The 72089-nt window shown below is 43.9% G+C and overlaps 1 long non-coding RNA gene across 1 annotated transcript; it reads right to left on the bottom strand.

The window, feature by feature from the left end:
* Nucleotides 1-1941: 1941 nt before the first annotated feature.
* On the bottom strand, nt 1942-31957 carry LOC136639627 (uncharacterized). Its single transcript, XR_010793705.1, has 3 exons — nt 31898-31957; nt 31135-31191; nt 1942-2020 (listed from the first exon to the last, which is right to left on the bottom strand). It is a non-coding gene; the product is annotated as an uncharacterized lncRNA (long non-coding RNA).
* Between the last annotated feature and the right edge of the window lie 40132 nt (nt 31958-72089).

Consider the following 72089-nt stretch of genomic DNA (forward strand, 5'->3'; position numbering starts at 1 on the left):
ATCTTGTTTTGACAGCTTGCTGGTCAGTACATGAAACAAAAGAGTAGGCCAAAGATTGCCAAACAAAGGTGTGCTTTTCACATTTAAAGCAATGGGATAGCCTGGAAGGTCTGGGGTGGTGTGATTATGTCATTACATTACCCCCAAATTTCCAGAAGGCCAAACTTCTCCTGGTCAGTGTCACACCAGGTGGCACCCAGCCCAGGGATACATTTGCCCCAAGAAGACCTCAGCAGCTGAAAATCCCCCATGGGATGTAGCAGAGCTGCGTCACCTAATGAGGGTTTAGGGTACAACCCTAACCAATTTTCCAGCACAGAGGTAAGGGCAAGTGCTTGTGACTCTGTTTTGTGTACATGCATGGTTGCTTGCTTTTTGCTTGCTGCTTCCAGGGCTTGAATTGCTTTTCAAAAAAACTTGAGTCAAAATGACTCGACAAATGGCTCTGGACGAGTGTGATGGCTGCTGTTATGATTTGTGGGTAACTTGAGTCAAGGGGTATGAAGACTCAGGACTCAAACTGAGACTCGGTGCTATGGCTCCAGAACATCTCTGATAAATTCTCTACTTGTTCAGAGATATTTCTTGCTATTCTTCTGTTTGCCACAGCCAGGATCTAAGGATGGAACTTGAACTTGTGACAGAGAACTGCAGACAGAACTAGACTTCTTTTTTTACAGAACAGTTCTCTCTTCTGATTCTTAAGAGTCTGATTTGTTTCATTTAAGTTATTGTCAGTGAAAAACTCCTGTAACCAAGGAAGCAAAAACTGCACTTTTCCTATACATGCGCGTGCTTTCTTTTGTATGTATGTGTTCATGTATTGATGCACTTGTCTCATCATGCAGATTTTCTATTTTTTATGATTCTACAAACTAGTTTTTTCAGCATTTAAAAAAGATGAAGAACAATGGCACTTTCAAAATTAAGTCTCTCACCACCAAAAACTGAGAGATTCCATTTATAGATTGCTAAAGGAGGTTTGTTTTATTCTTTTTGTATTAATGTTTAAGAGAATTCAGCAACTAGACATGGTAATGAATGTAGAAGCCTTTTGTTTTGTATAAATATGACAGCCTGGGCTCAGAATCAGTGTAGTTCTAAAAGTTGAACAGGGCAGTTCATCCTCTCTCAATTCCTTCAAATTTCACCTTTCTGTGAGCAGCATTGTGTCTTTAGCCCCTAGTTTCTCATCACCAACCACAGCAAAGCCTCTGTGTGTAACTGTGTTTGATCACATTTACCCCTTTTGCTACTCTCATCTCTTCCAGTATCTCTTTTCCCATTCAATACCCTTCTCCACTTTCCTACTACTCTCTTGTTGCCATCCTTTGTGGGGGTGTTTAAATTATAAGCTCCTTGTGGTACAAACATCTGAGTACGGATATCATCAATTCACACCATATTAGTTTGATGCAAGCCAGCATATGAAAATGCATGCAACTATCTTCTAAGACCAATTTTTATCTCTAACAGCCCAATTCTATGCCTGGGCAGCACCACTCTTGTGCAGACTGCTCAGGCAATGGCTGTTGTGAAAGTGCTGTAAGGCACTTCATGGCAACCAGGAGAAGGAAGGTGCTGGCAAAGTTGGTGCTGGGCCTCTGTGCCATTTGGATGGCCGCTGGGAGCCCGTGGCTGTGAGTAGGCAGCTGAGCAATGGGGAGATATTCTAGTGCTGGAGGGGAGGGTGGTAAAGGTGGGGAGGTAAAGGGTAAAGATGGGCAAAACTGGGAAGCAGCAGAGGTAAATTAATATGGAATAGGGATTTCAGAGCCAATGGAGAGGGGAAAACGTACCTGGATTGCAGCAGACACAAACATTCACCCAGCAGAAGTAAACATGGAACAGGGATCTCAGAGACAAAGTAGGTGAATAGCCCACACAAAGCAATGGTAAAAGTAAAATACAATCAGCCCCCAGATCTCTCACCTCCAAGTGTGTAGGCCTGAGTTCCTTACTGACAGAATCCTCACTTGGCTCTTCCTTCCTTCATGCAGTCTGCAGGTCCCAATTGCACCTGTAGTGAGGAAGATAGAGTCAAAGAGAGAAGACTGCCACAACCAAATGTGCCACACAGAGAGGGAGAAGCAAGCATGAGTGCCTCCTTCCTCCCATGTGACCAGCTGCTGGCCAATCAGCTGCAGAGGTGGCAGCCGCAGCCCTTTGTTTGCTTTAAGCTACCGTAAACAGACAGGCAAGCTACCAGTAGTTTGTGATTTACTAGTTGTCTACCCATGGGGGAAGGGAACCAATGTTCCCTTACTTCAAGGAGACATCTGGCTGCCTCCCTAGTCCCGTAGTATACATTGGTGGCCATTTTAGTGCCACTGTACTGCAGCGCCGGCAGCCTGGATAGGATTGAGCTGAAAGTAATAAACACTAAATAATTGGTTTTGTCGCCATTACTCATAGCAAAACTTATATAAAAGGGCTTTATTATTCATTAAAACCCAAGAGAAACTTACTTCTCTATTTTGGGGCCTCTCCAAAAACATGCGGGACCCAAATCAAATGCTCTTTACCAATTTTATATAAAAGTTATTTTAAGGGACAAATGATTTTCAATTATCTTTTATCCTACCTGATAGAAATTCACAACCCATCAAGATTTACAGAAGACAGAAACTTCAGAAAGAATTAGTGTCTTGGTGTAACTCTGAAAGCTTTTCAGGCTAATACTTTACATCAGGAAAAAATGAATTCTTGATGTAAGTTTGAGAGAACCTACCTCGATTGAAAAACAGTTAACAGGAAGCTATTCAGTGAATCTTAAAATGGACTCATCCATCTGACAATTAAGAGTGATAGTGGTTTATGCAATCATTGGAAGTTTTTCTTGAGAGGTGAATGGAGACAAATGAACCTTTGCTGAGAGTTTGACTTCTTGCATTGGATCACTGGTGAAAGATTGGACGTACCATAGATTGAAGGGGATGTACTTAGACTGCAGATGATCTGAAACAGCAGCAACTGTTACCCTGCACATCTCGTCTGATCTCAGAAGCTAAGCAGGGTCAGGCCTGGTTAGTACTTGGATGGCAGACTGCCTGGGAATACCGTCTTTCTAGACTGAAGGTTGCCAACCGATCTGAATTTCCAAGCACAGAAAAATTAATAAGGTGGCAGCCTATCAAAATGCTATTGAAACAAATAAAGGGGCCTCTATAGGGAAGTTGAGATAGTGCATGCTAGAAAAGTTCTTGCAAGTCACCTTAAGAGGATTTGAATAGAGAGGTGGACTGTAAATTTAAAAATAAGGCAAATGATTTCATTCTTTGAAAAGCCTCTGGAACAAGGGCATGGCTCGGCTCCTATAAGTTAGGGCTGATGCTGAAATTAGAGCCAAACCAATGTGACACCCTCTTCGTTGCCCCATTCATAGGAGATGAAAATGGGAACATTTCAATAGGAAGCTAGCCTATAATTGTTCAAATTATTATTATTATTTTTTGTACTATCCAACAAAACAGAGCACTTGTTTACCTGCATCAGAAGCTCAGCAAGTGTATTTAATACTTAGGTCAGTGATTTTCAACTTTTTAAAAAAATCTCATGGCACCTTGAGAAAGCGCTAAAATTGTCAAAGCACACCGTCAGTTTTTTGACAGTTGACAAGGCACACTGCGCTGCTAGTTGGGGGGCTCACATCTCTCAATAACCCTATTAACAAATGACCCTCCCCCAAACTCCCATGGAATACCATGGACCATTCATGGCACCCCAATGTGCCATGGTACAGTGGTTGAAAAATATCTGACTTAGGGCCCAATCCTATCCAATTTTCAAGCACCGGTGCAGCCACAATGCAGCCCCAAGGTAAGGGAACAAATGTTCCCATACCTTAAGGAGACCTCTGTGAATGTGTTCCCCCCACAGAATGCAGTGCACACCCCATTGGCACAGTTGCACCGGCACTGGAAAATTGGATAGGATTGGGCCCTTAGATGTTTGTATCCTGGTATAGGAGTCATGTCATAGTGCATCCTTTTGGCTTTGGACATGCTCTGCACCATTCCAGCTAAGTTTCAGCTGACAAAAGCAATATGTGTACACTAGAATATGCATCAAAACATGTGCTTTGGCCCAATCCATTTCATTTTTTTGCACCAGCAAAGCATGCGCTCTGCTGGTGTACACTGTCACAAAAGAGCTGTAAAGTGCTTTGTGAGAGTGCTCCTGATGGACACACCACTGAAAAGCTAGAGCCTTCCTGTGTGCACCAGCACTCTCATGTGGATGCTCACCAAAGGAGGTAAGTCCTGCTGTGGGAGGCTAGAGGGGCAGCGATGGAATGGAGTAGGGTGAAAGAGGCCAGCAATGGGGCATGGAGTGGGCAGATTGGGCCTGAGAGGGAGACACAATTGCCACATGGCCATTTATGCTGTCATTAGCAGATGTCCAAGGGCCTGTGTCACATCCTACGAAAATGAAAGCAAGTGTTTTAGACCTCAGAATATTGTGGATTGTATCTTAAGGAACACAAGTGGAAGGAAGCGCAAGCACCAGCACAGCAGGCCCCTTCACCCATCAAAAATCTGCTCTATGTTCAGGGGACTCTCTGCAGTAGAACCATATAGAGCATGGAGGGCTATAGGGGAATGGGCAGATTGATGAATTCCCCCATCCTTGCATGCATTGATATATAGGTTAATAAACTAAACCAAACCAAACTGTCCAATGCTTTTTCCCTGTTCCAAATTTCAAATTAATGTAATGATATTCCAATTAGTTATTTTAATAACCTGATAAAAAGTATCAAATTGATGGTTGAGAGTACGATAAATGAGTCTGAACTTTTTGAAGAAACATCATCCTATCATTCCGGCATTGCTTTTGCTATGAAAGGTACAGAGTCAAATCAAAGCCAGGACCTACAAGACTAATTTCTTTTCATGTGTCCAACACAATTCATGTTCTCTAGGTATCAAAGTTATCCAACAGCAACTGTCCTGAAAATTATAAAGGTCGTTTGATATAAAGTGTTTTAAGAGATAGTAGGATTTCCAAAAATATATATGCTTTTATGCACAGATAGCAAGGATTGATATATGAATAATATGTAAGCAATCTGGGCACCAGTCTGTGCTGAACCAGGGTCAGTCTGATGCCAGCTGCACACCACCTGGCGCAAGGGACAAGCTCTGGGCATTGGAGAGGTGAACCCGTGGGGGGGTGGCATTCTGGGGTGGGGGGAGGGCAGGGGGAAGTCGAGGCAGGGGTAGGAAGCAGGCTGGGACTGGTGGAGCTCTGCTTCACCGGATCCAGAGCCGGAACCAGAACCCCACATCAGGCCTCCCTGCCTGACACGGGGCCTCTCAACTCTGCGCTGGCAAAACTGCAAGTGTAGATTTGACTAACGCCATTGAGGGGTCTGCACCCTTCCCCTGAGGAGATGCTGGAGGTTGTCCAACATGCTTAGGATTCAGCAGTCACCATTTTGGTGCTGCTGCTCCTCTGGGCACTGGGCAGCTCGGGGACTGGGCTGAGCAATTAGGAGCAATTAGGACAAATGTGTCAAATTCATTGGTGTCCCTGGACATTTCTGTGTGTGTCCCAGTTATTTGCATCCCACTGGCAACAAACTGGGCAACAAACTATAACTGGGGAACAAACCCCATATTATATATGCTAAGCCTCTTATATATACCTCAGCCCTAACCTTACCCGATAGTACTAAATTTTGAATAGCAATACAGGTCCAACCTTGTTATACATAGATTTTTTTATACAGGGATTTTACTCGACACGAATGGCCACTGCAAATGAGAAGGAATGTGCTGATCCCTGGAGAAGGGGAAAAGTGCATCCCTTTAGTTTAAAAAACTTTTTCTTATTGTCGTAGAGAGATAGTCATGCAAGCGATCATTCCATTCTTCAGCTGAGCCAGGCAAAGGCAGGGGGTCCTTTGCATTTCTAATTGCTGACTGAGAGCCCAGTCCTGGGCTCGACACACCACCAGTGTGCACTGTCGCAAATGGGCCATAAGGTACGTTTGTGGGCCCTACCACCGGGTGAGCACCAGTGGTAGCCCAGTGCTGACTGGCACTGGGCTACCACTGGGCGAACACCCAACCTCCATTGCTTGGCAGTTGTGCGGACTGCTCCACCGGATCCAGACCCTCCATGTTGGGCTTGCCGCCTTCCATGGAGGCTCTTGATTCATCACCGACCTTTTGGCTGGCGGTGAATTGAGTAACTCCATTGTGGGGCTATTTGATTTACCCGGGGGAAGGGGACAAAAGTCCCCTTCTCCTGAGGAGCTGCTGGCAACTGCCTGAAGAGTGATGATGTGAAGAGAAGATGTGGCAGCAGCCATTTTCGGCACCACCACAGCTGTGCACCCCGGGCAGCTCAGGATTGGGCTGCCCCTCTCTACTACAGTATGAAAAGTTGTTTTTAAACCACAATTGTAAAGGGATGCAGTTTATTATTTTTTAACTGTTTTTATTTAACACATTTTATGGTATCAGCAGGAAGTCCCAGAATCAAACTTCTGTGGATGTCCAGGCAAGACCTTATTCCATTAGGAGCAGTGGAAGGGCAAGAAACCTGAAAGTGAGTCCTTAAATTTATTTTTCCACTGTTTTTTTTTATCCATGGAATTTTCTTAATTCACTAGGGGTTCTGGAACAGAACCCTTGTGGATAATGAGGGTTCAAAATCTGTATTTTGAATAATAATTGCATCCTCACACAGTTGTCTGACTTACAGCGCAATCCTATCTTGCGCTGGCACAGGCAGGAAAGCGGGCCTGCACTGCATCCAGCGCAAGTTTGGGGCTGACTGTGGCTCAGCAAGCGAAAACTTTTTCCCTTACCTCGGGAAGAGCTGCAGTGGCCCGAATGGGTCTACTCAGATCTGTGCCACCTGATGAGATGGAGCAGCCAGGAGCTGCTCCATGCTGCCTGGGAACGGGGGCTAGGATCCAGCATAACTGCTGGGTCCTGGTCCTGCTTCTTGTTCCCTGTCTGCCCACCCCCAGGCCCACCTGCCCTGCCCCTGCCCTGAAACACCTGTCTCCCACCTCCTCCCCACCCTCTGCCCGGATTTGTGCTAGCCTAATGAGCTCTTAGGATTGCGCTCTTAATTTCCCACAGCATTTACTAAAGTGGCGTGATGCCCATGGGCGGAGTGCCCCCCTCCCCCAGCTGTGGTGGGCATCCCCCAGGACCCATGCAGGTATTTGTGCCTTACCCCGACACTTGAAGGAATGAGGAGTAACTTGCAGATTGGATTTGATTGAGTCACAGATTTCACATTCATGGGGGCCTGTTATCTCACAGACCTCCTTACACAAGTCATCAACACGAGCGGTGCCAGAGTCGCCCCCCTGGTATGCTCTGGAGCAGAGCTTGGGTCATGGTTATAGTGCTGGCCCAAGAAAGTCCAATTGTGGGTGGATCACGGGCCATATTGGCCGACTGCGGCTGGAGCCCAGGTAAGTCAGAAGGTAAGCTAGAGCAGGGTGCCTGGATCAGGGCTGCAGTCCCCACCAGGGGTTGGCTGCGAGGGGTCTGCCCACTCCCCCAGGTGAGGGATCTCCCTAGAGGGGGTGTGAGATGGGTTGACTTCTGGCTCCACCAGCCCTGGGTCACAGGGTTCCAGGGGATAGGTCTCCTGGTTGGGGTTTCCCTTCTAGACCCCCTCAGGACAGCTTTGGCATGAGGCAAGGCAGCCAGGGGGTTCAAAGTTCCCTGGACCGTCACTGAGGCACTGCAGATGACTTCAGCCTGGTAACCACCTGCCTCAGCTGCCTGGTCCCTTATGAGGCTTCCAGCCAGGCCAGGGAACCCCACCCCTTCTGGCTGCCAGGGAGGCCAAGCCCCTTCTGGGTTGGCTACTCCATTCTGTTTGGGCCGTCCCGTGGTTTGACCTGGTGCTGCCGCGGAGAGGTCCTTCCAGCGGCCTCCTCACAGGTAAGGAGACCTCATGCGCTTGGCAGGACATGCGGCACTTTGGGGTGTGCAGGGTGCCCTGGTGACAAGTGATCACTGTTAAACGGTTTTGTGTAAATCAATAAAGTGCTGACATTGAAAACATCAACTTTTTGTGCAACTTTTACTTCAATAGATATTGTAAATTCTGACGAGTTTCAAAATTAAGATATTGCTTTCCATCTGACATTGAATAATAGTGTCATAAATAAGCAGCATTTCAGACTTTTTATTATTTTGTGTCTGCTTATAGATTTGATTTTCATTTCATAAAAGACATAAACATGTTTTTATTGAAATATGGGGTGGTAGGTGAGTGAAGACCCTTTTCCTCTCTCCCCCCCCCCACCAAAATGAACAAATCATCTTAGCTTTCATTTTTTTCAGAGGTGTTCAGTTTACAATGTATTGAAAAACTCTTATATCTTGGAAGCAAATTTCCCAGTTCACTGTATTTTCTGTATTTTTTTTTATAAAATAGTAACAATAGTAGGGTTTATTATGATAATCAACTTACAATGCCTTGAGTTAATTGCTAACCTTTCAGTCCTAGCACATTACTCTTCAAATAATAATTCATTTTACCTCTTTTCAATTACAGGCATACGGGGCTTCGTTAAACATGTTAATTCTGTTGTAACTCTTGGTATTATGTTCTTCAAGGATTTTTGAATGAGATACTTATCCATTTTAATCAACCTGTCATCTCATATCTTCCTTACTTATTTATACACAATAGCTTCATATCCCTAATTTGCCTGGTTGCAAACATAGCAGGTAAGTAAGAAAATGAGATGCAAATTAGAGACATCTGCAGTACTGTCCACTTGGACTTGTAGTCTAAAAAGATGCAGTGAAAAAATATCTCAAACAACAAATCCATTGATAGGAACAGAAAAAATGGTGGGATGTGATTGGCATTCAGTGATAAAATTGCTGAAGTGGTCTCAGAGAATACAGAATGAAAATGAATGTGATTTTTTTCACTTAAGCCTTGAATAATTTTAAGTATGTGATGTATTTTTCATGCTAGAAAATGGTCAGGCTGGATACTTCAGCCATTGCTGCTGCATTTGTTTTATTGGGAAGACAAGATTCTGGATGTTAGGAGTCTGTAATCATGAATGCTGGCTGACCAGCTCCTCTAATGCAGGTCACTCGATAGCGAAGGAAGCTAGTAATGCCTTTGAATGAGACTGTAATGCCTCTTGGAAGCTTCTTAATTTTCCCTAGAAGATCGGATGGGGATGCAGACTTGACAAGACTTGTAAGATGTCACGGATGCTTCAACCTGATGGAAGGAACTTAGGTTGTGTGGTCAGTATAACAAAAGAAGAGTATTTTCTAGAAGCTTCTGATGAAACAGGCAGAGCATTAATCTGAGTGAGGCAGGACCAGAGAGAGAGAGCCTGGAATGGAAACTGAGAGATACCAAGCTAAGAGCTGAAGCACTACAGAACAAAGGAGTTCTGTCCACCTATCTCAATAAGACATGGGACAAGGTGATATGGGTTATAATTGGGTCACAACTTTATTCTTTTATTGTGATATCCTCTGCAGCAGACCAGCTAGTGTCTATTCTCCCTTTTGGTATTCCCACTCCCGTTTCCAACCAATAATATTAGCTTTTTTCATGTCTACCCAGTCACGGAAGCTCTAAACTGCATTGTCCACTCCATCCATGACTTGATTTTGTGGTTGTTGGTCAAAGAGGTGCCTGTTACCTTCCTGAGCTGTGAAGTCTTCTGGGATAGGTTTTGGCCTCCCTTCTAGCCTCAGGGTGCACACTGATTCCTGCCCTGCCCTGCCCTGTCCTGTAACTACCATTTGTGCTATCTAGGCTGGGTTTACTGTTAAATCCTATACCCAGAAGCAAGTCGTACTGAGTTCAACACTGAGTGTAAATCAGAAGTTCCCTGATTCTTTCCACTTATGACCTGTTGTAAGGGAAACTACATTAACAGAGCAAGTCAACCAGAGCAAGAACAGGTTCTTAATATCCATCCTTTTATTTGCCTGCTTTCTGAAAATACTCCCTAACTAACTTGCCCAAACTCTTACTGTTGTAGTTGGCAATAAAACCTCGGCTGCCATCCCAAATCTGCTTCTTGCAGTACATGCTTGACCAAACCTGGCCCAGTCATCTTGGTGAAGGACTTGCAGTGAGACAAGCAGTGCTGCTGGACCCCCATGTTTCTCAAAGTATGTACCAGAGAAGGGAATCTGCCATGCAAACATTTGATGCTATCCTTTCCATGAAGCCATCTTGAATGCTGCAGAGTCTGTGAGCTAATATCTGAAATTTTACACCTGTCAGATAAGGGCATAGTACTTATGTGTAAGGAACAGCCATCACTGAATACTTAATGCCAGATTCACCATCTCCCATCGTGGCCATGCCCCGCCAGCATATTTGCTTCAATACATCTTACATCTACAGTGATGTTCACCATCAGTCACCATTTCCCCGAAGAAATCTATTGTTCAAGCTTAACTTGATTACTTCATGGAAACAAGATTTTATGCGTTTCATCATCCTCTTGGAAACAAAATAAATTTATCCCTAGAAAGATTGTTTATTTTTTCTCCAAACTCCTTTTTTCTCCTACGATCTGGTCTGCTGATCTTATCTTCAGGATATTGCCAGGAATCCAAAGACAACCCAAGAGACACTGGAAGATGCATTAAGGGATAGGAATGGGAAAGTGACACTGCGGTGCTCTCACGTTTTTGAAATATAATACAAGCAAGACAATAAACACACCTGTATTTCATCTTTACATGCTACCTCTACAATATGATTTATTCCTGCAGTCCAGTGTTGAATCTCAACGTAATTCTGTAAAAACCAGTTTGTCACTGAGACCTTTGTGTATGAATTTCAATACCCTTCTTTAATCTGATTATTCTTTGAAACAGAAGAAGAAGTGAATAAAACTCAACTATAAAATAAGTGCAACAAAACTGGTTTCTTTCTGTATGAAATGCTGTCCCTGCCCCATTCTTGGTGGTGGGACTGTTTTTGCTCTGCTCTGCCATAATGAAAGGCAAGGGAGCTTAGCTCACATCCTCTTGGTTGCTTTGAGCAAGGGGTAGGGCATAGCAGCCAGTGCACATGTCCTCCATCTTATCTCTTCAGTAAGCCACCGTGGTGGGGAAGGGTGGCTTGGACCTCTGCTAGCAAAATTGTTGGCGCAGGTCTGTGTGAACCCAAGCTGTGGGATCAAATCTGGGAAGGGAATTGGGGATTTGAATTTGGCAGCTACTGCTGCCACAGACACCCAGACCTGGTCTTCCCTCTCCTCACCCCCATTGCCTACCCATTCCGCCCTCCTCCTACCCAGTGTTCTCCCCCTTCACTGACCTACCTTCGTCAGTGGGCCTTGTCCTAGCCATCACTCCACGCAGGGCTGTGTACAGCCTACAGGATATTTGCAATGGCTGTAAAACACTTTCAGCTGTCGGAACGCTAGTTCCTGTGGTGGGGTGGTGTTTAGGGTGCAGTTCCAAGTGTGTAATGACAGATTTAACGTATTTTGTTTCAAACAAAGGAAATACAGATTTCCAAGCAGTCATAGATGACTACCTGAAAGCCACTCCTGGTTTATCTTTTTCCTCCTTATGCATTGCATCTTTCATTTAAATGGATTAATCTTGGGCAAAATGCCATAAAAATATAATGTATTAATTAAACCAGGGTTGACCAGCCCGCAGTATGCCATGTACCACTTTTTATATACAGAATCTTGAGTGTGCCACTCCAGCTTATTTTGGTCCTTTCCAGAGCTGCTCAGGTAGTTTTGACCAGCCCATGTGATCTGCCAAGCCTCTGCTTGGCTATCTTCACCTCACCGCTGGCCTTGTTCCTTTTCTGGGCTTCATGCTGGGAGAAATGCCATGTACATGCAGCAGTGGAGCTCTACGCTGGCTGGCATGGTTGTGACAGGAGACTTTGTACATGCCACTTAGGAGTTGTCGGTGTGTCACTAGTGGCACATCTTCCGCAGGTTGGCCACCGTTGATTTAAACCAAAAATCAAGATACCATTCTCTGCCTTTTAAAACAAAGTTTTTCTCTTCAGTCTAGGGTTTGTAGATGCCAAATTTGTGCCCAGTTTTTACAGCTTCCATTTCAGAATAATTGAAAGCAAAAGTTGTGGTTGTCATGTTAAAAAGAATTATCTCCTTCTCTGACATCTTTATTCTGAAGACTTCTGAGCAAGTCAAAATCACATGTGTAGGTAAGGATCTTACGCAGAACTATTTTAAAAATGATTTCTTGCCTGGGTGATGTTTTCACTCTTGATCTTGCATATGTGGGAGTATGTGGAGATAAAGAAAGGCTGAGTGTCAGCATCTGTTTTGCCTGAGAGCTGTGAAATGCAGAACAGACTCTGGCACTGGGCGTGAAACGGGTTCACATGGAGCTGAGGCCTTTGGGGGTCAGTTTAATTGGTCTTCAAAATCTTCACGACACATTTAGTGGCATTGTTAGCTAGTCTCTGCATGCATCAAAATGAATCAGTTTTGTCAGACAGTGCAGGACAAATGACCAAGTATCTTGTGAGTTTGAAATGTTACAGCTAATTAACTGTAACGCTTAGCACCCTTAACTGATGTAGGATAGTTCTCAAAAAGGTTCTGAGTTATGTCTGTCTTAAGTCTTTACGTCCCACAACATCCTTGTGTAAGAAATACACAAAGAGAAGGGGATCCTGAGAGATTGGAAGTCCCAAGTCTCCTCCTTGACCAGATTTGTAACCACAAACCATAGCAGCCTCAGCAGCATCCATCCAGTGAACTGCAACAAACACAGTTGCTTATTGGGACAAAGAAATTTTTTTTTTTTAGCTTAGCGCCCTCCAGTCCACACTGACCTGGGTTTGGTGGGTGGATTGTCAAAAAATCTACACTACCAAGCTGAGAACAGAGAATGCTAGAAATGGCAGTTTCAATCCAGCATGGTGACGGCAAGTATTGTCAATGAAGGTAAGGGCGATCTAGGTTTAAAAGAATTGGCAATTCAAGGCATCAATTGCAAGTGAAGGAACTTTCCTGAGACTCAGTTCTCCAGCCCATTAGCCTAGTGAGTGCCAAGGAGTAGAAGCCCCTGAGGATTCTCCAACTTATCCATTCAGGGCCAAAAGACTTGAGTGATGGCGATGAGAATACAACACCCCAAGACAGATACTATGGCTATGATGTGCTGAGGACAGAGTTGGGACCAGATCAGGGTAGGCTTGTCCTAAATTTTGAGGCTGCAGCTCAATCCTAAAATCAGTTTTGGGATTTTAGTATTCGTATTACTAGATTTAAGCATTACATTGCAAACACTTGTTTATAAATGTTTAAAGTTGTGCTCCTTATTTTCCCTGTCAAAATACTGAATTTCTTCATCTTGGGGGGGGGGGAAGAATTAAAATTAAAGCTAAATATAATGTTACGGCTTGGCATGAACACCAAGGGGGCAGCCCCCCCATCTAGTCTAATGGATCTGGCATAGAACACATATAATTAAGGATTACAGATCTGTACCTGTCATCATCTTAATTATGTCTTTCATAGGAATACTCGTTTTAAAAAAAATCTCACTAGCTGGAAGACTCATGACCATTATCAGTTTTAGATAATTTTAACTACAGCAGAGAATAAATCAACCTTCTTTGACCCTGTGCCTATGTTAATAGAGCAAATGAAGTCTTTTGTAGGACTAGAAAATCCTATAACAATGGCTTGCTCAGACCTGGTACCTTTCCCTTCACTTCTCTTGACCCCTCATTTCACTATAATCAATTAGATTAAAACCAAAACACAACTGCATTTAGTTAAACAGACAACACAGAGTGAACAACTTGCAACACCATATGATGAACCTGGTCTACAGAGTGAATGGAACCCTGTTTATCCTGCATTTTTCTATGGTGGAAAAAGGTTAATCTCAAGCCATTTTTGGGCCACCACTGGGTTGTGCCCCTTTAATACTGGGCCCCACCCAGCTACCAGATTTCCCACCCGTCTGCCACAAGTGCTGGCCTTTGAAAGGCTTGGGCCTTAAGTTTGGGTTGAAATAAAAGAAAAATAAATGATCTGGGTTAAAATAATCAATTAAATGTTATTAAAAATAAAATTACTCTGAAGTCACTACATAGCTATAACAAAGACAATAGGCAGTCAAGTGATTTCTTGTCTGCGATGCACTGATTGATTTTATTTTCTGCTTTGTTTAATTGTATTTTATTTGTATTTACTGTGTAACAGTTGTGTAGCTGAGGGGGGGTCACTGGGATGCTATGACCCCAGGTGTCACTCCATTGGGGGGGTGGCAATGCTGCCCCTGCTGCGGCAATCCAGTTGCCACAGCCCTGCCCCCCTCATTTGCAGCCAAGCTGCTCAGACCTAGGCCGCCTGCTTCTTCCGCTTTGGAAGAAGTGGCCAGCCTTGCATATTTGGATAGTTCTCAGAAATAGCCCTTGCCAAGTCCTCCTCTAGTGCTCTGTCTTCAGAGAGCCCAGTTTATGTGACAAAAGTCCAGTTCAGAATCATGAGGCTAGAAAACCGCTGTTTAGCACATTCTGCCTTTATCTCTGAGACACAATTCTCAATCCATATTATTCAAACTGACAGCAAGGAGAGACTGAAGGGGCACCAGGGAAGATGAGTTTCAGACAAAAGAGTCTCTCTTCCTCCTACACTCTAAATGCAATGGTTTAGGAATCAAACCTACAGTTGCTGTGAGATTGATGTCCATTGCTAGTGAATTGACCCACCAGGATGGTCTTGCCCTAAGGCGGTGTTTTTCAACCAGTGTGCTGCAGCACATTGGTGTGTTGTGAATGGTCTGCAGGAGTGATGTGGAAGGGTTTTTTAAAAAATCATTAGGGCCATTGGGGGATGTGAACCTCCTGCCAGCAGCAGGGTGTGCCTTGTCAATTGTCCAAAAAATTATGGTGTGCCTTGGCAATTTTAGCGCCTTGCCAGTGTGCCATGAGATGAAAAGGTCGACAATCGCTGCCCTAAGACATTGCTTGTTCAGTGCTAGTAGGTGTTCCTTAATGAGAGGTTAATGTCTGGGAGATATACAGAGAATCTGAACTGTTCTGTCTGGAGAAGCCATCAGGACCTCTTGGTGACATATACAGTTCCCCCTTTCCAGATAAAGGGAGAGTTTTGTTAACAAGTTAACAAACAAGTTTTGTTGCAGAAGACTAATATGGATATGGGTGTTGTGCAAAGAACAATAAGTAGTATTTCAGCTACAGTATGAGACTAAGTGATGGAGATGCTCAGAGAGAGAAGGCTGAGAAATGTACCTTGTAAGGGGCATATGGTGTCTCTCATAGACCAGATGTGACATAAGGAACTTAGGGTCAAATCCTATCCAATTTTCCAGTGCCGGTGTAGCTGTGCCAATGGAGTATGCACTGCATCCTGTGGTGGCGAGGCAGTCACAGAGGCCTCCTCGAGGTATGGGATCATTTGTTCCTTTACCTCGGGGTTGCATTGTGGCTGCACCAGCACTGGAAAGTTGGATAGGATAGGGCCTTACTGCCCAGAGTGTATGCTGTGGGCCTCTTCCTGATGCTCAGCTCAAATAGAAACCAAATGCATGCATAATGTAAATATACTATATAAAATATTATATAAATATCTTAAATCTCCTGGAATTTTTCTTCCAAAGGAAGCCAGAAGCCATTAAGTGCTGCATCTTGAATTTCTTCCCATTTTGGAGAAGTGGGGAGTGCATAATGGTATGACTCTTTTGTCATTCAGTGTTCAGAAAGCATAGATACCATTATAACGCAACCTGAAGTGTGTGGTGTCTTATACAAAATATGCTGCTGCTCTATATCATGATTGCAAATGTCAGGTAGTGGCGATTTTGTTTTGCAATATTGTTAAATGAATCATTTTCCTAATTATCACCTATAGGAGAAAAAAAATCTCCAAACCTCCTTTTCACCCCGAATTTCCACTTTGTGCAAATTTAAAGCTTCTACTTTTTAGCTCTTTTGGACCTCTTCTAGTAAGGTTCAATTTGATTCACTGTTTCATTGGTCTAATGATATTGTCACGGCTACAGAATATGGAGGTATAATCAAGGATCATTCCTCCCAATTCAGGAAGTGACATCTGCTCATGGAAAGCCACTTATCTCTTCTGATACCAAAGGGAATGTAGTTGCATGTGGTCTCAAAAGACAGATAGGATGTGAAGGTGCAATGTTGGTTCATCTCTCAGGCTGAGGGCCAACTGGAGATGGTGACATGGAGTTATTTATGGAAGCTCCACCCATAGCCAGCTCTTTTTACATCTAGCTTATCATGCATCCTCCCACCCAACATCAGCGTGTGAATACCGTGTTTCCCCGAAAATAAGATGCTGTCTTATATATTTTTTTTTGGCTCAAAAAAACACACTAGGTCTTATTTTTGGGGTAGGTCTTTTTTTTTTTAATGTACAACACTCCACAGTCATTCATGTACAAAAATATACCGTACAAAAATATCCCCTCAGCACCCAGGAGGATTCCTGCCTGCCTGCCTACTCAGAAGTCAGTCCCTTTATAGTTAATGGGACTTACTCCCTAGCAGGTGTGGAGAGCCTTAGAGCCCAGTAGGCAGGGTTGCCTCGCTTGCTGCTTCCCACCTCAGCTCCTCCTCAGCGTCCTCTGCCCAAGGTAGCACAGCAGATGCTTTTGAGGTGGCGCGCATGGAGTGCAGCGTTCCCAGTCACGTTTTCCACCCCCACCCCCCCGCCCGAGGACCCCTTCCGCCCCCCCCTGTCCTGGCTCTAATCACAACTAGGTCTTATTTTGGGGGTAGGTCTTATATTTTAGCAATTCTTGAAAACATACTAGGTTTTATTTTGGGGGTAGGTCTTATTCTCGGGGAAATACAGTAGTTGGTTACCTTGGAACTAACTGGAAATTTTATCCAACCAGAATGATTGGCCTGTTAGTGGCTGGATTTTGCCACTACATGCTGATGATTATCACCTGGGCTGATTTAAGCAGGCAGTGTCTTAAATAGCATCGTCCCTGATCACAATGGCAGGGCATAGGTGAGCATCTGAAGGCCCTGTTATAGTGAAGGGGATTTCTTAAGGGAAGTACGCCACTTTAGGCTTTGGAACTTAGAGATGTCTGAAAGTGAAAACCTTTTAGGATTGGCCTGCCTCAACCACTCAGAATTCTGGGTCTTGGGTTGGGGGGAGCAGTGATTCAGATAGTTGCTTCCCTCAATACTGGCGAGTGTGAGATGGGGCAGTCATGTGACTGTTGCTGATTCTGACCCCAGGTTGCTTGCCTAAGAAGGAGGTTCACATGAGCCATTGAGTGTGTATCCACACTAGAGTTCAGCAATAGCTCACATGTTATGATACAGATTTCTAGTGATGTATTTGTGAAGTTATGTTCGAGTTCAGCCAGTACAGTTGTCTTGCCTCTTATTTTCATGTTTCATCACGTGGATTGTGACAAACAAGTTTTATCACATGGATTGCCTTTCTGGGTGAGACTCATATATGCAAAAGCATGTTGTGCTCTGGAGGGAAAAAAAAAAAAGAATCTGCATCCCATACCTGCAGCGTGCTGTACAGTGCTTTAAAATCTTAAGTGCAACTGAACAGATGGACCACACTGATGATTTGACAGCACCAATCATGGTTTTGGTAGCTGAGAGACTGTATCTAGGCACCCACTTCTACACAACAGATGATCAGCTATGTTAAAACTGACATTGCCCATCATCTGTTGACAAAGGAGACTCTTTTGCACAGCAGCATATAACAGGAAGTTTGTTGGCCTGGACTCTGTGCTGCATTCTGAGCTTGATTTAAAAGGGGGCAATGCAGATTGTCACTTTTATGCATGCCTACATAACTGAACTGCTGTGTGAAGCTACTAGATTTTAATACATCTGACCAGAACAAGCAAGAATGGCATGGAAATGTTTATTTCTAAAATAGTTGTTTCATCAGTGGCTGCTCCAAGTTAACTGTGACTAATATCAACTCTTTCCCATAAAACCAGTGGTTCCCAAACCGGGGCATTGTGACACCCCAGCCTGAGGATCGCAGCCTCTGCTCCCTGAACGGGTGGAGGAAGGGGGAAGGCAGTGATGCGATCCCCAGGATCGCGCTGCTGCAGGGGCAGGGGGGCTTTTAAAAAACATAACTTACCTGCTGCCAGGGTCTGATGGGTGTGGGGAGCCTCGTGGAGCACTCTGCAGAGCTCCCCGCAGCTTGTAGAAAGTGAAAATAGCAATCATGACCCACTTCTGGGTTGCGATCATAAAACCGGAAGGGGGTCGCGATTGCTATTTTCACTTTCTACAAGTTGCAGGGAGCCCTGCAGAGTGCTTCATGGGGCTCCCTACGCTGCCCAGACTCCGACAGCAGGTAAGTTATGTTTTTAAAAAGTCCCCTTGCCCCCGCAGTGGCATGATCCTGGGGATTGCATCACTGCTTTTTTCCCTACACAAACTTGAGAACCCCTGCAATAAAACTAATTTTTTTTAACCATGCAGAAACAACAATATGAAGATATCAATATTTTCTCTTCCTCAGTCTTCTTGATCATTGTTTCATTCTTCTGAACCTTTCTACATAACCAGTGGATTACATAATGTTTGTTTTTCTCATTTGCTTTTAGTCTTCTTGTCTTCCCTCTAAGAGTGCAGCTTGACAGAATGGTGAGAGATCCTGTTTTGAAACACCTGAGGTTTTTAAAAGCAGAAAATGTGGCTTTGGGGAACCCTTAAAATCACTCTGGTACTGAGGAGGGTGGTTTGCACTGGAATGTTTTATTGATCTGATTAGTTATCCTGTATGGTACCTTCACTGCAAGCCTATTGGTGTGTATGTTGAAAAGTAAGCCCCACTGAGCTTTATGGAACATTGCCAGGTAAATGGGCATAAGCTTGAAGCCCTCAATATTGTGAGTGTCCAAAGAGCCCCACAAGATGCAATCCTTTTAAGAACACTATAAGGTCACGTGTAGCCCCAACCTATGCTACAGAGCAGTTTGCAACAGTTGGACTGTTACAGAATGGATGCTGATGGCCATTTTGGGAGCACTGTGCCCTCCAAAACAGGTAAGGCAGCAGTGGGGGTGAGGATGGGGAACTGGGTAGGGAAAGGAATAGGGGAGGCTAGGAGGCTGCGGGAGGAAGTGAATTTGGTGGTAATGCTGTGCTGGATTTTATACACTCGTTTGCAAGCCTCCCCACCTCCTTTCTCTCCTTCTCTAATTGTAGCTCCAGCTATCGGCAGAGATCCTAAATTTGATTAAATTTTAAGGCCATGGAGAAATCTGTAAGTTTGTTTCTTTTGTTTTTATTAGTTTAAACTAGTGCTAGGGGCCTGAAACCACAGTGGTGGGAATATGAAGGCATTAGCCCCAATGAAGACAAATGAAAGCATTAAAAATTATAAATAGCACATAAAGGGATGCTTGATTGGAGTTGAAAACACAAATGGGGCTAAGACCTAAAGCTCCTAACCCCACCTCATTTTTGGACTAGTTTATGCCTTCCACCCATGAACTAATTTAATGAAACAAAAATAAAAGCAAAGTCCAAACTCATGCATTCTCCATAATGTATAATTTGGTCCTTACTGCAGAAAACCTTGATTTTATTTTTTTAAACAAATAAAAAAACCTTGCTATAGGCAGAGACTTTTTGTTACACTGGGTCTGAGTCTCAGTTCCAGATGTTTAATTTATTTCTAAATGTGTTCATTAAAATGTGCACTATAATTTTTCTAGCACTTAATGAAAACTTCTAATTGTTTCAGTTTTTAAAATTACTAATTTATAAATGCATATAATGAATTTTTTAACAGCACAGAATTGCTCTGATGCATTTGATGTTTTGAAAGTATGTAGCACATGTGGGCTAAAATTAATAGAGTAGGACAAGATTGGTCCAACATCCAACCACGTGGCCTTTATCTGAAAAGAAAGCTTCTCGTTTTCTGGGTTGCACCTCCGCAGCAATGTGAAGAGCTAATAACATTTGGAGCCAAATGTTGCTCTTGGCTAAATTTGGGCCTTGAATATCACAATGAAATGATACTAATTATGTTGCAAGGCAAACACAGTTAGCCGCTGCCAATTTGATGCCGGAATATGAGTCAGACAAACATACAAATATAATCATTATTTAACAACTTGTGAAATGCCTGTGAGATTGATTGAGGTCTTCTCCTTCTCCAGTCCATCTTCCAAATCATGATCACTTGTTAGGAAGGGATAGAGTCTTGCTGTGCCTGCCCCATCGTTACTTGCCAAGCAAGTTGCTTGGAAGATAGTGGAAATTCCATAAGAATGAAAGACTTTTGCTGAATCAGGCCCTAAGCCAATCTAGTCCAACATCCTACTTCCCAGAGTGTCAAATCAGATGCTTCTGGGAAGCCCCAAGCAGAAAATGAAAGTATACTTTTTTCTGGCCTTTGATCCTCTGCAATTGGTATTCCAGAAGTGTACAAATGGGAGTCTAATCCTTGGGGTGACAGACCTGCCTGAAACCCCCTGGCCTTGGCCAGGATCCTGGGAGGTTGGCATTTGGCTGAAGTTGGGTGATAGTTTCTTTCTCCCCCCACAGGCTGTAGCTTCAGAATCTGAGTGAGGAGGAGGTTATTATTGCACCCCTTCTCCACTGCATTGGCTTGGCACACTTCCTTGGGCCTGCTAGAGGACTCCCAATCTGCCCTTGCCTCAGCTTGCCAACCTCAACATAAGCTGGTGTCAGGGCTTTTGAATGCAGGTTTAAATCCTAACCAACATTTCCGTACTGACATAGCTGGGCCAATGGGACATGTACTGCATCCTACAGTTGGGTGGCAGTCACGGAGGCCTCCTCAAGGTAAGGGAGTGTTTATTCCCTTACCTTGGAGCCGCATTGCCCTTATCTCAGTGCTGGAATGTTGGTTAGGATTGTGCCCTCAGACATACTCTGTGCTTCCCTTCCCCTTCTGGCCTCAACCCTCAACATCTGTGTAACATGGAAATGACATCCTGGCTGCCATGGTGATTGGGATGTCAGGTGGACTCCCAGCAAGCCATGCAATTGACCATGGTGTGGCTTCTGCTTGTCCTGCAGGAGGAGTGGATGGACACATAGCACTGTACAGCAAGATGGAGCACTGAACCCAGTGGCCACGCCCCACCAGGCAGGCAAATCCCTTGACAGAGGCATACTGTCCCATTTAACCCAGAGATAGTGCATAGTAACCATTGATAAACTAATCTATTAATGTATCTAATCCTTTTTTAAAGCCATCTCAGCGAGCAGCCACCCATGCATCTTGTAGTAGAAAATTTCATAGGCTAGTTATGTGCTGTATGAAGTTATGTGCTGCATGAAGTACTCCCTTTGGTGAAGGAAAACTGACTGTATATGTTAGCTTTAAGGCAGTAGTTCCCAACCTGTGGTCCGCAGACCACAGGTGCTCTGCGAGACCCTGAGAAGTGCTCTGTGAGGTCTCAGAAAACAAAGATAACACATTTATCACTTCCAGTGTCTCGCCAAGTGAGCGCTCCCCTACGGACCACTGAAGTGTAAGCTACAGCTGTGGTGGACCATTCAACACTTTCTCTGATGGTCCACGGGGGGAGCACATGTTCAGCAAGACGCTCTCCCAGGGACCACCAGTGTGGGTGGCGAACAGACTACCCACAGCCTCTGGCTGCACTTCTAGTGTCTTGCCGAATGCTGTCCCATGGACTACCAAATTTAACTGTATTTCTTGTTTTCAAGGGGGCTTGGGGGTAGGGTTGCATGTAGTCCACAATGATTCTGTGTTTTTCCCTCAGTGGTCTGCAGGATCCTAAAGGTTGGGAACCAATGCTTTAAGGAATTATCTGTGTGTGATTTTGGCTTTACACACTTTCCTCATGAGCAAGATGTGGGCTGTCTGTATATGTTTCTGGTGGGGGGGGATCTTGTCCCCCATCTTTAGTTAAAATCTTTGTCCTTGCCATTATGAAAAAGCTGAAATGGCATCCCCAGGGATGTAGCTAGAGGGGGTGCAAAGTACTAATTTTTGCAGGGAGTCTCACTGCAGCGTGCAAGGAGCCCCTCATGCAAGCGGTAATCATCCTTTTTTCTTGAGACCTCGTGGACTACTTCTTAGGGTCTCACAGACCACCTGCGATCCCTCAACTGCAGGTTGTGAACCACTGGTTTTGATGGACTTTAGAGAAGAAAAAAAGGACAACAAAGGACAACAAAGATTCTTTTAGCACCTGAAAGATGAACCCATTTATTTCAGCCTAAGCTTTTGTGGCTGTTTATTTTTGCTGCAGTGAACTATTGTGGCTACCCCTCTGGAAGTTTAAAAAAAAAGAGTAAAGAATATTTGTCAGTACACTGAACAAGGTGGAGGAGGACCTGACAGATTCATAGAGTGATCTGGCTTTGCATATAATCTAGTAAGACTGCACATTTTCCTTTGCTGACTGTAGCCTTATGTTACTAGCATCCGAATGAATAAATCTGCATGCTATAAAACTAATTCACATTATTTGCTGCAAAGCCAAGTTAACTTTATTTTGTGTGCATCACATCTTTAATGGTTGAATATTTATTTGCAGACTGCATAATGTATTAGCGTATGGAAATACTCCATTTTTTTCAAATATGAAGTAAGAGCAGCTTCTGATTTAGGAAGATTCATTCACAAGATGAGCTCAAATTATCTGCAACAAAAATGCTTAGGTTTCCACAAATCATATTTATGCATGGAGAAAAGCATGCCATTATTTTAATTTATCTGTTTCACTGGAAGGAAGCGTGCATATTGAATCTGAAAAGTTTTTTAAGTTCAGCAATATTGGAATGATTGAATTTCATTTTTAATGATATTTTCTTCTAATAAATTAAACAGAAATAGCTGGATTGAAATTACTTTATTTTCACATTTTCATGCTTGGGATTTTTCTCATATTGAGAAAACGAAATATGAATATGTTTCGTGATAACCAGGTGCCGGACATTCTGTTTCTTATGCCCAAGGATGTGAACAATTTGGTCTTGATCCAGAATTTGGGTCAGGGTCCATGATTTCTAAGGGGCTTCTTTTCTCCCTCTCCCACTTCAGATTAGAAATATCCTTTTTCATTTTCTTTTCTTCCTTGGTATCATGTTTTCATGCCCATAAATTCTGAGTCATCACTGACAGGTGGTAGTTGTATAATACATTGGAACTCTTTGCAAATGTCTCCATAAAAGAAGTTACAAGTAAAACTTGAAATAAAAGGTCACAAAAGAGATGTGTTTCAACTTTATTTAAAAGTATGAGAGAGAGGGAGAGTATTGAAAATACTACAAAATAGATTCTGGCAATGCAGGGGCGTTGCAATCCAGAGTACCAACAGATGCCATCTCCAGTACACTATTCCTTTGCTACAAAATAACCCCCAAATCCTCCCCTAGCTCCTTGCATGCTGTCATCAAGCCCAGAATTGCAGGATTTCAGTTTTATTTACAGAGACAGCGTGAATGAAGGAGCTGCTTCATTCATGCTGTCCCTGTAAAATAACAAACAAACAAACAAAAACACAATGTCCTGCACTTCTGGGTTTGAAGGGAGAACACATGGGACATTGTAAGGAGTGAGGTGGTCATTTCCTCTCTTGAGCAAACAGGAAGCAGATCATTGCTGCTGGCATCTGAGGCAGGTTTGAGGGACACGGCAATGATGGTAGACTCAAGATGGATGTCCGCTGCCGTCTTGGGCTTCTTGCAATTTGATGCAGCCTGCATCAGCTGGTGCCATGGATGGGCTGGCTCTGTGGTGAGGTTATTTTTCCACAATTGACTGTAAAAAGCTCCTTATGGCTAAACTGTGGGGCAATTCTCTCTCTCTCTCTCTCTCTCTCTCTCTCTCTCTCTCTCTCTCATGGAGTATCTTCACGGAGTTCAAGTTGTCTCTTTTTACCACCACCCAACTCCATGGTTAGCCTGTGTTTGCCAATTTGGAATCATTTTATCATGGGACAGCACATGTGGAAGTTGGGACTTTGTTTCTAAGTTTAGTCTCACAGTTCTCTCTGCCTCTGAGCTTAATCTCAAGTGACCTTCGGTAATGTCTGGAAAGGTATGCAGGTGAACTATTTTTTTGTTAGGGAGCATGCAACGTTCTTTCCCATTCAATAATCAGAAACATATTGGCCCTTTTCATCATTAATCAGTCCATGTGTAGAAAAAAAAAGAGACAACTACTTTCATTAACCAAGGGGCTGTATAAAAAAGATCTAACTTTTGCTATTTTTATATTTGCATCATATCTTGAACAGCACTGGCATAAAGCCAAGTTACAGCAGTCAGTGTGGGAAGAGACTATCACACCGAGAGCTTGGTGCATATGTCTATGTAACTAATAGGCAAGGCCATGCACACAGTGGCGTTGCTAGGGGGTGTGGGGGGTGCGGGTGACACGCACTGGGGGGTGACGTGCTAAAATCACGGTGGTTAGAAGTAACTCCATCATATTATAAACAGTTGGATGTGGAATTTCAAGCGGAATGCAATGCAAAAAACCAGAGTGAAATATCTCCTTTCTATCAAAACTTATGGCCAAAAAACCAGAGAACTAAAAATGCATGGAGCCCTATAGAAAGTGAAAGTAAGCCATATTGCAAGTTTACTCGTGAGTAGGCAAACTTGCCTTAGTCCGTCGGAAAAGTCAGGCTGAGAGGAATCCAACAACACCACAATGGTCCTGATCCAATGAATGCAGTCCCCAAAAACACTTGAGAAGGAAGTCCCACCCTCCAAGCAGATGAATGTATTGAGCCCCATGGAAAGCAAAACTAAGCCTCACGGTTGCGTTTACTCGCAAGCAAGCAAACATGCCTTGGAACATCAGGTGAAGGAGAGTGCAAGGTTACCAGAATGGTCCTGATCCTATGCACCTGGAGCTAAACAAGTGCTCCAGAAGGCAGCCTTCCCCCCCCCCCCCACTAAAAAGGATCAAAACAGAGGCTTCAGCCGATAAGGTGAACTATTTTGAGACTTGCAAACCCAGGTAGATCCTGACAGTGATCTGGTTTAGTCAGAAGTTCTTAAATTGAACTGGGCACTGGGTAGGGCTGAAAACCTGACTGATTTTGGAGGGGGGCTTGTTATTGCAGGCAGGCTGCAGAGGAAATACACTTGGTGGACCAGGGCTGGCTTCTGCTTATTTGATTATTTGTTTTACTTTAATTATTTATACTTATTTATTTTAATTTGCCCGATGATGTCACTTCCACCATGACATCACTTCTGGTGGGTCATGGACAGATTGTCATTCTAAAAAGTGGTCCTTGTGCTAAAAGTTTGAGAACTGCTGCAATAAGGTGTTAGTAAGTTGACACCCTGGGGTGTGTGTGTGTGTGTGTGTGTGTGTGTGTGTGTGTGTGTGTGATACCACTAGTGACTAAAATCACAAAAATCACAGTTTGGAGGAATAATTCCATCATGTTATTTATCAATCAATGCGTAATTTCATGCAGAATGTGTTCTATCTTTGTTCTATCAAAAGGTACAGCCAAAAAAACAGTGGGAGCAGAGTGATGGTACATCACCATGCCCACCACCTGGGGTGTTGCCCCATCCACTGCAGGGAGGTGACGCACTGGCATCCCGCATCAGGTGACACAAACCCTAGTGACGCCACTGCATGCACAGCTTGTTGTTTTTTGCCATAACAGTCAACAAGCAGTTCCCTTTGGCTGCTTAGTAAATAAATGGCTGTGTAAAACTCAATTACAGCCTCTGTTCATTTCCTTGTGGTGACATCTAGATTGTATGCTCCTTGGGGCAGGGATCTGTCCACCTATTCCTTGTAAAATGCCATGTACATGGATGGCACCATAATAATAATAATTGTCATTTATATTATTGTCTACACAATAATGTTAAATAATATAGGCTTTCTTGCTGGTTAATGCCCTTTAGCATTGTCTGCTGTTGGGAACTGAATGTATTGAACTGTGTTTTTTGTGGTTTAGTTTGATTTCTATTGTGTGTTTCAGATCTTTTACTCGGAACTGTAATTGTTTTATTGTTACTGCTGTGTTGGGCAGCATTTGGGCTGGCATTCTACTGTAGAGGATGCAGTCTACAGCATTTAAAATCAATCAGTCACTTATAGCACAATCCTAACTGTGCCCTGAGGTAGCTCAAGTCACTTGCGCTGGCCCGGGAGGGTTGTAAACATGCCGTAAAGCATATTTGCACCTCCTTCAGAGTAAGAAGTGCCAGTACACGGAGGTTTGCTGGCCTGCGAAGGCCAGATCCAGCCTCCACAGTGGAAGCAGCAGGTGTGTCAGCGTTGGCCGAGCTCAGCTGGTACAAGGGTATGGGAGTGTGTGTGGAGAGGGCGGGGAGGAGGTGGGAAGGAGGCATTTTGGGGCAGGGGAGGGCAGGCAACAATGGGACAGTGGGCAGGTGGGACGGTGGGCAGGGATTGGCAGGTGGGGCCAGGATCCAGCAGTTATGCCGGATCCTAGCCCTGTTCCCTGGTAGCGCAGAGCGGCTCCAGGCTGCTCCATTCTGCTTGGACATATGCCACCTTGTCAAGTGGTGCAGATCTGAGTAGACCCATTGGGGCCACTGCAGCTCTTCCCAGGTTAAGGGGAACAATTTCCCCTTGCCTTAGGCCAAAACTTAGCCAACCCCAAACTTGCGCTGGATACAGCTCAGATCCACCAGCCTGCCTGTTTTGGTGCAAGTTAGAATTGCGCTGCCCATTAATTAATTAGGTGCATTCCTTTCAAAAATTCCACCAACATTCTGTGAAGTGAGCCACAACAACACGTTGCTGTTAGAATGGAATGGAAAGTCACATGCTGTAATGGAAGATCAGAAGATCATCAGGTGGATGATGTGGTGTTGACAGCGATTCCATGTTTTGACAGCTGGTTGACAGCTCTGGGAAGGGCAGGGCTGGCTCCACAGCTGTAATCAATCAAGGCCAATGGGACTCTGATGGACACCTGAGCTTCAATTGACCTTGATGGGACTTTGAATGGACATGGTCTGAAGAGATGGCTCAGCTGAGCCTAATTTGGACTTAACAAGGTGCTAGCAAGGTAGCTCACAGCTGAGCTGCATTTTGGATTATGAGACATCCAAGGATAAAAGGCAGCTTCAGAAGGACCACAGGCTACCCTGACCCAGAGGGAGACGCTACCTGATCCAGAGGAGACCTGACCTGACCAGAGTTTGACCTTGGACTGTGACCTGGTATATCGTTTCTGGACTCTGACTTTTGCCTGCTGCACTTGTGAGTTTACAAGGGAAGCTAATTAGCCTTAAGCGGGCACAAGGCCCAGTGGGGAGGAGCTGTGGCAAGACACATGCATGTTCTAATTCAGGTCAACATTATTGTTTTAAATAAAAAGCACAATTTGGTAGTGTGTGTGAAGTGCTAAAGAACAGAAAAAAAATGTTCAGTCTATATCAGGAAGATTAGGCAAAGTTGAGAGAAAATCAAAGGATTTCCTCAAAAGAATAGGGGCTATGGGGCATGAAAGTCTATGTGTGCCACTAAAGATGCTGAGGAGCAATGTTCCCAGTAAGATGCATGACCACGCAGCCACACAGCTTGAAGCCAAACTCCGCGCAGCTCAGAGCTCAGCTGAACAGGGAGCCGCCAATGACATATGATGTTGTCACCAAACTTGCCGCTGTGCAGCAAACAAGGGGTCTGTGCAGCAGGGCAGACCCCTTCTGGAGAACAGAGCTGAGAAGATGAGACAATTGCAGCTGAACTTCACAAAATATATTTTCTGCAAATCATTTACTAAAAAGGAGATTTTTTTTATAGTTATTTAGCTGTGATACACCTCTGTCATAATAACAAGTTGTTACTATGAGCATATATAATTAATTTTGCAATAAAATAGAAATAGGTTAATTACATATAAATGAAGTTGTTCTGAATGCTTAGAAAACATTTGAGATATTTTATTAACATGTTAATTTGTGAAAGAATGAACATAAGAACAGCCCCACTGGATCAGGCCATAGGCCCATCTAGTGTAGCTTCCTGTATCTCACAGCGGCCCACCAAATGCCCCAGGGAGCACACCAGATAACAAGAGACCTCATCCTGGTGCCCTCCCTTGCATCTGGCCTTCTGACATAGCCCATTTCTAAAATCAGGAGGTGGCGCATACACATCATGGCTTGTAACCCGTAATGGATTTTTCCTCCAGAAACTTGTCCAATTCCCTTTTAAAGGTGTCCAGGCCAGATGCTGTCACCACATCCTGTGGCAAGGAGTTCCACAGACTGACCACACACTGAGTAAACAACCTTTGTTTTCTCATCGTTTAGCAGCTCTGTCCTGCCACCGGTACTGATGTATATGTGCCAAAATATGTGCCGGTACTGATGTATATGTGCCACCAATGTATCCTGCTGTGGTGGGGGAGGGGTCAACCTGAAGGTAAAGTGGAGTTAAGTAAAAAACATTTGTTCTTATCACCAAGTAAGCTCTCAGACTGCCTATAGGTGTATTCAGTCATACACCAATGATTTTGGAAAAAGGGGAAGGGAAGTTTACAAAAGAGGGGAGAAGATCTGGCCTGGCATTGCTTTCAGATCCACCCTCTCCTGACTTCTCCCTGCCCCATGGCCCCTCTCTCTGCCCAGAAACATGCCATTCCTCACACCACCCATCCACACCCCAGCTCACTGGCACTGCTTTTCAGATATACAAAAGATTTCTACCAATCTTTGTAGTAGCCAAAAAATGCAGAGAATAGCTTAACTGGCAATCCTCATGTTATAATACAATGAGAAGCTTCTTCTATAAATAATAAACATGAATTTTTAAGAGTTCTAAATTAGTTTGCAATATGTTGGCATTTGTATTCTTGCAATGGCACCTGAGAACTCTGTGTGGGTGAGGCAAACAGCAGCAACACATTGCGTAAGCAAGAGCATGACACACCTGTTCATCGCATGTTACAATGCCTTGCCCAACCCTAATGGTAGCTGGGACATGAAGACAAGTTCCAGTGCCACTGGCAGGATGAATCAGTGGCGCTGAAACGGCACGCAGCCAGTACTCCTCCCCACCCCTGCAGTTCTCCACTTTCAGAGGAAGCGGATCTGACGTTGGTAAGTAGCTAGCAAGTTAGTTCCTGGTGAAAGTAGCAATTGCAAAGGCAGGCAGGATCCCTTGGTGACTCAAAAACTGGGTTGGGAAGATGCCATCTCCAGTTCATAAGAGTACAGCTTGTAGAGGTGGAACAGTTTCTAATTGACTGGTTAGAGCAGTGTTTCTCAATCTGGGGGTCGGGACCCACTAAGTGGGTTACAAGCCAATTTCAGGTGGATTCACATTCATTTTAATATCTTATTGTCAGTATGTTAGACTTGATGCTACCATGGGATGTGACTGTATTTGGGGAAATGTTACACATCTGTACTTTAAACAGGCTACTATGTATATGCTTTTAACAATGATAGTCAATGGGACTTCCTCCTAGGTAAGTGTGGGTAGGATTGCAACCTAGGATTGTTAAAACTTTCCTGCTTGATGGTGTCGCTTCTGGTCATGACATCACTTCTGGTGGGTCCCAACAGACTGTCATTCTAAAAAGTGGGTCCCAGTGCTAAAAGTTTGAGAACCACTGGGTTAGAGCATTCAAGTACTAAGCATGCACCAATAGTGACTACCAGCCTCGTTGGCCTGACCTGGTGAATGTCAACTGTGCATGTACAATAACAGGATAGCACTTCCAAAGACGTCTCATTATTAATTACAAATATGATAAGAGCTGAAGGGTAAGGGTGCTTGACTCATTATTGTTATGATGACCATTATTACTTTTTGTATAGTCAATGTAGTTGGCACATTTTACAGGGTGAAAAGCCTGGTCCCAAGGGGTTTGTAACCTTGACATTCACACAAGAAGACAATAGAATCAGGTTAGGTATAGATGGGAAGTGGGATGGAGGCAAGAATAAACCAGGCTCCATTGGATGTACTCACACATAGTTGCAATACTGGACTAGGGGCTAAGGCATGATGTGAAAACCTTCACAGAATAGGAGGCTGCTAAGAAGGGATTTGAAAGACACGAGTGAGAAAGGATCTTGCAGGTGTTCCAGAAGGCAGTTTCAAGTACTTTGATCAGTGAACATTTATATTGCAAGCCATTATTTGCTAAAATCAGCATCATTTGTTTGGGAGCATGTTCCAGAATGTAATCTACCACCTGCAGTCTGAAGAGGTTTGGTACATTGTACCAGCTCCCAGCACTGACACCAGTCCTTCAAAGGCCTGCATTGAGCCCTCCATGGCAGATCAAGCTTGTCACAGTAGCAGATAATATAGAGTGGCTCTTTCTTCTCTCCCCCAGCCACTGGCCAATGGGAGCATTCCCCGCAAAGGGGAAGTGATACACGGGACTCTGATGAATGCGTCCATTTGTAGATGGTAATGCTAGGAGAAGTGGTGAAATGGGTCTCTCACCTAAATGCCACTGTGATCACCAATGCTTTGAGTTACTGGCTGAGAAGCCTCTCTAATGGGCATGGGTTATCTACTGGTGTCTTGCTGACCCTCTAACCCAGTGTTTCTCAAACTGTGGGTCAGGACGGTGGGTCCCCATTCATTTCAATATTTTATTTTTTATATATGAGACTTGATGCTACCATGGTTTGTGACTGCATTTGGGGAAATGTGACAAACCTGTACTTTTAAAAAGCTACTATGTATATTCTTTTAACAATGATATTAAATGGGACTTACTCCTGCGTAAGTGTGGGTAGGATTGCAGTCTAGGATAGTTAAAAATTTTCTTGCTTGATGATGTCACTTCTGGTCATGACATCACTTCTGGTGGGTCCTGACAGATTCTCATGAGGAAGCCTACACCATGGCTTCCTCATGAGGAAGCTGATTGAACCATTCACTAATGAGGCTATACTATATATCCAAAACTAGATTGATAGGGCAAAACGGATGCCATTTTTGGAATCGGCACCCCAAATTCATATCAAACCACCATAAAGTTTGGGAAAAAATTTCTGACCCTCAATTTTGTAGGCCTGTGATTATCTGCTAGAACCAAATTCAAGAGTTAATTAAAGTCCAATTCTAACTACCCCCTGCCCCCTGCTGATGCAGCAGTGCAAATGGAGCATGAACCATATCCTGTGGTAAAGGTAAAGGAACTTTCATTCCCTTACCTTGGGTGAAGCCTCCACTGCGCCATGTGTGTCCTTGGATCTGTGCCAGTTACTTTGCTGGTGCAAGTCAAAGAGAGTAAGGCAGAGGGAAGGGGACAGGAAACAGAGTTAGGATCCTGCACACGCCAGTGTCACTGAGATCCACCCCTTCCCTTTCCCTTTCTGCCACCTGCCCACACCCTTACTACTCAGAAATTCCACCATTCCTCCCCAGCTCAACCCATTTCCCCCACCCCCCGCCACTCCCTGCCCCTACTGCTGGCTTATATTCACCAAAGATAGCTGGCAGCAGTCCCCTGGCCCCACCACCATTTGTGGTGGTAGACCAAAAATGGCCACAGGCGGAGCACTGTGCACACTGCGATATAGTCATTTACAATAGCTGAAATTTGTTCTTTCATTTGTGCTTTCATAAATGTCAGCACAGCCCAGATTGGATTGGGCTGTTAGAGACTTTTTACAGTTTTTTTATAGAGCGAGGAACTTTTCTCTTGCTTTGTGTAAGAAGTCCACATGCCCTGACAACAAGAAGACACTTTAAATATACACAGGCAAACACTTTGTAGTTGCATCTTTGAATGTATTTCTGGTCACATTATGGTTCTCAAAGCATGTTTTCGCTAACTTTTAAATTTGGCTCTTCTGATGGTGACAAACTGTTGGCATTTTCCCTGGCACTCTTCAGACACTTTACAGGCGACATTCGGTAGCATTGCTACAAGAGCAACAAAAATGTACACAGGTTATAGGCAGGTGAACGTACCTGTAGGAAAACCTTTCCAGTAGAACTGGATGAAGAACAGCTCTGCCACTTAGGATCCTTATGTTTTTCCCGTGGAAGGAAAAGGAACAGCTGTACTAGCTTAAGGCAGCAGAAATGTGGCTAAAAATAACACAAGCCTCTTTGCTGTGTTCTTGTCAATGTCTTGATAGTCTTTTCATAAAGCATAATTTCCTCCCAATGACATGTATATAAATGTTGGCTTCTTGCTCATAAATTAAAAGTTGTTAAGTGTGTGTGTGGGGGGGGGGGAGAAGGAGAATCCCAATCATTCCTTCTCCAGCTGCTCAACTGTTTATGAAATTGTTCAGAATGCTCTGTTTAATCACTGCAACACATACTTTGGCTTTTAAGGGAAAAGTACCTACGTGGTTCATAAAGAGTCTCATCCCCAGTAGGTCTCCTGCTGACATCTGGGACTGGTCCTTCCTCCCTTGTAATGAAAGTTTCATCGATACCGGTTGGCCTAGCAGCAGAGAAATCATCTGCTATATCTGTTTTTTTGCAGGGAAAAAGGGAAGTTTACCACAAAGAAGCATAGCTCTGTACCTAGGACTTGCTTTGTCCTTGTCCAGAAGCCGAATGATGAGGTATATAGCAAATTGATCAGTGTTATTTTATTTTTATGTAACATGAAGTCAGTATACTTGATCTTCAAGGTAATTTTAAAAAAAATCTTCTTTCTTGCTTTCCTTTTCCTTCTGCGTCATTCTATTTTGGATTGTAAGGTATTTGGGCAGGGATCTATCTATTGTCTGTGTTTTGCTTTTTTGTACCTTGTAAAGTACTTAATTAATAATAATCTGTGCATATTTGTCTCCAATTGCTTTGTGAACTTTAGTTATCAAAAAGTAGAAAATATCATAACCTGGCAACTAGATTGTGAGCATAATGGGACACACGTGCTGCTTTGATATGCAAATATTTGCTAGAATTCCCTGCCTTTAGGAAACAGTAGAGAAACCAACTCCCTTTACATCTAAACAAGACTCAATGCACACAGGCAAACAGACAAGTGCAGGGGTGTCAAACATAAGGGCCATGGGCCAAATGTGGGTCCTGGAAGCAATTTATCCAGCCCCTTTTATAACTGGGCTTTCCCAGCTCGTTAATTGGGCTCTCTCATATCTTAAAAATATGAACAAGATTTGCACATTTTGTTTTCTGTCATGTGTAGCTAATGAGTTTCTATGTGACAACAAAGTGCTTAATTTGGTCATCATCTGCTTAATGATATCACTTCTAGCCCTCAGCAGGCACCATGAATGCTAACTTTGGCCTTCTATATGAATCGAGTTTCACATCCCTGAACTAGCTAGTACAATTCAGCAATGGATCACATTCGGTCATTAAGGAATATTCATCCCTGGCTGACCCCCTGAGCATATTCCCTGGATAGGGATTCAAAATGCTTTCTAATTACCATGTAGCATAGGAGTAATGCATAGCACCTCTTTTTCTCAGATATTTTTGGTCAAGCCTTTGATATTCTGTCACACAGAAATACTGAAGAGCTGTGAAATCATTTGGTTTTGGAAAAGGAGAGCATCCTTAGGCAGGTTGATTGGAAAAGGGGGTCTAAGACCACCCCAGAAACTACCTAGCCATGGGCTGATACACATTCTTTTTGCATAACATTCAAAGTGTGAATGTCACCCACCCTGACAGAAAGGTGAACGCTGTTACAACCTCTCTCAGTCTCTCTCTCTGGATCAGATTTGTGAGTCCACTTCTTACACAGGTAGTATGAAAAAGAAAAAAAAAATGCAAATTACTCTCATTACTATTGTGTATCAGTTCTTAGACAAGTATGAATATCATATTTATTTTTGTACACCCTTCCCAATACAATTTGGTATGTATACTGGGTGATGAGAATATGGTAAGTTTTTTAAATTCTTATTAAACAATGAAGATTTGGGTCCCAATCCTAACCAGCCTCAGCATCGGTGCTGGGTGTCGCAAACATGCTGTAAGCCGCATCTGTGGCACCTAGACAGGAGGGGCCATCGGTGCTGGGACTCATTGCCACATGAATGACCAGCCGGCACTCTTCCAGCACTGGCCAGCAATGAGTATTTTTGGGGTAGGGGGGAGGCAGGGATTGGGCAGAATGGAGCTGATGGAGGGTAGGATCTGGCCAGGAGGGAGGCAGAGATGGCGACAACCTCTGCTGCTGTATTCTAACCCCCCTCTTAAGTTGGGTGACCCAACACAGTTCTCTTTGGCAAAAAGAGAGTTTTGTACCAGCTCAAACATGGGCACAGAGGCAAAAAGACCCATTGTTGCCAGCTGCTGCCTACTTCCTTCTTCCCCCGAGAAGACCTCTGGCAGTATTCCAGTGCCCACAGGATCTGGTGGTTATCACTTTGGCACCGCTGGAGCCGTGGGCACAAGAAGGTTTAGGATTGGGCTGTTAATCAACTCCAAAACACACAAATGGTGCTCCTCTTTCTTTTCTCCTTTTCATCGTTCTCCTACACTGGTTTTCTGTTAATATGTCTTTAATAAATGTTAAGGGTTTTAAAAAGTGGGTTTCAGCTTGTGCAGTTGGCCACTGCCCAAGTTTTGTGGAGAAGTACACATTTTGTGAGGATTTTCATTTTAAAGAGGCAAACAATAGCAAGGCTCACAAACTGGCCTATAGCATTTACATCTGTTCAGATCTAAAGCGTGAAATCAGTCAGAGTGCTGATTAATTTAAGCATGCTTGGAAGCTGATCCTGATTGGGTTTCCAAAATTAACAGCCCTGGGATCGTCAAGCAGAAGGCTATAAAGCTCTCAGTTGGCAATCAGCGGATATGATACTTTAATTTGTAACCTTGGAGAGATCCAAATACTTGAGGTTTCCACCCCTTCATGTTTTATCTCTTATTTTACAGCAGCAGATGCCTCTGAATGTTGGAATTACTGACAAGTTCTCTTATCAGCTATGCTGAGATAAAGAGCTGCTGGCATTTTGAAAGAACTTTGTTCTGAATTGACAAAGTGCAGGTGTCTTCACAGTCTGACAGAATGGCTGTGTGTGTGTGTACGTGTGTTGGTAATGTCGAAAGAGTCTGCAGTAGTGTTACTGTGTGTTACTGTTAGTGTTACTGTGAGTCTGTGTGTTACTGGCTATGACAAGTGTGAAATTAATATTCATTTAAAAAAATTGGCTTCTCTTAAAGTGCCAAAAAAGTACTTGGTACACTTTATTTCTGATCTTTTGAGTCTCTGAGTTGCTTCATTCTGAAAGGTAGCAATTCCCCCCCCCCTTGATTTTTTCTAATTGTGCACAGAAACATGGGATCCTCTGCTATGCATCGTTCAAGGTTTAGGGTTCAGGGGCCCAATTTGTCTTGGTACTTTTTCATGTGAAGTTCCAGGAGTGGTGAATCCAATGTCATTTTCTATGGCAAATCACCCAAGCTGTTTCTGAAAACTATTATAAACTGTGTCCTCTGCAAGATGTCAGAAATGAAGGCTGTGCCACTAAAGGAAAAGAGAAGAGAATTCAAATGCATGTGATAAAATATTAAGATTTTTTAAAAAATGGAAAAGCATTTTGGCTTTCAGAGTCTGATGTTTTGAAAGGGCAAACTATCTCAAGATGAAATTCACTCATTTCTAGAACATTGGAAGAGCAATTCAGCTAAAATGTCTCCCACTGACAAATACTGGCAAGCTCTTTTCTCTAAAACATCTTGTTAGACATAGAAAACAGAAATACTGTATTTCCCAGCTAGACTGTCTGTATGTTGAACTTACAGAAACTGCTCACAGTTCTTAGTTACCTATTACCTACTGCAAGTGAATAAGCAAAGGCAATGTATGTGTATACAGTACAATGCTTATGTGTGTGAACAGGATGATGAAGTTGGCCTCTGATCTACCCCTTCATCTCTGGTACTTTTGAGAGACTTCTTGGGGTGCAGGTGACATGCAAAGAAGTGTAGCTAGAGGGAGGCGGTACGGTAAGTAAGGCAGGCACCGCAGTGCTCCATGTAAGCCTTGCATTACTGTCACTACCCTGAATGGCTCTGACGATGAGGGACAGAGGCCACTTACACAGTGTGATGCAGCACCTGCTGTACTTACTGTGCCCCCCCCCCCAAGCTACAGGGACATGAATGCTTATAGGCCATTTAACACCCATGTGTCTGTGTTGTGCTGGTTTTGTCACCACCAAAGACTGGCTGCTCTTAAGGGCATGGGCTCCTTCTGTTGCTGGCCCATTATATGTTTCTGACTGAATCACACACCCCTTCCCATGCCTCCTCTTTATCTTTTCCCTGTTAAGATTGTATCTCCAAGTCCTTCATTTTTCAAATCTCTCCTCTTCGTTCCTTTTATACTAGGATTAGGAAGGAAAGAAGCACGGTGCCATTTCATATTTCTTGTTCCGCTATCCTCTGCTAAATGGATGGCAAAAAACCTGTTCCATACACTTCTGCCTAAAGCACACTGATTTACCCTTCTTAATGGCAGGGACAAGTCCTCCCTCTCTTTGTAGGTGCTCAGTGGTGGCTGCATGCTTTCTTAAGCCTACCCACCTATGTCATGGTTATATGTACTGCCTTAAGAACAGTCTGAAAGAATGACTTGAATCAACATCTTATTTTTATTGGGCCCAGGCAGAATTAGAAGACAGAGAATGGCAATTAGCAGTGTCACTTATGGTTAGTAAGTGGCATATATCAAGCCGGAACACTCTGAGGAATTATCCAATATCTGTCAGGAATTTCTAAACCTATTTGGTACTAGAAGGTATATACACTGAAACCTTCCTCCCCCCCCCCCCGAGCAATTACTACCATATCGCAACTACCTTGTTCATCATTGTATGCATATAAACAAGCAACTGTTGTGTGGACTGGTGTCTTTGTATCCTTTTTGTTGCCTTTCAGTTCCACTCATTTTTCTCCTTTTTCTTCCTATATTCAAATAATTTGTCTTCTTATAATGGTTGGAAAGGGTGAAGAAAATGGGTGGGACACTTTGGAAGGACAAATTGTGGGGTGAGGATAGGCAATTAAAGGTTTTTTTTATTGGTCCTAGTTGTTGGCAACCTTCAGTCTCGAAAGACTATGGTATTACGCTCTGAAAGGTGGTTCTGGAACAGCGTCTAGTGTGGCTGAAAAGGCCAATTCGGGAGTGACAATCCCTTCACTAAGGTGTTCACTAGGACAATTGGTCCTAGTTATGTTCTATCTTTCATCTAGTAAGAAATTAACAAAAAATACCCTACAGTAACATTTTTGTCCATGCGTACAGTTCCAAAGTATCCACTGTGAACTGGGGGTAATTCCCATGATTGCAATGACATTTTTTTTTCTAGTGTCTCTGATTATACAGATTACCACTGACTAGATCTGCAGCCAGACAGTTCATGCATTATATTTGTCCACATGAGAGCATAACTAGAACAGTTGGGACTGTTCACAATAGCTAATAGTTGCACGAACTCATTTTACAGTTCTACTACTGCACTCACACTGCAGCAGTGGTTCCCAACCTTTAGGGACCACTAAGGCAAAATTTGGAGATGGCGGGGACCACATGCAACCCCCCCCACCCTCACACACAAAAAATACAATTAAATTTGTAATACATAAGAAGATTATTTAATAATTAATGTGATGGCTGTGCTTGCATTTGCTTCACTAGCTGTGAAAGTCTTGGATTTATATGGAATACATGGAACACAAAATAATTTCCCCCCAACTCAGAGGTTTTCACACCCACCCAAATCAATCCAGTCTCTATTCTCCCACACCAGACCACATTATGCACAGCCCTTGCCTCTTTTAAGTGTGGAAAAACACCTCAAAAAGGGAGAGGGTAAGCACAAGGGGATTATAGACAAGTCATGCAAGGTAGTTAAATGAGCCAACAGAAAGCACACACAACCCTCCACAATTCTTTTTGTTACACAGCCCTGGCCCTGCTCCCCCCACTTGTGAGTCCAGAGTCCTTAGGAAAGTGTTCAACACAATTTAGGCAGGTCAGTCCTGAAGGAGAAGCACCAGCTCAGAGCAACATCTAAGAATGGCTGCTGCATGTCTCAGGAAGAAAAGTCCTTTTGTTGTGCACTGCAAGGTCTTTAGGGGGAAAAAAGCCTCTCTTCACTTCCTGTTCTAATTGCTGTCATGCTCTAGCTGTGGACTACTTTGGTTGGAGCTAAGAGAGTGTGAGCAAGCCTATAGGTAGGCTGCAGCCACAAAACAACAGCTGCCTACTCTGCCATTAGTCTGTGGAACTCCTTGCCCCAAGATGTGATGATGGTGTCTAGACTAGATGCCTTTAAAAGGGGGTTGGAGGAATTTCTGGAGAAGTCCATCACAGCCACAGTGTGACTAACAGCCCCATTCTAGGCATGTCTACTCAGAAGTAAGTCCCATTATGATCAATGGGGCTTACTCCAAGGTAAGCATGCATAGGGTTGCAATCTGAGGAGATAGGGGAACTGGCCAAGTGTGGGGTGGGGGAGGGCTCCCCATGGACAAAGCTGCTGCTGCTCTCTGAGGAGGAAGAGTCAGGGGTTACACTTGCTGTACTTGGCTACGGTGGTGCCTGTTCAGCAACTTCTGGAATTGCTTCTCCCCAGGTGGGCAGCTTGCAGTAAGATAGCAGAGATACTGCCTGTTTCCCTCTCCAAAAGGGGTGCCAAAACCTGGTTGCCTGGATCCCTTGCTCCACCCCTGGGCATTAGAAGAGCACATCCAGGGGGCCCAATCCTGCCAACTGGGGAGGGGGTACCAGGGCTGGGGGTTGAGCATACTGTTTCTCCCCTCTCCTGCTGCCACACTGCCTCCAACCCCCTTCCTCTTTGTTCTCTGGCCAGCTGGAGTCCGGACTCCCAGGGAAATCACATCCAGAGAAACCTACTCCCAGGGAACCCCCTCCCCCAGCCAGCTAGCCATGCCTTTGGGAGCCTGCTCCTCCTCCTCCTCATTACTCCCATTCCTCCCTCTTCTCAGGCCTCCCTACTCCTCCGGCCCCCCTCCTCCTCTGGCCCCTTCCTGCTCTGCCTGCCCGCCTGCCTGCAGAAGGGACTTCCCAGGTTGGCTGGAGTCCTGATCTGAGAAACCAGGCTGCCAGGGCTCACCTGAAGGCACAGGGTCAAGGAATGGAGGCAGTGGGTGGCAGGGCACCTCTGCTCTGCATGCAGCTGAGCCACGAGGCTGCACAAACATGTGGGCACCTTACAAGGTGCCTGCGCTTCACTTTTTTGCTTGTCTGGGCACTCACAGACAAGGAGGGAAGGGAGGGGGAGGGAGGAGGCAGCAGACGGAGAGGCTATGCTCTGATAGGCTTTGAACTGCTCTGATTGGCTGCTGGCACTGCAGAGGCTTTTTTTCTTCCTGGAAGGGCATTTTTTTCTTTTTTCACCAGAGACATCATGGACCACCTGGGGGGGCACTTCGGACCACGGGTTGGGAACCCTAGCACTACAGTATTGACCAGTTTCTCATTTAACTACTAAATTCCCAATATAAGAGGAGCTTTAGGGCCTGATCCTGACCATTGTGCACCAGCTCACCACCAGTGTGCAGTGTCGCAAACATGCCATAAGGCACCCTGCAACACTTACTGCCCAGCCAGCACAGGCATTGGATCAGTGCAAGCCCACGCTGAGCTAGTGCCAGGTGGAGGTCAGGACTGCTGCCCAGAGCTCCAGACAAGCTCCTGGCAGTGGAGAGGTGAGTGGGCATGTGGGGCCAGGCGTTCTGCGATGGGGGGAAGTAGAGGGAAGGTGGGGGAGGGAGGGGGTGGAGATGGTGTCAGGCTCTGCTGCCATATCCTGACCCCTTCCAGGTCTGGGAGGTCTGACATGGGTCTCCTTGAATCTGCCCCTGCTCGATAGTGGGCACAGATATGAGGAGACCCATTGGGGCTGCCTGGGGTTTACACGGGGTAAGGGAACGTAAGCTCCCTTATTCTGAGTAGCTCGGCGGTGCTTCCCAGCCCCTTAGGATACAGTGGTGGCCATTTTTATGCCACTGCAGCCCTGGGCGCTGGGAAGCTCATGATTGGGCTGTTAGATACAATCTGATGGATAGGATTTCTAAAGCTTTTTGCAGTATTTCTTGTTAGATGGCAATATCTAGCACGTGTAGGCCTCTGGCTTGGGGTTTTCAGGAAATGGAATGCAACAGAACCAAGATAAAGGCATAAGGTTATCCAAAAAATATTGTATAAACTGCTAAGGCAAATGCTCCAGCAAGAATATTAGACTATATTCTGCTGACTCAAGATCTATGAGGTCTGTTCGTGCTTGTTTTGTGACTGTATTCAGAAGCATCAAGATTCTTCTCCCCTTGCCACTGCCGTGTTGCTTTTATAGGAAACTGAGTAGCAATGACTATTCCTGCTGGAAAACATGATTTTCAATGTTCAACTAAATGATCTCCAAATTACAAGCCATTTTTAAAGCACAGATGCAAATGCTAATTTGGTTCTCATTTAGCACCTTGCGTTTCATGTGCAAAGTCAATGAAATATTTTTGTACCTGCTTTGCTTGAAAGTTTTTTTTTTTAATAGTGTTTTGTTAGCTAGTACAATGAAAACAACAGTTACTGTGAAAATCCTGAACCTTCATTTCTGAATGATGACAATATTGCTGGGAGGCCTTGCACTGACCCTGAACTTTTGTGTATGCTACCTACCATCTCAAGATCTATGGCTTTAGGGGTTTCAGATGTCCTGAATCCTGTTACTGGATTCATGACACCCACAGTTCAGAATGTCAGATTTGTTTAATGTGTTGAACAAGTTGCAAAGTTTTTCATTTGGCTTCATTTTGAGCCAGCTGGAAAAATAACGTTCCTCTCCCTCAGTACTACAGGAGTTGAACGTTGTCCTATGTGAGACATTCACCTGGAATTTTAGACACTTTGATTTTTCTCATGTATCATCAGTGTGATGTAGCAAATTATCTCCTGATGCAGCCCTTTCTAGCAACAGTACAGTGAACCCTTGTTTTAATAGACCTCAATTCAGTGGACCTTGTAAATAATATTGAAAAAAATATTTCTGCATACAACGAGGCACCTTATATAACTTTTTTCCAAAGATTTCCCTTATCTTCTCTTTCAGTAGGCAATTACTTGTATTTTTAAGTTTCTCATGCTCTTGATCCCTCAGCAGTCAACTTGGATCTGAAAGACAGTTGTGTATTTTTTGTATGGCTTATTAGCATATAAATTATATGGATAAAAAAATATGTATTCCTAAATGGATTGGAAGAGTGAAGTTACAATTTTTGTTGTCTTATTATTTTCCCATTTATATTACTATCAGGATTTAAGGGCCAGAACTTATGAATGAAAACCAGTGACAAGAATTAATAATTCCCAATGTGCAATAAGACTGTTTCTCCACAGTGAGAAAACATTGAATAAAGAAGAACACAAGGAACTTTTGGATGACAAAAGCAACAGTAAATATAGGGCTTGACCCACCATGTGAGCCATCGGATGACCTAGCGAATGGGTGGTGTCAAGAGAGTGAAGCTAAATTCAAACGCTTTGGGTTTTTTGTTTGAAATGCAGCTTCTGGGAGCTTTTGCTGGACACTGCATTTCCCTTGAGGAGGGAGACACCCTTATTAGAGACAGCAGGTGGAGAAAGGGACCTGCAGTGACTACTAGTTAAAGAAGGAGATTGCCCTTAGAAATACAGGGTGACATCAAAGGCTTGGACTGTTAAGTTTTGCCCTGGTGATATGGTGATGGCATCAGGCCTAGATGCTTTTAAAAGGGGATTGGACAAATTTCTGGAGGAAAAATCCATCATGGGTTACAAGCCATGATGTGTATGTGCAACCTCCTGATTTTAGAAATGAGCTATGTCAGAATGCCAGTGCAAGGGAGGGCACCAGGATGCAGGTCTCTTGTTGTCTTGTGTACTCTCTGAGGCATTTGGTGGGCCGCTGTGAGATACAGGAAGCTGGACTAGATGGGCCTATGGCCTGATCCAGTGGGGCTGTTCTTATGATCTTAAGACCTTTTTCATTTGGCAACGAGAGGGATGGCCAGAGAGATGAAACCGGACTGTTGCTTTTGCCTTTTTCAAAGCCCTGCAAGCTGTAGCCTAATCAGATTAGGATGTGAAAATTCCTTTTCCCCCCCAGGATTCATAAGACCTGGATTACCTAGGTTGGACCATGTGCCGAGGAGCATGACTCAGCATTGCATCTTTTCTTACTATTATTGGCTAGTTAAGATATGAAAAGAATAAGCTTTCATCTGGGGGTATGCTTTTTTGTAACTGACCATTGTTAGAGGTAGATTCCACTGGATAGAACTCTCCCTTTCCTTCCTCTGGTTCGCTTCCATTGTCTGAGATGAGATGCTACAATGCCTTACAGAACTTTCCAGTTACGTAGGCCCCATTCTGTTGCCTGTTCATCCAGTTTTGAGGGATACTTTTGAGGTTCTTCACAATCTGTTTTGATTTTCACCACACTGAATAATTCAGTATCACCTGCAAACATGGCTACCTTGCTGCTTATCCTTAACCCACCAGATTGTTTATTAATGATTTATTACGTTTTCTTTGTAGAAATATATGTGAAACATCAGCGTTCTGTACTGAAATCTAAAGCAGACAACCAGCCTGATTATGGAATAGCTTCCATAACTGTCAAAAACAGCATTAATAAACTTATTCTGTAAACTTACCACCCATATAGATGGACGATCCATCATTATTTTCCTCCTAGTATTTGCTGCTTCCTCTTCATGGGTTATTAGAATTTCTCTTGCTTCATTGGTCAGTTGCAGCATATAAGCAACACACGAGTCTCCAATTCAATCTCAGGTAAGGGTTCTTTGTCCCCCACAGTACCAAGAAAAGAAGACATATGAGTCTTCCTCAGACGCTGTCATTTTAATACAAAGAAAATCATGCCTTATAGTCTTCCAAAGTGCCTTGGCAGTCAGCTGAAAGTGGCAATTTTGTTTCTGAAAAGAAGGGTCCCTTATATTTGCTTATGGCTGTAAAAGGGATGGGGGCGGGAGTTGGTTCTTAAATCCAATACACTGAAGCATTTGTTTGTCCATTGCCTTTTCTATAGACCATAAAACCTTTAAAAATAAAGTGCTTTAAGCATACAACTATAAAAACTTTATCACCGATGCTTCCGTTTCTGGCAAAAGTGACAGTCTATTTAAATAAGCACTTCTTATGCCACTCTCTTGCCATTGTATTTCAGTATTGTGCTGGTGTAGATTGTGCACAATCTCCAAAATTACAAGTAAAATTGAGATGCAGGTGTGAAAAAAAAACTGACAGAAATAGTATTTTTTTTTCCTAAATCAGTTCCTGAAATTCTTGAAGTTGATGAAACAGTGGTTTCATCACAACGTCTCTCAAACGTTTTTTACAGGGGCCATCTTTGTGTTCTCTGCTGTGTGTTCAAGGTGCAATGGAATGGGATCGGATTGCAAAAAAAAAAAAAAAAAAGGAAAATATTTTCTCTCTTGAAAATATGCTAACATTCTTCCTTTTAACAAGTGAATCTGCTGTGTAGATTTACTTTGGTAGACTAGATTGCTGAAGACTTTGTGTGCATCAGTGGTTATGTGGTACAACAGACTAAAGGCCCAATTCTATTCAATTTTGCAGGGCTGGTGCTGCTGTTGTTACCAAAAAGGGCTGTTATGTTTTAAGGGGAATTATTATATTACCCCTTTTGGAAACCTCAGGGTCGCAGGCTGGATAACAAGACAGCGTAATGCAAAGAAATTCCCTTGTAGCTTAAAGAGGAGACTGGGAGAAAGGTAATGTTCAATCAAAGATTATATTTTTATTACAAAACACACAAAGGTAAACATAATACATTTCTTGGTTCTAGTAGTTGGAAAATGTACCTAGCTTTTATGGTGGTTGCATGTGCTATGTATTTGGTGCATCCGAGAAGGAATCAGAAACAGATAGGTTGTAGGGAAGGATTTAAGGGGTCCCTTAATCTGCTAAACCCAGTTTTGTCTATCTAAAGATGGGGGAAGAAGGGAGGAATAGATGGGGAAGAAGGGAAAGAGTTTCAGAAACGCAGGATAGTTACCTGTCCTGGGGAGCAGTTGGGGAGGGGAGAGTCCTGTGGAGGACCTTTTGCCTTGGAGGGGGCAGCCAGAGAGAGAGAGCCATGTGGCGGAGTTCTCTCTTAAAAGGGGCTTGGCTGACCTGGAAGCTGACCTAGAATGACCGGGTGTATCCCAGAGCTGTGCACATGCTCAGTATACACACAGTGGTACACGTGGAGTATGTAAAACAGTGGGAGGGTCCAGAGATCAGCTATCAGCAAAGGCTGACTCTGGGGGAGGGGGGTAGCTTGCTTCCTGTTGCTACTGGACTTTGGAGTCAGGATGTAGCTTAATGGCTGTGATTTAGTTAACAATAGGTGGAGGCTAGGTATTTAGACTTTGCTGCCAAGGTCCTCCTCCCTTAAGGTGTTTGCATATTCAGTGATTGACTTAAACAATAAAGACATTTCCAGTGTCCCTAGAGAAAATGAGTCTTTCCAGACTGAAGGTGGCCAACAACATGAGAAATGAGTGAGCTTATGATTTGACTCCTTTTGTGGCCTGTAAGAGAAGTTTTAGGCCTACATTTTAGTCCAAAATACATAACCAGATATAAAACCACAACTTGGAAGGGAAAAGGGGATTTTCACGTAACACTGTGCCAATGGAGTATGCACTGCATCCTGTGCTGGGGAGGCAGTCACAGAGGCTTCCTCAAGGTATGGATACATTTGTTCCCTTACCTTGGGACTGCATTAAGGATGCACTGGTGCTGGAAAGTTGGATAGGATTGGGCCCTTAATAGCTGGGAAGTAGTATCCATGTCATGGAAGCTTGCAGGAAGTCTAACAGCCCAATCTTAACCACCTTTCCAGTGCTAATGCAGCTGCAGTGTTGCCCCAAGGGAAGAGAACCTTGAGGAGGCCTCCATGACTGCGCTCCCACTATAGAATTCAATGCATGCCCCGTTTAGCATAGCTGCAACAGTGCTGGAAAGTTGGTTAGGATTGAGCTATCTCCTGATCTTGGTAGTGGTGGTAGTGGGTACTGGATATATAGGCTTGATGGAGCTAAGTGAGAGTATTGTTAGGTGTGCTTTATAGGAATTTGCAATATGTGCATTGGAGGGGGGGGGGAGAATATATTTCATATGCAGAGATCAAATGTAGTGGCCAAAAGCACAACTCAGTGGAATGGCATACAAAAAGAGGGAGACAAATTTTTAAAGTTGCAACAATTGGCAACTTTTATTGTGGGGATAAAAATAAAACAATGGGAGGCAGTCAAAAATTAAAGGCAATGTAATTTATACCTTTAATTTAGGCAATTTCTAGGTAAAAGAAAGGAAGTTCAGGAAATTCTAAGAAAGGGAGGGGGCACATGAAGGTGTAAACAAGGAAGGGAGGAAGGAGCAGGAGGAGAACATTGGGAAGTCAAGTCTACCCAGGGAGAACTGGGGCTGGATGGTTTCATGGTAGTGAGGGAGAAGGGGGAGAGGACAGGAACCTTGGAGAAGGCAAAGATTGCCAGGTGATGCAAACCCCTAGTGACCCCACTGCCTCACTGAAGAGAAACATTGCCTTTTGACATCAATAGTCATGCAATTCCAAATATGGATTGAACTAAATTAATAAAAAAAACAAAACATGAAACAATGTGTATTAATATATGACATCAAAGCTCTTGCTGCCTCTTTCTGAAAACCCTTCATTAATGAAACTCGGTTAACATTTGCCTTTATCTTGTTATATATTGCCTTATTATTTTGTGCTCTCAAAAGTCTTTTGAAAATAATTTATTCCTACCTGCAAGCAACTGGCAGCTAATTATTATCCTTAGAGACTCCACACAACCATCCATCGGTGCCTGCCTTTTTTAGTTAAGGAAGTTAGCATTGGAAAACAAAAATATAGACATAGTTTGGGTTCATTGAGGTAAAGTAATTCCAGGTATTATAGAATGCTCTGGAGGATCCTTTCCTACAAAACCTAAACTGAATCCTGGTGTCGTGTGTGTGTGTGTGTGTGTGTGTGTGTGTGTGTGTGTGTGTGTGTGTGTGTGTGAGAGAGAGAGAGAGAGAGAGAGAGAATGCTTTCCTCTGTGAGTTTTAATCTGTTTACTTTCTGTTCAAATATTTTATTGTATTTGTCTTATTTTCTCGGGTATGCTGCTTTGGTGGAAAGTAGCATAGATTTCAATACTTTATAAATAACAGCCCAATTCTAAGCATGTCTACTCAGAAGTATGTTCCATTATAATTAATGGGGCTTATTCCCAGGTCAGTGTGAAGACGACTGCAGCCTCAGTTACTGGTAACTCAGAAATGTACCTCACAGAATTGTACAGGTGGGGGTCATGCTGAAGGCCATCCAATCTGGCTGACATCTCAGCAGTGGCCAGAAAGGCCTTTGCCCATCTTTGATTGGCATCCTTAACTTTGATTGCCATCCTTAAACTATTTATGTTTCCAGATGGTCACATCTGGCCATAGCGACACATATCTTGGTAACACTTTTTTTTTTTTTAAACTACAGCAGCATGCTATTTGTGGGGCTGCGTGTTCTTCCAATAGATACACAGTTAGTTGGGACCTGGTGAGAACTTTCTCTATGGTTATAGCTAGCAGTTAGCTTATAGCATTCCCTTTCCAAAGAGGTTGACTCCATTTTTACGGGCATTTTGCCAAGCAGAAATTATGGTACTATTCTGGTGTACTTTTAATATGTGACATGAGTTTTATCTAGCTGTTTTACTGTTTTTAGTCCTGCTCCTCCTTTGTTTTTTATTGTTTTATCCTGATTGTAATATGAATAATTCTAAATTGAGTATTGTACTGTTCTTGGTGGTTGTTAGCTACCTTGAAAATAATTTTTATGAGGACAAGATTGGATATAACTACCTAAAATAAGACTATCTCTGTCTCTTACTCTCCTTCTCTAGATAATATAATACGCAGACGAGCCCCTAGAACAACGGTGCAGCAGATTAAAGATGCATAGAAAACAAAGAATGAGGTCTATTAAGGACAGCCAAATGTTCATCAACTGCTGTTTTGTTTAATTATTTCCCAAGTTTTACCCAACTTCCCAAACGAGGTTCCCAGAAATAACACAGGCCTACAAAATTGAGGGTCAGAAAAGTTTTTCCCAAACTTTATGGTGATGGGGTGCCGATTCCAAAAAAGGCATCCGTTTTCCCTATCATGTCTAGTTTCGGAGATATAGTATAGCCTCATTAGTGAATGGTTCAAGCAGCTTCCTCGTGAGGAAGCCTACACCATAGGCTAGGGCAAAATGATAGGGCAAAATGGATAGGGCAAAATAGATGTCATTTTTGGAATCGGCATCCCACATATACCCAGGAATTGGTGTAACATTTAAGGAAGCAAAATGTGAGTTGGCCTGTGTAATTAAACATGATAAAATGAATATTAGGCTAGGGCAAATTATAGGGCCTGTGTAATTAAACATGATAAAATGAATAATAAAATGAATGATAAAATAAATAATAATAATGAATAATAATAAAAATGAATAATAAAATGAATAATAAAATGAATAAATAAACATGATAAAATGAATAATAGGCTAGGGCAAATGATAGGGCCTGTGTAATTAAACATGATAAAATGAATAATAGGCTAGGGCAAAATGATAGGGCAAAATGGATGCCATTTTTGGAATCGGCACCCCACATATACCCAGGAATTGGTGTAACATTTAAGGAAGCAAAATGTGAGTTGGCCTGTGTAATTAAACATGATAAAATGAATAATGAAATCATGGCCAGCCAGCCCATGATGCGAATGTTGACATTCACATCAGGCTACAGATGGAGGGGGAGCAGTGAACAAGATGCATGATGCCTCCCTCCAGTCAATTGCCAATGGAGCCATCTCTTTTACCTCCCAATATGCTCTGGGTTTCCTACTTTGTTTAAACAGCTTGCATGAAGAAAGAAGCTAGGTAAGGGAGCAGGATCATTGCTTTCTGATCCTGTCTTCTCACTTTGCTACTTCCTCCATGTGAACTATTTTCAAAACTTCAAGTCTTCAAGGTAGATCAATCTATAAGAACTAAATATATTAAAGCACCTGTTAGGAAACTCTGCAGTTTTGGTTCAGGGACTACCAAAGTCTTTGGAATGAAACCCACTGTATTTAGTGAAAATGTTTTCATAATCTTGCGTTCCAAAGGAGAACTCTGTGAATAACAAAATAAATACCTTTCAGAGCTAGTACAATATAAAAGATATTATGTCAATTCATTCTTTGTTTCTCATGGACTCAAGCAAGTAACAATATTTCTAATAAAATTATAATGCTCCAATTAAATATCCAAGCAGTAGTTTCAAGCAAATGTAGAAAACCATTCAAACATTAAGAATATAATTATGCATGTATTGCTGGAGTAATTTGACTTTGTGACTTTGCTTATCTCTTGTATTCACTCTAAATCTCAGTAAGTGCTGTTTAGTGATCAATATTTAATTAACTTACAATAAAGCTGCTTTTTAAGATGCAAATTAAATACTTGAATGAGACACTTAAAGAAGAAAAATGGAAAGGCCAGACGAAGGGAGGAAATTGCATAATTGCCAAATCAGATGTGTCCTTTCCTCGCCACTGGTGTCACCTGCCTTGACCACTATCAAAGAGTGAAGCTGAGATTAGGTGATGAAGGATGCGTGAGCATCCCTGTGTTCGACCCGAAATGGAATTGTGCTTTTGGAAATGTTCCAAGTGAACACCTACAAAAGGATGAGCCACTGTGAACCATCAGTTAGATGGTTTGTATAGGCTCAAGTATGCCCACAAAAGGTTAAGTCTTTGCAAGGTTGAAAGGTTTCAAAGGTCTGAATGAGATGGAACTTTTGCTCACAGTTGAGTCACTCACAAAGCTTCAGACTTCTGTAGGTGCATTTGTGGTCATCTTGATTCCACTTCTATACCTTCAATATTTTTGAGCTCCCTTAGTAGAATGTTTGAAACATCTCTTCAGGTCATAGACGGGAACATGCCCTAACAAGAGTGGGAGGAGGCAAGCAAGCAATCTCTTGAAAGAGGTTCCATGTAAAGTTCAAAATTAATATTCACACAATGCAAAGATACAGAAAGCCTTATTGGAGAAAAGAACATTCAGAACAATCAAGTGAGAAGAAAAATATGGAATTTATCAGGGAAGCAGTTCCCCCAGTGTCCTCCCTAGTTACATATACTCAGTGAATCCTAACCTCATTAAACCATGAGTTGTTGGAACAATTATCATCTGAATATTTTTTAGAAATAGTAGGCACACATCCCTTGCTTTTCTGACTGGAAAATTTTTCTTATAAAGAACTATTAACAAAGGAAAGTGATACTCTCTTTTTATTATTTACCACGGAGTGGTTTAAAAGGGCTCTATGCCCCTTTCAGGCCCTATTTAAGAGATACTCAAGGTGACATAAGGCCCAATCCTATCCTCCACCAGCCCATAGCGTGCATTGCTACCAATGGAGCGAATGCTGCATAACATGTTGGGGAGGGGGTGACCAGATGACCTGGGAGAGGAAAGTAAAAAATTCTTGTACTTAACTCTTCATAGGTCGCCTGGGTATTGGTGGGTCTCTGACAGAGGAGTGCAGCACTGTAAAACTGTGCCCGCTAAGCAATCCCTGTCAGAGTCTCAGGTTACAATCCTATCCACACTCACCTGGGAGTAAGCCCCATTGACTATAATGGGACTTACTTCTGACTAGACATGCATAAGATTGGGCTCTCAGAAGGATACAATGGTCAGTGGTGTCGAATTATAAATTTATTTTCTGTTAGAGATGTAGTGTACAAGATCAGCTTGACTACAATTTTTGGGGCAATTGAATTGAATTCCTTATCTGGCTTTTTCAACCCTCCCAGTCAGGACTAGCTCCAGCCTTTTCTTGGCTCTGGGCAAGAGATGCAGAGAGGGCTTCCTTAAACCCACTTACATAAGAGCAGTTGGGGCTCAGACCTCATACTTGCCCCATAGCAATGGCAGTAGCTGATGCTTTCTTTATGTCTCTGTCATGATACCATGAATCAGGTTTGTTCATTCAGTGGTTTGCCTGTTCCCTCCCATCCAAGGGGATGTTGGTAGCATGCAAGAGAATGAGCAGCAGCAGCAGCTACCACTTTCTTACCACTGAGCCTGAATGAAGAGCAAAGGAACAAAACAATGGTGTCAGCAAATGCTCCTGCTTCTCCTTGATGGAATGGTGTGAAAGGAAAAGAGTGAGAAAAAGCTGTTGACAGTGGATGTAGGAGTAAGAGTAAGGTGCAGCTTCCAGGGCACTTTGGGTTGGCAGTGGTTGACTACACCATGCAGGTTTACATGATGCCGAGTTATGCTTCATTTAGCAATAGCAGTGTTGAACTGCGCCAGTGCATGTTGTGACAAAGCATAAGTGTACCTTATGCTTAAGGCAAAGCATAAGTGTACCATAAGCACTTCTCTCTCTCATTCTAGGTAGCTGAGCTCCAAATGACACAATGAAATGGCACCAACGATGTGGGCAAGTGTAGCTGGGAGGTCCTGGAGGCCAAATTTAGGCTTTTAGGCAGGAAGCTGAAAGCCAGGACCTCAAAGGTAGCGTTCTCTGAAGTGCTACCTGTTCCACGTGCAGGGCCAGCTAGGCAGGCAGAGATCAGGGGTCTCCATGGATGAGACGGTGGTGTAGGGAGGAGGGGTTTAGATTCGTTAGGCACTGGGGAACGTTTTGGGACAAGCGGGGCCTGTACAAGAGGGACGGGCTCCACTTGAACCAGAATGGAACCAGACTGCTGGCGCATAACATTAAAAAGGTGGCAGAGCAGCTTTTAAACTGATCCCTGGGGGAAGGCCGACAGGAGCCGAGGGGCATCCGGTTCGGGACTCCTCATCCCTATGGGATGAGGATGGGGAGGTTAGAGAATAACAAGATAAAGGCAGAGTAGGAGAAGAAATTGGGAAAGGTAGTGTGATGGGATGTGATAGACGGTTTGGCACAATGAGAGGATGTGGGGACAAAGGAGCGAATAAGCAGCACATCCTGGGGCATTCTGTGTACAAATGCTTTTATGCGAATGCCTGAAGTCTATGAGCAAAGGTGGGAGAACTGGAATGTCTGGTGACAAGGGAAAATATTGACATAGTGGGCATAACGGAAACCTGGTGGAATGTGGAGAATCAGTGGGATACCGCAATCCTGGGCTATAAACTCTACAGGAGGGACAGGCAGGGGCGTGTTGGAGGTGGGGTGGCCGTTTATGTTAAGCAAGGGATAGAATCCAGCAAAGTAGAGATTGAAGGTGGGTCCGACTCCACCGTCCGGACCCACCTTACCAGGCTTGTGCAGCGATGTAATACTGGGGGCGTGCTATCATCCTCCAGACCAGAAATCGATGGGGACCTTGAAATGAGGAAACAGATCAGGGAGGTGACAAGGAGGGACAGGGTTGTAATCATGGGGGACTTCAATTATCCTCATATTGACTGGGTCAATTTGTGTTCTGGTCACAATAAGGAAACTGGATTTCTTGACGTGATAAATGACTGTGGCTTAGATCAGCTAGTCACGGAGCCCACCAGAGGACAGGTGACTCTGCATTTAATATTGTGCGGTATGCATGACCTGGTTAGAGATGTAAATGTTACTGAGCCATTGGGGAACAGTGATCATGCTGCGATCTGTTTTGACATGCACGTTGGGGGAAGAATACCAGGCAAATCTCTCACAAAAACCCTTGACTTCCGACGGGCGGACTTCCCTCAAATGAGGAGGCTGGTTAGAAGGAGGTTGAAAGGGAGGGTAAAAAGAGTCCAATCTCTCCAGAGTGCATGGAGGCTGCTTAAAACAACAGTAATAGAGGCCCAGCAGAGGTGTATACCGCAAAGAAAGAAGGGTTCCACTAAATCCAGGAGGGTGCCCGCATGGCTAACCAGCCAAGTTAGAGAGGCTGTGAAGGGCAAGGAAGCTTCCTTCCGTAAATGGAAGTCTTGCCCTAATGAGGAGAATAAAAAGGAACATAAACTGTGGCAAAAGAAATGTAAGAAGGTGATACTGGAGGCCAAGCGAGTCTATGAGGAACGCATGGCCAGCAACATTAAGGGGAATAATAAAAGCTTCTTCAAATATGTTAGAAGCAAGAAACCCGCCAGAGAAGCGGTTGGCCCTCTGGATGGTGAGGGAGGGAAAGGGGAGATAAAAGGAGACTTAGAGATGGCAGAGAAATTAAATGAGTTCTTTGCATCTGTCTTCACGGCAGAAGACCTCGGGCAGATACCGCTGCCCGAACGGCCCCACCTGACCGAGGAGTTAAGTCAGATAGAGGTTAAAAGAGAAGATGTTTCAGACCTCATTGATAAATTAAAGATTAATAAGTCACTGGGCCCTGATGGCATCCACCCAAGAGTTATTAAGGAATTGAAGAATGAAGTTGCAGACCTCTTGACTAAGGTATGTAACTTGTCCCTCAAAACGGCCATGGTGCCAGAAGATTGGAGGATAGCAAATGTCACGCCTATTTTTAAAAAGGGAAAGAGGGGGGACCCGGGAAACTATAGGCCGGTCAGCCTAACATCCATACCAGGTAAGATGGTGGAATGCCTCATCAAAGATAGGATCTCAAAACACATAGACGAACAGGCCTTGCTGAGGGAGAGTCAGCATGGCTTCTGTAAGGGTAAGTCTTGCCTCACAAACCTTATAGAATTCTTTGAAAAGGTCAACAGGCATGTGGATGTGGGAGAACCTGTGGACATTATATATCTGGACTTTCCGAAGGCGTTTGACATGGTCCCTCACCAAAGGCTACTGAAAAAAACTCCACAGTCAGGGAATTAGAGGACAGGTCCTCTCGTGGATTGAGAACTGGTTGGAGGCCAGGAAGCAGATGGAGAGAGGTGAATTTTCACAATGGAGAGAGGTGAAAAGCGATGTGCCCCAAGGATCTGTCCTGGGACTGGTGCTTTTCAACCTCTTCATAAATGACCTGGAGACAGGGTTGAGCAGTGAAGTGGCTAAGTTTGCAGACGACACCAAACTTTTCCGAGTGGTGAAGACCAGAAGTGATTGTGAGGTGCTGCAGAAGGATCTCTCCAGACTGGCAGAATGGGCAGCAAAATGGCAGATGCACTTCAATGTCAGTAAGTGTAAAGTCATGCACATTGGGGCAAAAAATCAAAACTTTAGATATAGGCTGATGGGTTCTGAGCTGTCTGTGACAGATCAGGAGAGAGATCTTGGGGGTGGTGGTGGACAGGTCAATGAAAGTGTTGACCCAATGTGCGGCGGCAGTGAAGAAGGCCAATTCTATGCTTGGGATCATTAGGAAAGGTATTGAGAACAAAACAGCTAGTATTATAATGCCATTGTACAAATATATGGTAAGGCCACACCTGGAGTATTGTGTCCAGTTCTGGTCGCCGCATCTCAAAAAAGACATAGTGGAAATGGAAAAGGTGCAAAAGAGAGCGACTAAGTTGATTACGGGGCTGGGGCACCTTCCTTATGAGGAAAGGCTACGGCGTTTGGGCCTCTTCAGCCTAGAAAAGAGACGCCTGAGGGGGGACATGATTGAGACATACAAAATTATGCAGGGGATGGACAGAGTGGATAGGGAAATGCTCTTTACACTCTCACATAATACCAGAACCAGGGGACATCCACTAAAATTGAGTGTTGGGCGGGTTAGGACAGACAAAAGAAAATATTTCTTTACTCAGCGTGTGGTCGGTCTGTGGAACTCCTTGCCACAGGATGTGGTGATGGCGTCTAGCCTAGACGCCTTTAAAAGGGGATTGGACAAGTTTCTGGAGGAAAAATCCATTATGGGGTACAAGCCATGATGTGTATGCGCAACCTCCTGATTTTATAAATGGGTTATGTCAGAATGCCAGATGCAAGGGAGGGCACCAGGATGAGGTCTCTTGTTATCTGGTGTGCTCCCTGGGGCATTTGGTGGGCCGCTGTGAGATACAGGAAGCTGGGCCTATAGCCTGATCCAGTGGGGCTGTTCTTATGTTCTTATGTTCTTATGAAATTTCAAGTAGACCGTGAGTGATATATAATCAGATCTGTCAATGAAGAGTGCTTTAAAATTGCCTGTGTCCTATCTGTGCTATTAACACAGGCTGAAGAACCTAAGGTGATACATATTCTTTTGACAGATGCTGATCACTATCTTCTCTGTCATTGTCTTTGCTTCTCTGTCAAACAAAGCAAAGATTGTTTGGATATTAGTGAGATTGCTTTTCCCTTTCAGAGTGAAGTTTTTGCTTATCTTTTTTCTGTAATGCTCTCATTCTGGTGTAATTCTTTGCACCCTTTGGAAAATGTGGCATGTAAAAATGGATAATCTACCTTCAGTTAGATGTACTATTTATAGATTCATCATCTAGCATATGGCTGGAGATCACAAAGGACAAATGCCTAGATTGTGGAGTGGCCTCCCCAAAAAGGTTTGCATGTCCCTCTCAGTGTAGGCATTCCAGTATAGCCAAGACGTCCACTGGGCTTACTTACAGCCCAATCCTTTTTTTTTCTTTTTTAATTTTTTATTATTTTCCAAAATAAAACAAACAAGTATAAACAAACACATAACAAACACAAACTCAATACACAACACACACACAAAAAACAAAAAAACCCACACTGTTGGAGGGTTCAGACAATCATATATCAATATATCTAATCAATCAATACATATCTTCTAATCTTCTTCTTCTTCTAGCTTAGCCTCTTAATATCATCTATCTATATCATATCTTATATAATATATCATGTATACAATATATTCATCTATATGCCCTATCTTATACATCTACATTTTCAAGCAAGCATAAAATTATCTCCATTGCTCTATCTGTGTCAGTTTACGCTGTTAATCCAAAATCACTGTAAGCCTATCCATTTCCGCCACATTTATTATTTTCTCTATTAATTCATCTTTTGTTGGAATTTTAATAACTTCCCAGTATCTAGCATATAAAATCCTTACAGCAGTTAATATCATAATAACTAAATACACATCATTTTCTTTATCTATAATATCTAAGATAATATTAAGCAAATAACTTTTGCAATTGAAGGAAGACTTTCTTTTGTTTTTGAGATGAATTTAAGCCACTTATGTTGACAGAGTAAATGCTCCATCCTGCCTTAACCATCATGTGTCTTTTTACTATTCACCTTCTCCTTCTTCTTGTTGCTATCAGAGTGCCTCCTTGCCCCTCTAGTTTCTTCCTTCTCCAATTCCTCAATTGTCTCTGAATCATCTGATTTCTTTTCTTCCAGCTCCATTTCTACACTTTCTAGTTCTTTTCTTCTCAATTCCTCTTCCTCATTTTCTTCATTTTTCATCTCACCTTTCATCACTGTATTCAAAAAAATTTCTGCTTTCATTGTTGAATTTATATTATATCTCTGAGACTGGAATTGAAAAAAACTTAGCTTCCGGGGGAAGCCATCTATATGGTATTTGCTTTTAAAAATTTTAATAGCTCTTCATATTCTTTTCTCTTCCTTCTCACTCTCCATGGGACATGTCTCAGAATTTTCACTTTGCTACCCTCCACCATCCATTCCTTTTCCTGTGAGATCATCAATATTTTATCTCTGTAAAAAGTTCTGATGAATTTCACATGGATTTCTCTTGGTAGTTCATGTTTTCTTAGATAGAAAGTGCTCACTCTTCTTGCTGAACCCATGAGTATCTCCTCTGTTGGCATGTCGATCCACTCTGATATTAAATCACCAATCAGACGTTGTGTATCTTCCCCTTTCTGTTCTGGTACATTTTGTATTCTCACCACTCGAGTTGCACTCTCCATCTGAATTTCCATTAAAGTTGCCTCTCCATCATTTGTTCTATCTCCAATATTCTAGATTAATCTGTTGTTGTCTTTTTTTTTTTTTCTAATTTTCTAATCTTTTGTATATTCTCATCTGCTTGGTCTTTAATGGCTTTCAGTTGCACACTAAGATCATTTAGTTGTGTAGCGAAAACATTCAGACTAGCTTGAACCTGCAAAAATTGATTTGTGTGCTGCTGTCCCTTCATCACTAATTTTTCTATATTGTCTTGTAATGTCTGCTTCCAATCTTTCCCTTTTGGTTCCTCTTGTGTTAGTTTTCCCAAGCTTGACTCCAGGGCGGGAGAGCCTCTAACTTTCGCTCCTTTTCCTGTCATCCTTTTTCTTCCTTCTTATATCTTCTTTCCTGTAAAACTCAAATATCTGTTATCACATATATCACTATCAGTTACCCATACATCATATCACATCATCCAAAAAATCCACTGTTCACCCATAAAAACCAACACAGGGAAATTTTAAATCAAATAAACCTTTGCCTTGCAATGTTTTTTAACGCCACTAGATGTCCTCAGGGTATCGTCTCCTTTAGGGAGAAGGGCGGGATATAAATAAAGTTTATTATTATTATTATTATTATTATTATTATTATTATTATTATTATTATTACTACTTCACTTGTCAAGTCCTGTTCTTATCCTTGCAATGTCTTTTTAAATCCACTAGATGTTCCCAGTGTTCTATTCTTCTTATTCTGTTATCTTGGTTTGATTGTTTACATTTGTTGCTACATCAACCGCAATCGCTGCAGGAGATAGTCTGAGGAATTCAAAACAATGAAAACGCTTTTGCAAAACAAAGAAATGCAGATCTCCAGCCCTCTCCACAGGCACTCCAAGATCTCCACAGGAAAATGAAACTGAACATTTCAAAGCAAAGTTTATATTCCAAAACAATTAATTTATAATCCAACAAGTTTTAGATTTGTAAAGTTAGAGTTATGCTCTCATATTTCCATAACAAGCTTGGCAGGTCTCCTCCAAAGCTTCTTCTCACACAAGCAAACAAATGAGCAGAGAAAGCCTCCCCCCTCTTCCTCTTCCCAGAGGTGGAAAACCTGCCCCTCCTTCTTCTTTCCTTGGGCAAAGGCTTAATCAGGCAGTCAATTAATCAATCAATGCCAGACACACACAGCAGAACAACACTCACTTAGTTCTTCCAAAGTCCTTCCCTGCTTGGGGCCTTCGGCTTAGTTTCAACATGAATCCTCACCAACACCGACATTGATGGCTGGGTTCCCTTGGAGAAAAAACAGCCCCTGGCTGGACCCTTCCTCTCCAAAACTGTACACCATCTGTAGAATCAAATCTCTCTTGGTCACAAATCCTCAGATCTCATCAGACCCACGGTTTTTTGGCAGGAAATAGCAGGCTTTCCCAGGAGCTTTCAAGAGCTCAGAAAAGCATTCAGTTGCCTCTGGCCCTACCTCCTCCCTTATAGCCCAATCCTATGGGCTCTGAGCACTAGCGCTGAGCTCCAGCGCTGAGTGTCATAAACATGCTGTAAAGCAGGGATGCTCATTATGTCGATCTCCAGGCGAAATTGTCAGGTCTGTGTTCTGGATAAGGCAGAAACACAGCCAACAAGGTGGTTCAGGAACAGGTGCAGATTGCTGGAGTCAGCAGGATCAGCAAATACCTGTGACTGCCTCACCCTGGGTGTGGCATAGCCTACACTGATTGGCCACTCCAACTACTTAATGTTTGGTCTGTTGAGCCTCCAGTGCAGCAGTAGGAGTGTAGTAGGAGACTACTGAACTGCTGCCAGTAACTTGGGAGGCTGGATGTGAGTATATGCCTGTAGATACTGACCATGGAATGAACTTTGACTGTGTATCTTGGAAAGCTGATTTGGATTTGTTGTTTATGGACTGACTGCTCATCGTGCTGACTAGGACTGTTTACTGATTACTCTACCTGTGATAACCCTTGCTCTGAAATATAACCACTGCATTCAAAGAACTCTGCTGGTGTATGCTGTTTTGTGTGCCTGCTCATCCAAGGTTCCATACAACTCTTTTACCAGACAAAGGGTTGCAACTCTAACAAAGGTTATGGGCCCAGCAACTGCTGAATTGGTGGGCTGGTGAGCTACAAGAGCTACTGTTGCTGTTAAAGCTACAGGAGGCTACAACTCAAGAGAGCATGGAGATGAGTGCAGTCACAGCCTCTGGGTTCCTGATAACCCGGTTAAATGGACATAACTATGCCACTTGGTCTCGCAAGGTTACATTGCTACTGAAGCGTGAGGCCCTGTGGAATGTGGTAGTTGCTCCACCAGATTTGGGAGCCCTTGATGAGGAAGATGATGCAGAACTTATAGAGGCCTACCACAGGGACAATGAAAAGGCTCTGTGTATTATTGGCCTGACTTTGGAGGATCAGCAGCTGGTCCATAAAGATGGACTAACCTCAGCAAAGGACTGCTGGGATGCCTGCTGGGATGCCCTTACATAAGCTATTTATGTAAGGGACAGTGTTGGTGCACAGATACACCTAATGCAAAAATTGCTCCAGGCTCACCTCCAAACAGGAGGAAACATGCTTAATCACCTGGAGTTTATGAAACGAACTCCAAGGGAACTCCAAGAACACGAGCTAATATTTACTGACCTTCAGCAAGTGTACATCATTCTGTGCTCACTAGATGAAAGCTATGATCAATTTGTAGCAAACTTGGAAGTGATACCATGAGCAGAATTGACAATACCCAGCCTCACCAGTCAACTCCTTGATGAGGAAAGGAGGAGACAAGATAACAGTGCTTCGAGATAACAAGCAGCATTCCTCAGCTCAGCACAAAGTGAAAGCAACTGTGGAATGTGACCTTGACCCTGTTGAGTCTGCAAAGGCTTATGCTGTGAAAAGATGTTTTCGATGCCAAAGCACTTCTCACCTAATTAAGGACTGTCTTTCCAAGAAAGGCAAGAAACCCCTGCGTTCCAGCAAAGGAGGAGGGGTGAATTTAACAGTCACCAAAGAAACAAAGGACTGTGTTGATTGCTTTGTAATTGATAGTGGGGCCACGGCAAACATTTGCAACAGCAAGGGACTGTTTAAAACGTTTGAGGCAGTGAACAACCAGTGTGTCACGCTTGCTGATGGAGTCACTGCCAATGTATGTGGGAAAGGAAAGGTCTTTCTACCTATACTGAACAGAACCCTTGAAATGGTTTATGTGCCTAACCTCACTTATAAACTCCTGTCGCTGCATTGACAAGGCAAGGATACACTCTGACATTCACTGAGAAGGAGTGTGTGATAAAGAAGGATGCTAGGCATGTGGCCACTGCTGAACTGCATGGTGAGTTGTATCTGTTAAGCACCACTTCAAAGGCAACTGTGGGGTCTGTGTTTACTCACAAGCCAGCGCATAAAGACTGTATTCATAAGTTACATCGCCAACTTGGTCATGCGTGTTTCCTAGCCCTCAGAAAGACTGTTGAACATTCTGAAGGGATAAAATTAAAACCCTGTGGCCTATACCTGGACTGTGAGGTGTGCAAAGCTGTCAAGTCCAAGGCTGCACCCACCAGGAGGCCTGGTAATTATGAAACTAAAGAGGTCCTGGACCTAATCTTCATGGACTTGATTGGGCCATTCTCTCCCAGCATGGGGGAGCAAGATTTGTATTGTCCATTGAGGATCATTTTTCTCGTTATGGTTTCTGTTATCTAATGAAAACAAAGGCAGAGACCAGCCAGACTGTAGCGTACTGGCTTAAGTTTGTGAAAAGAAAGACAGGCAAGCTGCCAAAAACCATCATTACTGATCGGGGAGGAGAATTTGTTAATCTGAAGTTTGAAAGGTTACTAAAAGACAATGGCATTGAACATCGCTTGACAGCCCCGTACCGACCGCAGCACAATGCACATTGTGAAAGGCGGGGCCAGACATTACAAAATATGGCTTTCTGTATGATAAAGGACAGTGGGTTACCCTTTAAGTATTGGGGCGAAGCAATGATGTGCGCTTTGCATACTTTAAACGCAATCTGGTATTCTGGTACTGGACAGATACCATACAAGCTCTGGCACGGGAGGACACCCTCTCTGGACTATTTATATGTGTTTGGTGTCCCTGCATATGTCCATATCCCTAAAGCACTGAGATGCAAAGGGCAACAAAAGAGCAGGAAAATGTATTTCCTTGGTTACGATGCAAACCATAAGGCTTACAGGTTTGGGTATTTGCACTCTAAGGCCATTGTGATCAGTGCGAGTGCAAAGTTCTTGGAAGATACTACGGGGTGGGAACGTTTAGGCCCCTGTGTCTCCACTTCCTACCCGATGATAGACCACAATGGAAAACAACCACAGAAAACTGTCCCTGTTAAAGGGAAATCACCTAAAAGGCAACTTCCAATGCTGAAGGAGGAGCCTATGGAAAGCAAGACATCCCTTGATATGGATGTAAGTAGACCCCAACCTGAGCTTGAGCCTGAAACACCAGCTACACAACCTGAGGAGGAGGAAATCACTATATCTCATAGATCAACTAGAGAAAGGAAGGAACCTGACCGGTTTAAACCAGGGACTGTTTGTCAGGCATTCATTGAACCTTCCTCCTACGACTCCATAAAGGACATGCCTGTAGAGGAACAAGCAGCCTGGAAAGATGCTATGAACTCTGAATTAAAATCCATGTCTGAATTGGATGTATATGAAGAGACTGATCTCCCACTTGGGGAAAAGGCAATTGGGTGTAAATGAGTTTTCAAAGTAAAAAGGGATGCAAATGGTCAAACCAAGTGCAAGGCTAGGTTAGTTGCGCAAGGGTTTGGGCAGGATGCAACTGACTATGATGAACTGTTTGCACCTACCCTTCGAAACAGTTCACTGTATAGTGCTCTGGTAATAGTGGCAAAAGAGGATTATGTGATCAGACATCTTGATATAAAAACTGCTTATTTGCATGCACCTCTAAGACATACCATTTACATGCAAAAACCTACAGGAACTCCTGAAAATGATAAGAAATTCTGGTTACTTAAGAAGAGTCTATATGGGCTCAAGCAATCAGGGTTTGAATGGAACCAATGCCTTTCTAAGACACTGAAAGACAAAGGTTTCCACCAGGGTATAGCTGACCCATGTGTATTTACCAGGGGTAAAGGCCAGCAAAAATGCATAGTACTATGTTTCGTGGATGATTTAGCTATACTGTGCAAAACAACAGAACAAGCAGATGAACTAGTTGAGGTATTGAGAAAAAGGTTTACATTAAGAGACATGGGTAAGATACGCAAATACGTTGGGGTGGAAATTACAGAGGTGTCTAACGGCTATAAGATCTCGCAAAGAGAAAAAATAGCCCTATTGCTAAAGAAATTCCCCATGGAGCAATGTAATGGGGTGAAGACTCCTATGGTGACTGATTTTGATAAAGATAATACACCCAGTCCCATGTTCGATACCACAATGTACAAGTCATTACCGGGGAGTCTGATGTACCTTAGCCAATGGACGAAGCCAGACATCGCTATGGTGTGCAATTTGTTAGCCAGAGCGTCAAACCAACCCACACAGAGACATTGGCTATCAGCAAAGCGTATATTAAGGTACCTGAAACAGACAATAGACATGTCCTTGTACCTTGAACCTAAGGGTGATCTGAGACTCACCGCATATGTAGATGCAAGCTTTGCTGAGGTAGATGCAATCTACCTCAGGAATAGCACTGTTTCTAGCTGGAACCTTAATGGGGTGGAAAACTGTGAAACAAAGACATGTGTCTTTGTCAATATGTGAATCGGAATTTGCTGCACTGAGTCTAATGTGCACCGAGCTTATTTGGCACAACCAACTGCTAATGGATCTTGGCATACAAGTGCCAAAACCCATTAACATGATGGAAGACAATCAGGTGGCCATACAGATGGCTACGACACCTGGCGTAAGGGGAGATTGAAACACACTTATGTGCGCTTCCATAACGTAAAGCAATGTGTTTCTGATGGTCTTATCTCCCTGACCTACTGTGAGTCCAGCCAAAACGTGGCGGATGCACTATCAAAAGTGCAATCCACAAGTAAGCATCAAGAAAACTGTATGATGCTGGGGCTAAGGGTCTGAGCAGGATAAACTGTCCTGAACCAAGGAGGAGGATGTCAGGTCTATGTTCTGGATAAGGCAGAAACACAGCCAACAAGGTGGTTCAGGAACAGGTGCAGATTGCTGGAGTCAGCAGGATCAGCAAACACCTGTGACTGCCTCACCCTGAGTGTGGCTTAGCCTACACTGATTGGCCACTCCAACTACTTAATGTTTGGTCTATTGAGCTTCCAGTGCAGCAGTAGGAGTGTAGTAGGAGACTACTGAACTGCTGCCAGTAATGTGGGAGGCTGGATGTGAGTATATGCATGTAGATACTGACCATGGAATGAACTTTGACTGTGTATCTTGGAAAGCTGATTTGGATTTGTTGTTTATGGACTGACTGCTCATCGTGCTGACTAGGACTATTTACTGATTACTCTACCTGTGATAACCCTTGCTCTGAAATATAACCACTGCATTCAAAGAACTCTGCTGGTGTATGCTGTTTTGTGTGCCTGCTCATCCAAGGTTCCATACAACTCTTTTACCAGAAAAGGGTTGCAACTCTAACAGAAATGAGTCAATTGCAGGCTTCTCTCCATCCATGCATCCCTAGGAGTGAGCCCCTGGCAGGCTTGTGAGCCCAGGGAGCGAGCCTAGGGAGTGAGTCCAGGGAGCCTAGGGAGTGAGTCCAGGGAGCCCAGGGAGTGAGCACCTGGCAGGCTCCTCCCTGGGAGAGGAGCTGCTGGCAGGCTTTTCTCCTGTCCACACATCCCTGGGAGTGAGCCCCATTGACTCTACTGGGGCTGACTTACCTTTCCCCTGCTTTTGCACTGGTATGTATGGAGATCTGCCCCCCCCAACTTCCATCTGTTGGTTCTGTGTGCAAGGGGTTTTGCACTGGTCTTGCTGTGATGTCTATACAGAGATCTTCCCTCCCCCACACCTTTCCCCTGCTTTTGCACTGGTATGTATGGAGATCTGCCCCCCCCCCCAACTTCCATCTGTTGGTTCTGTGTGCAAGGGGTTTTGCACTGGTCTTGCTGTGATGCCTATATAGAGATCTTCCCTCCCTCACACCTTTCCCCTGTTTTTGCACTGGTCTGTATAGAGATCTGCTTCCCCCCCCCTTGTATTGGAATCGAGGAAGATCTGGTGAGGAGGTAGATGTGGTGTCAGCAGTGGCCCCTTTAAGGGTAAGGCCTGGGCATCCAGCAGAGTGTGCTGCACAGCCGCAGCCACTTGAAGGCAATAGGGCCCTCAGGGATATAAGAGCACCTGAGGCAGGAAGGGCTCCACTTATTTATGTGAGTCAGTCTTTTCCTACATGAAGATCATTAAGTCCAAGTACCCTTCCACCATGACAGATGAACATTTGGAAGTGTGCTTGAGGCTGGCTGTCAGCAGCTGCTGTCCGGACTATGCATCCTTGGCTGATTCACTTCAGTGCAAGTCATCAAAGTAAACTCAAGTAATTACAAAAAATGTTTATAGTTAATTATGTTGTGTTGTGCAATATTGGCTCATTTGGTTATGCAAGGTACACCAACATACATTGTACACATAAGTGTTATATGTTATGATGGCGCGAACATTGTAAAAAAACTCTGGTAGATCTCCGGGCCTTGCTGGGTTTCAAAGTAGCTCTCCAGCCAAAAAAGTGTGAGCACCTCTGCTGTAAAGCATGTTTACAGCATCCGGAGTGTAAGGAGCACAGGCCCAGCGCCAGTCAGTGCTGAACCCAGTGCTGAACAGACGGCACCTGGAGCAAGAGAAGAGCTCCAGGTGGCAGTAAGGGTGGGGGGCATTCTGGGGCAGGGGAGGGTTGTGCAAGGGAAGGAACCGGAGTGGGAGGTGGAACTGGTGGAGTCCTGTCATATTCTATGCTCCGTGTCAGGCTGCAAAGCCCAACTTGGAGGTTCTGAAGTCTGTGCCAGCAAAATAGTCAGCACAGACTTGAGGAGCCCCATTGTGGGGCCCAGGACTTTCCCCAAGGGAAAGGGACAAAAGGCTTCTTCTCCCAAAGGCCTCAACATTGCTGCTGGATACAGCTGTAGCCATTTGGGGGCCACTGTGCTCGGTGGCACCATTGGGGATAGGATTGGGCTGCCCAGTTGCAATCCTATACACATTTACCTAGAAGTCAGTTTCATGGAGGGCAATGGAACTAACTTCTGAGAAGACTTAAATGGGTTTGCACTGTAAATGTGCTATGTTTTTTTGCTTTTCTGCCTGTTTTGATTTGTTTATTTTTGTTGTTGCTGGTTAGTTGTTTTAAATGTTATGATTGTCAGTAATTGTGAGAATTCTGTTGTGGAAAGCTCTGTGTGCCTCTTTTCAGAAGCTGTGTGTGAAATTGTGGGCTGCAGTTTTATTTCTTAGATGTCTGAATAAATGAAACTGCTTTAGCCTATCTAGGCCAGTGTTGTATACTTTGATCAGGGTTTGATCCTGGGACTTCTGTATACAAAGCAGGTTCCCTACTACTGAGCCTGACTGCCTATTCACATGCTACGTTTTCCCACAGGTAATTAACATAGGGTGTAATCCTAACCAACTTTCTAGCACTAAGGTAAGGTCAATTCGGCTCCAAAGTAAGGGAACAAACACTCCCTTACCTTGAGGAGGTCTCCGTGACTGCCACCCAACTGCAAGATGCAGCACATGCCCCATTGGCACAGCTGTGTCAGTGAAGAAATGTTGGTTAGGATTTGGGCCATAGTCAGCTATCACAGTGCAGTGCTGAAACTGTGAAACTCAGTTTGGAACACTGAGGAGCCTGGATCCGATCCTAACCTTTTCACAGGTGACAGGTGATCAAAAACTGAGAAAACAAATGCTCAGTTCAGTGTTGCAAGATGTTTCCTTTATGCTGTTGAAAAGAAAAACAAATATTTATTTATTTAAAAGATTTTTACCCCACCTTTCCTCTGCCAGAGCAGATGCCCAAGGTAGCTTACAATTTATAGAGAAAAAAAGAAATGAAATTTATTTTTAAAAAAATGAATAAACTAAAAAACGAACAAACCAGTTGGAGGGAGGCAAAACTATTAACACTCAAGGAAATGCTATAGAGGCACAGTAGGCAGACAACCCATCACTCAAATGCCAAATGAAACAAAAAGGTTTTGAGGTACAAAGGGTATCTCCAGGTACACAGTCTGTACATCAGGAAAGGAAAATGATATTGATTTCCTTCAAATACTTGAAGCAATTATTGCCTGCCTTCAGAATTCTAGATTTGTTATGTGGGAATATGTGGGTGACAATTGAGCTGGTGTCTTCTGGGAATGGTGGATTAAGCTTGATTAAGGCTTGCAAACCAAGTAGTCTGATAGTGACACAGGGTAGGACACTTGCACAAATGAACATATGGATACAGTACCTTCAGCAGAAGTGACCAAACTGACTTCGCAACAGAGGTGTGCACCTGGGGCCAACTGGGGTGGCTGCTTCAGGATGTGGGCTGAAGGAGGCAGCAAGCTGATGGAGCATGCCCTGCACCTGCCCACCACCTGCCCTGGCCCGCTCCACTTAGCCTCTGCCCCATCCTCTTTTCATCTGCTGTTCTTGGAAAGAATAACAGTGGTTTTGCTAAAGAGCATGGTGGTGGATCTGGAGGAGAGGGTGGTCACTGCCACCACTCTTACAAACTTTGAACCACTGTTGCCTCTGATACTTTCTTTATTCCCCTCTGCTGCTGCTTCTAAACTTACCAGATGGTGAGACTGTTGGAAGTGAAAAGGATCCTAGGATCCTTCCCTCCTGACCAATCTAGAAGCAATGGTGGAGGAAGGCAGGCAGTGGTTGTGGTGACTTGGGCTGGGCCTGCTTCACACTATCATTTCTTCCCCTCCATGTATATACATATATACAACTATGAAGTAAAATGACTTTATCATAGCTTCCTAGTGACTCTACCTTATTTTTATTACAGAACTACTAAGCAAATCAAAGAGAGGTTATAGGGTGTTCATTTAGTAGTGGATCAGTGCAATGGCAGATCTTTTTTAAAAAAATCATAGATGCAACAGCAAGGCTCTCATGTTTTTTAAGAGTTCTTAAAAGCACAGGAGCAGGCTGACAATTTTCTTGATCAGTCGGCATCCCTAAAGTCATTTATTTTTGATAAGAGAATAGCATATTTTAAAGCTTCTTTCAATGTTGTGGTTGAAGAATTCCTCACTTTTACCCCCACATCATGTTGTACATGTATGCTTTAGAAGGTTTAAATATTTGAAAGCGTCCATGAAAGTACATGCTGCCCATCTAATAAGAGTGCTCTAAAATCATATTGTCTGACCATTAGGAGAGTGTGACTGTCCCATTAAGTTTAATTGGAATTAAGTGATCACAGCCAGGGTCAGATCAACTAAATGTCCATAGTCATTAGGCTCTTTTCCAGGCTCACTTTTCCAAATGTAGATCATCCTCCTGTTTTAACTCATATTATTGTCAATGGGACTTTTGATAATGTGTCAAATTGCATATGAACAACATACTGAAAACAAACATTCAAACAATACAGCGTTAAGGCTGTTCGAGGAAGTGTGGTGGACTTGCACTATCACTGTGATGATGCAAACAGTGTGACATATGGAAGAGACGCAGTGAGGAAGGACTTGGAAAGTGAAGCTCAAGTCTTCTTTGCAGGAGTTACATAGGAAGCAGTCAGATCATTATCCAGCTTAGCAGCAGACCTAGTGCTGGGCAAATGGGGCAAATACCCCAGGAGCTGAGTCCGTGCGCCTCTAAGACCACGCAGGCAGTTTTACTGAGTCTCCTGACACTGTACTTCTGGTTTTCTGGATGTACAGTTTAAGACAGACGAGAAGCCGCAGAAGGCTTTCCTAGTTGCTCTAAAAGTTGTGCGAGTCTCTGTTGTGCTGGAAAGGTAGGGGATGGCTTCAGGTACGGTGGGGGGGGCAGCATTTTGCGGGGGGGGGGGGCGTCGGCATCGTAGACCTTTGTCCTGGGAGGGGTGAGGGGGAGTGGTGAGGGGTAAATCTGCCACTGATCCAGCTAGCCCTCCAGAGTTTCAAGTGTGCATTTTTCAGTCCTGTCTGGAGCCCTGGGGATCTAACCAATGAACTTCTGCCTACATGGTTAGGCACACCACTAAGCTGCAGTCTTGCTAGTAGTGTAGGTAAGCGGGGTGGGGAAGGCCTGGTAAGTATTGCAAGTGCTGCAACATGCCATGTAAGTGCCCCCTCCTGCTCACCATTGGAGCCATTCTGGGAAGTGACAGCAATGTGCTGCATGTTTCCATCACTGCCTAGAATGGCTCCAGTGGTGAGGGGGTGCTTACATGGCGCACTGCGGCACCTGCAGTAATTACTGCATTCCCCTGTAGCTATGCTGCTGTGTCTCACCTCCTTTTATTTGTTTTGTTGTAAAGATTGGCACTCTACCTTTTGATCACTTTATCAATGGCACCATGGCCTCATTGTTCATTTTTTGAACACTGTTTATGGATTGATCAACTGGTTCATTATGCCCTTTATAATTTATACCAGTGGTTCCCAAACTGGTGGGCCACAACTCACCAGCCTGGGAAGCACTTGTTACTGGCCCCTTAAGGGGCGGGGAGGGGGAAGGCAGTGATGCGATCCCCAGGATCAGCCTGCTGCTGGGGGGGGTTTCAACTTACCTCCCCCTGTGTTGGCCTCCAGGGGGTGCGGGGAACCCTGAGTACACCTCTGCAGGGCTCCCCAAGCCTTAAAAGTATTAAAAATGCCAATCAGCAACCACTTCCAGTAACAAGCAGCACCAATAACAGCTGCTTCCTAAGCTGTGGGTCGCAACCCACCAGTTTGGGAACCACTGATTTATTCCCTTTCTTATTATCATTATTTATACTCTTCCTTTTGATCAAATTATCTCTACAGTAGTTGAGAATGCAAGCAATGAAAGACATATCCAAAGCAATTAGGACAAAGAATGGCAGCAGTCTAACAGCATACACATTAGTATATTCTGTTACAATGTAGTGCGAACAAAAACAGCCTTCATTCAATGCCTAAAAGAAAGTACAGTGGTCACAGTGAATAGGTCTAGGAAAGGTGTTTCATACTCAGAGCTCCAGGACACAAGTAAATAATGTATTTATTTGTTTGAGGCAGTTACATTTTCATCACCGTTGGTGAATTATTGTTATACCAAATCCTAGTGGAAGCATTGACTCATAGTTTCCTGTAGACTTATATCTGGATTCAAACACACACACAACGTAAGCAATCCCACTGCCTTACAAAATACACAGCAGATTAGGGATGCAATGGTGTGTGATAGGGACGAGACAAGGCCTTCCTTCCTTCCTTTGTTCATTGGTCATATTCCGAGGATGTCTTTGCCACTATTGTCACCATGCAGAGAACAAAGCATTCCTATTTTACAGTAAGGTCTGGGGGCTGGGAGGGGGGGCAGCTTTATGCCATACAGGGAAGGGTTCTTTTTCCCCCCCAGTGTGCTTAGAAACCTTTGAAAATGGTTGAGCAAGGATGTGAATCTAGTAAACAGCTTTGGTCTGACATATGTTAGATGGGTTAATTTCTCAAAAGAGAGATGGTGGAGCTCCAGCTTGCCTGGAAACCATTCCGTCTAATTGGAAAGCTCTGTTCCCTAATGTCAGATGTGTGTGAAGCACCTGCACTAAATTGTTGGGGAAAGAATGCCACTTCAGTTGCACAGCTAAGTCCTATCTCAAATTAAGAGCTTGGTCTTATGCATGTCTATTCAGAAGGAAGTTCTATTATAGTCAGTGGGACTTATTCCTGTTGGGGTCCCTCTGCACCCCAAAACCCCTGACTTATTGGGGAAGGAGAGCCAGGGTGGAAAGCCACTGGGTGAGATGGTCCGGAGGGACCTGGAGCCCACTTCTTCCCAAGGTGCCCAAGGTGCCATGGGCAGCAGGCACAGGGCCCAGCAACCCCGGCCCTGCACCCCAGCGACAGGAGGGCCAGCGGATGCTAGGCTGACATGGAGCCTGCGGTCACAGAGCGGCCAGACACCACCACACCAGCAGGCCCACACCTGAGAGAGCCTGAGAAAGCAGGCCCGTCCAATAGGCTGGGCCTCGGCCCTAGAGAAACGTTGCCTCTCGATGCTGCTGCTGAGGGGCAACAGGAGTTGCTGGGGCCAAGAAGAGGGGAAGGGACCAGGACCAACAGCCAGGGTCTCGAGGCAGGCCTTTGGGCAAGGGAAGCACAGTCAGGTAGGATCCAGGGCTGGGCCCCTTTAACAGGGAGGCACTTTCAACCCTCTCAGCAGGAAGGGGGGGGCAAGGGAAGGGAGGCAGCCCCATAAAAGGTGAGAGGCCTGTGATGACAGACAGAACAGAACTGGAGGCAAGGCAGGAGGCTGTGCAGCCAACATGTCCTGCCCAGAACACACCAACCAAGGCAGGGAGGAGGACTAGGGTGCCTTAACCCCCTTCCCCTGTCCAAGTCTGAGGCCTATCGCTGGGGTGCCCTGACCGCACACCCCTACAATTCCCAAGCAAGCGCAGATAGAATTTCTGCATAATGGCCCAATCCTATTCCTACCTTCTACTGGTGCAGCAATCACTGTGCCAGCCTAGGGTGTCATAAAGCACCTGGTGACTAGACTGTGCCAGTGGGAAGACCTGAGCCATCCCACTGGCACTGAATCCTAGAGCTGCACCTGTTGGAGAAGGTAAGCTCCTGCAAGGCAGCACAGGGGTAGGCGAGGGTGGAACAGTGGCAGAGAGGTTGTATAGAGGTGTCCCTCTCCCTCCCCTGCAACACCTCCTCCCCATCCTCTGCCCACCTTCCCTCTGCCTCCTCCCATCCCAGAACGCCTCCTCCCCACCTCCCCCCACATTTCCCACCCACCTCTCTGCTGCCAGTTGGTCTGGGCAACAGCCTGGTGGCAGAACGCGGGCCCAGTGCCGGAGCTGGCCCAGTATGGGCTCGTGCTGGGCCCGCAGAAAGGGCTCACAAACGTGCCTTACAGCGTGTTTGTGATTGTGTGCACCAGGGGTGAGCCGGCATGCATGGGTCTGGATCAGGCCCTGAAACTGGTATTGGTTATGGAGGATAAAACTTACAGGCACACCATTTTACAAGATGGCAACTTCAATGACTGAGATCAGAACATTGGTGCAGAACCAAAAGGGTTTGGAGCTCCTTCCTCAAGTGCTGTGACCCTAGTTCAAATTGGAACCACCCAGCTGAGTTTAAGATTGTTAATCATTCCAATTCTCTTTGTACTGTTGAATTTTTAGGTTGTTATTTTTGTTCCATTTTCTCAGTGTTGGTAATACTTTCTGTCTTTCTTGTACCTCAAGGTTTTGTGCTTGGTCTACTTGCATTCACTCTCCAGCATGTTCCTGACATCGGCACGTTTATCTCTTTCAGAGGCCTCAATTACTGCTGTATCTTTTCAGCTTTTCTTTTGCTACTTCTGTCCTTTAATTTACTTCCTATTGCTTCTTTGCCACCTCAGCCAGTCAAGTGAATAGTACTAACACACACACACATACACACACATATGTATAGCTACTCCTTGGAGCTTGTCCGGGAGTCAAAGCAATGCGGGGGAGATGCCTCTGCATTGCCTTCGGTCCTTAGAATGGCCCTGAGAGCGAGGGGAAGGGGCAGCTTACATGGCAAGTTTTTGAGCCATGATGCAATTACACTCCGCCTCCCCTCGCTCAGCTACTGCACACAGAGTCACTTTTGTTCAAGTGTATGCCAATATATTCCTTCCTTCCTTTAGCTGCTATCAGTATATTGCTCTATTAATTAGTCTAACTATTCTTATCTTTTCCTCTAATTTCTCTGTAAACTGCAGCATGTCTAATCAAACTGCAACATGTCTAATTTTTCTTCAACTCGCCTTAATATTTTTATTTTGCTTCCTATTTCTACCATATCCTAATTACTACTTTAACTTTTAATGCACTGAACAGTTTTGCTCCTTGTGTAGCTCCTCCTCACTCGTGTCCTGCAGATATTCTTCTGCCCTTACACTCTTGTCAAACCTCAGATTCTTATCTCTTGTCTTGTGTCTAACTTCCTGTTACTTGGTCCTGTTGTGATGAAGCAGTGTTGTCCTGCTTCATCTTCTTCATGATCTTCTTCATTCTTCTTTTAAAAACCTTTTAAAAATCCATTTTTCTTCAGTCACTTCTTCCCTAAATGTATACATGTTGGTTTATCTATAAACAAAATGACATTGAAAGTTTTATTATGTAAGCTGCCTTGAGTGTTCTTCATTGGGATAGAAAGGTGGGATATAAATTCTATAAATAAATAATTAATAAATAAGTGCATCTCTAGTTTGTAATGCACTTGCATTCTCTGGTTTGGTATTCCTTTAAACTTCAAGCTACTTTGGCTGGCATTCGTCCACTTTTATTTACTGTACAGTGCTAAATACAGTTTTAAGCACACCAATATAATGTCATAATATTTTTTTTAAAACCCTGTAAAATTCTGTATGGAGTTTGTATTAATTTTTTTTTTTTAAAGCCCTGAGAAACCGATTTGTTTATTGGGACAACACTTGGCTTGAAATCGGCCTCCTTGGAAGCAGTTGGTGATGACATTGTGGCCGGGTGCTTCACCACTGCTGCTCATCCTGGTGAGTAGGGGGGCTGTGCAGGGGTGGGAGCTCCCTGCAAAAATGTTTTGCATTGGGCCCCACAACTCCTAAAGCTGGCCCTGTCCTCACAGCTCCTCTTACTCTCTTTTTCCCCCTCTTCCTGCCTTCCTTTACACATCCAAGGAACAGGGGAAGAGGAGCAAGTGGTGGGCAGTGGAAAGCAGACATGGGCAGTAGGCAGTGACAGCATTCTCCCATCCTTGATAATCTGCCACTTGAGGAAAGCTTCATAGATGGGCTAGCCTATTAATACAGTTAGGGCCCAATCCAAACCTGAACTTGGGCTGATGCAAGTTCCTTGCTCCAGCCTGGGAGTGTTGCAAAAGTGCCATAAAGCACTTTTGCACCACTCTGAGGGGAGATAGGCCAGCACACATCCGTGCACTGGCCTCGTGCAGACGCAGGCTTCGGAGGAGAGGTGAGTTGCATTGGCCGAGCTCAGCTGACGCAGAAGTCGGGGGGGGGGGCATTAGGAGGTGGGAGGAAGGCGTTTCAGGCCAGGGGAGGAGGGAAGACAGGCATTCCCAGGGGCGAGCGGGGACTGGGAGGTGGGGCCAGGATCTGGCAGTTATGCTGAATCCTGACCCTGTTCCCAGGTGGCCCAGGTCAGTCCTGGGTTGCTTGAATT

Source organism: Tiliqua scincoides, chromosome 2, assembly GCF_035046505.1.
Source record: "Tiliqua scincoides isolate rTilSci1 chromosome 2, rTilSci1.hap2, whole genome shotgun sequence".
Lineage (NCBI taxonomy): Eukaryota > Metazoa > Chordata > Lepidosauria > Squamata > Scincidae > Tiliqua > Tiliqua scincoides.